The 72,089-nt window shown below is 38.3% G+C and overlaps 1 pseudogene; it reads right to left on the bottom strand.

Moving 5' to 3' along the window:
- Window positions 1–28,839: 28,839 nt before the first annotated feature.
- Window positions 28,840–52,687, bottom strand: LOC116757738 (annotated as a pseudogene).
- Window positions 52,688–72,089: the final 19,402 nt, after the last annotated feature.

Genomic DNA, 72,089 nt, shown 5'->3' with positions numbered 1-72,089 from the left:
TTTCATTTCTAATTCTATTGATTTGAGTCGTCTCCCTTTTTTTCTTGATGAGTCTTGCTATTGGTTTATCAATATTGTTTATCTTCTCAAAGAACCAATTTTTAGTTTTATTGACCTTTGCTATTGTTTCCTTCATTTCTTTTTCATTTATTTCTGTTCTGATCTTTATGATTTTTTTCTGTTGCTCACTTTGGGTTTTTTTGTTCTTCTTTTTCTAATTGTTTTAGGTGTAAAGTTAGGTTGTTTATTTGAGATGTTTCTTGTTTCTTGAGGTAGGATTTTATTGCTATAAACCTCCCTCTTAGAACTGCTTTTGCTGCCTCCCATAGATTTGGGTCGTCGTGTTTTCATTGTCATTTGTTTCTAGGTATTTTTTGATTTCTTGTTTGATTTCTTCAGTGATCTCTTGGTTATTTAGTAGTGTGTTGCTTAGCCTCCATGTGTTTGTATTTTGTGCAGATTTTTTCTTGTAATTGATATCTATTCTCATGGCATTGTGGTCAGAAAAGATACCTGATATCATTTCAATTTTCTTAAATGTACCAAGGCTTGTTTTGTGACCCAAAATATGACCTATCCTGGAGAATACTAGCTGTGGCACACTGGACCCCTTCAGGCTGTCTTCATGTAGCCAACCCCAGTCTTCTCCCTGTGGTCTGACCTCCAACGTCTGAGCCTCAGCTCCCAACCCTGCCTGCCCCAGCGGGTGAGCAGACAAGCCTCTCAGGCTGGTGAGTGCTGGTTGGCTCCAGTCCTTTGTGCGGGGATTTCTGTGCTTTGCCCTCTGCACCCCTGTTGCTGCACTCTCTTCTGTGGCTCTGAGCTTCACCCCCCACCCACTCAACATCTCCTCCAGTAAAAGGGCTTCCTGGTGTGTGGAAACTATTCCTCTTTCACAGCTCCCTCCAAGAGGTGCAGGTCCTATCCCTATTCTTTTGTCTCTGTTATTTTCTTTTCTCTTTTGCCCTACCCAGGTATGTGGGGATTTTCTTGCCTTTTGGGAAGTCTGAGGTCTTCTGTCAGCATTCAGTACATTCTCTGTTGGAGTTGTTCCACATGAAGATGTATTTCTGATGTATTTGTGGGGAGGATGATGATCTCCATGTTTTACTCCTCTGCCACCTTGAAAGTCTCCTCCCACTCTCACCTTTCGAGTTGTATGAGTTATTTTTATATTTTGGATATTAACCCCTTATTGATACATCATTTTCAAATATCTTCCCCATGCAGTTGGCAGGCTTTTTGTTTTGTTGATACTTTCCTTTGCTGTACATGAGCCTTTTAGTTTGATGTAGTCCCATTTGTCTATTTTTCTTTTGTTTCCTTTGCCTAAGGAGACATATCCAAAAAATATTGCTAAGATCCATGTCAAAGAGCTTACTGCCTGTTTTTTTCTAAAAATTTTCTGGTTTTGGGTCTTACATTTAAGTCTCTAATCCATTTTTAGTTTATTTTTATATATGGTGTGAGAAAGTAGTCCAGTTTGAGTCTTATGCATGTAACTGTCCAGTTTTCTCAACACCACTTATTGAAGAGGCTGTCTTTCCCCCATTGTAATTCTTGCCTCCTTTGTCCTAGATTAATTGACCATGTAAGTGTGGGTTTATTTCTGGGATCTCTATTTAGTTTCATTGATCTATGTGTCTGTTTGGGGGCCAGTACCATACTGTTTTGATTACTGTAGCTTTATAGTATAGATTGAAATCAGCAAGTGTGATACTTCAATCTTTGTTCTTTTTTCTCAAGATTGCTTTGGCTATTCTGGGTTACCTGTGGTTCCATATAAATTTTAGGACTATTTGTTCTAGTTCTGTGAAAAATGTCATCAGTATTTTAATAGGGATTGCATTGAATCTATAGATTGCCTTGGGTAGTATGGTCATTTTAACAATATTTGTTCCTTCAGTTCATGAGCATGTTATATCTTTCCATCTGTTTGTGTCATTTCCAATTTCTTTCATCAGTGTCTTATACTTTTCTGAGTACAGACTTTACCTCCTTGGTTAGATTTATTCGTAGGTATTTTATTCTTTTTGATGCAATTGTAATGGGATTGTTTTCTTAATTTTTGTTTCTGATAGTTTGTTGTTAGTGTATAGAAACAAAAACAGATTTATGTATATTAATTTTGTATCCTGCAAATTTATTGAATTCATTGATGACTTCTAATATTTTTTGGTGGTGTCTTTAGGATTTTCTATGTATAGTATCATGTCATCTACAAAAAGTGATGATTTTACTTTTTCTTTTCCAATTTGGGTTCCTTTTGTTTCTTTTTCTTGTCTTATTTCTGTGGCTAGGACTTCCAATACTATGATGAATAAAAGTAGTGGGAGTTCCCATCCTTGTCTTGTTTCAGATCTTAGGGGAAATGTTTTCAGCTTTTCACCATTGAGCATGATGTTGGCTGTAGGTTTGCCATATATAGCCTTTATTACATTGAAAGTTTATATCTCTATAACCACTTTTTTGAGAATTTTTATTATAAATGGATGTTGAATTTTATCAAAACCTTTTCCTGGATTTATTGAGATGATTATACGATTTTTATTCTTCAGTTGTTAATGTGGTGTATCACATTGATTTATTTGTGAATATTGAAATATTCTTGCATCCCTGACATTTATTGAACTTTATCATGGTGTATGATCCTTTTAATGTATTGTTGAATTTATTTGCTAAAATTTTGTTGAGAATTTTTGCATCAATGTTCATCAGTCATATTGGCTTGTAATTTTTTTTCATTGTGTGTTTGTCTGGTGTTTGTATCAGAATGATGCTGGCTTGGTAGAATGAATTTAGGAGCATTACTTCCTCTTCAACGTTTTGGTATAGTTTAAGAAAGATAGGCATTAACTCTTCTTTAAATGTTTGGTAGAATTCACCTATGAATTAATCTCATTTTGCACTTTTGTTTTTTTAGGATTTTCTTTGACTACTGATTCAATTTCATTGCTAGTAAACAATCTGTTTATGTTTTCTATTTCTTCCTGATTCTGTCTTGGAAGAGTGTACATTTCTAGGAATTTATCCATTTCTTCTAGACTGTCCTTTGTTAGCACATAATTTTTTTGTAGTAATCTCTTGTGATCTTTTGTAGTAATCTCTTGTGATCTTTTGTATATCTGTGGTGTTGTAACATCTCCTTTTTCATTTCTTACTTTATTAACTTGGGCCCTCTCTCTTTTTTTTCTTGATGAGTCTGGCTAATGGTTCATCAATTTTGATTATCTTTTCAAAGAACCAACTCTTGAACCAGTTTCATTGATCTTTTCTATTTTTTTTTGTCTCTATTCATTTGTTTCTGTTCCAATCTTTATTATTTCTTTTCTTTTACTAACATTGGATTTTGTTTGTTCTTTGTTTTCTAATTACTTTAGTTGTAAGGTTAGAGTGTTTATTTGAGATGTTTCTTATTTCCTGTAGTAGGCTTGTATCATTATAATCTTTCCTCCCAGGACAGCTTTTGCTGCATCCCATAGCTTTTGAATCATTGTGTTTTCATTTTGTTTTGTCTCCAAGTATTTTTTGATTTCTTCTTCAACTTTTTCAGTGATCCATTCATTGTTTAGTAGCATATTGCTTAGCCTGTACATGTTTGTGTTTTTTGTAGTTTCTTTTCTTGTCCTTGATGTAGTCTCATAATGTTGTGGTTGGAAAAGATGCTTTATATGATTTCAGTCTTCTTAAATTTATTGGGACTTGTTTTGTGGCCTAAAATGTGATCTATCCTGGAGAATGTTGCAAGTGCTTTTGAAAAGAATGTCCATTCTGCTATTTTTGGATGGAATGTTCTGTAGATATCTATTAAGTTCACTGACCTATGTGTCACTTAACACCACATTGCCTGAGAGGTGGAGTCAAGATGGTGGTGTGGAAAGACGCAGAGTTAGCATCTCCCCAGAAATGGGGCACCTGCCAGCCACTGGTGGAGAACTCTGATGCCCAAGGAGGTGGAAGAAACCCCAAAGTGAACCAGTAGGACATAGGGAGACTGAGGGGGGAGAAGTGGAGGCCAGACAGGATCAGCACCCCTGAGCCAAGGGAGATCAGGAGAGGTGGTGGGAGGGACTCTCCAGGAAGAGCAAGAGAGGAGCGGAGGGCGATTGCATGGCCCACTTGAGCCAGGGAGCCTGCTGAGCTCCCAAGACAGTGTCCCCACTCCAAAGCCCCATCCAGGCCACGTGGGTCCTGGGGGCATAGGAGGGAGGCTGGGGAGATCAGGAGAGGCAGGGGAGAGGAACCATCCAGGAGGAGCAGGAGAGGAGCCGAGGGCGATTGCCCCACCCACTTGGGTACAGGAGCCTGCTAAGCTCCTAGGCTGGCCCCCTGCTCTCAAGAGCCCCCTCCAGGCTGCGTAGGTCCTTGCTGGCATAGGAGGTAGGTCGGGAAGATCAGAAGAGGCAGGTGAGAGGGGACTTCCCAGTTAAGAGGAGCAGGAGAGGAGAGAAGGACGTTTGCCCCACTCACTCGAGCCCAGGAAGCCTGCTATACTCCCAGATGAGGTCCCCTGCCCTCTGAGACCACGTATTGGGAGTAAACCTGGGCCCCTTCTGTTTCTTGAGCCTAAGCCCCACCATCCACAGGCCCCAGGGCATTTTCCAGCCCTGTGAGTCCTGAGCATTGGCCCCATCCACCACCCAAACATCACCCTTGCTTAGGCCCCACCCTCCATAGCCAAGGCCTTTAACCCCTTTTTTTTTTCTTTTCCCTCCTCCTCTTTTTTACTATTGTGGTACTGATGTACCTTCTGCTTGATGATTCATCTTATTTTTATTTTCTTCCTAACATATCTGTACGTTTCCTAGTCTAATTTTATTTTTTACTTTGTTATTGTTCTTTTTCTTTTTTTGCTGCCCCAGGTGGCTTGTGGGATCTTGGTTCATGAACCTGGGGTCAGGCCAAAGCTCCTGCAGTAGGAGCTACAAGTCCAAACCACTGGACTAACAGAGAACCTCAGACCCCAGGAAATATTCATCAGAGTGAGGTCTCACAGAGTTCCTCATCTCAGTACCAAGACTCAGCTCTACCCAATAGGCTACAAACTCATATGTTGGAGGCCTCAGGCCAAACAACCAGTAAGACAGGAACACAATCCCACTCATAAAAAAAGAAAAAAAAATGACACGGCAAAAAAAATCTTACCAATGATGGAGCAAGGTAAAAACCTACAAGACCAAATAAATGATGAGGGAATAGGCAATCAACCTGAGAAAGAATTCAGAGTAATGATAGTAAAGATGATGCAGAATCTTGGAAATAGAATGGAGGCACGGATTGAGCAAATACAAGAAATGTTGAACAAACATCTAGAAGAAGTAAAGAACAAACAGAGATGAACAGCACAATAATTGAAATGAAAATTCACTAGAATGAATCAATAACAGAATAACGGAGGCAGAAGAATGAATAAGTGAGCTGGAAGACAAAATGGTGGAAATAACTGCCGAGAAGCAGAATAAAGAAAAAAAAAAAGAAAAGAATTGAAGACAATCTCAAAGACCTCTGGAACAACACTAAATGCACCAACATCCGAATTTTAGGGGTCCCAGAAGAAAAAGAGACAAAGAAAGGGTCTGAGAAAATATTTGAAGAGATTACAGTCAAAAACTTCCCTAACATGGGAAAGGAAACAGTCACCCAAGTCCAGGAAGCACAGAGAGTCCCATACAGGATAAACCCCAGGAGAAACACACCAAGACACATATTAACCAAGCTAACAAAAATTAAATTCAGAGAAAAAATATTAAAAGCAGCAAGGGAAAAACAAAAAATAACATACAAAGGAATCCCCGTAAGGTTATCAGCTGATTTTTCAGTGGAAACTCTTCAAGCCATAAGGGAGTGGCAGGATATACTTAAAGTGATGAAAGAGAAAAACCTATAACCAAAATTACTCTACCCAGCAAGGATGTCATTCATATTCTATGGAGAAGACAAAAGTGTTTCAGACAAACAAAAGCTAAGAGAATTCTGCACAACCAAACCAGCTATACAACAAATGCTAAAGAAACTTCTCTAAGTGGGAAACACAAGAGAAGAAAAGACCCACAAAAAAAACCCCAAAACAATTAAGAAAATAGTAATAGGAACATACATATTGATAATAAACTTAATGTAAATGGATTAAATGCCCCAACCAAAAGACAGGCTGGCTGAATGGATACAAAAACAAGAGCCATATATATGCTGTCTATAAGACACCCACTTCAGACCTAGGGACACATACAGACTGAAAGTGAAGGGATGGAAAAAGATATTCTATGCAAATGGAAATCAAAAGAAAGCTGGAGTAGCAATACTGGTGTCAGATAAAATAGAATTTAAAATAAAGACTTTTACAAGAGATAAGGAGGGACACTACATAAAGATCAAAGGATCAATCCAAGAAGAAGATATAACAATTACAAATGTTTATGCACCCAACATAGCAACACCTCAGTACATAAGGCAAATGTTAACAACCATGAAAGGAGAAATCGACAGTAACACAATAATAGTAGGGGACTTTAACACCCCACTTACACCAATGGACAGATCATCCAAACAGAAAATCTATTCTCCAGGATAGATCACATCTTGGGTTACAAATCAAGCCTAGGAAAATTTAAGAAAATTGAAATTATATGAAGCATCATTTCTGATCACAACACTATGAGACTGGAAATCAATTACAGGAAATAAACTGTAAAAAACACAAATACAAGGAGGCTAAATAGTGTGCTACTAAATAACCAAGAGATCACTAAAGAAATCAATGAAGAAATTAAAAAAATACATATGACAATGAAAACATGATGACCCAAAACCTATGGGATGCAGCAGAAGCAGTTCTAAGATGGAAGTTACTAGCAATACAATCTCCCCTCAAGTAACAAGAAAAATCTCAAATAAATAATCTAACCTTACACTTAAAACCACTAGAGGAAGACGAACAAAGAAAGCCCTAAGTCAGCAGAAGGAAAGAAATCATAAATATCAGAGCAGAAATAAATGAAATAGAAATGAAGAAAACAATAGCAAAGATCAATAAAATTTAAAGCTGATTCTTTGTGAAGATAAACAAAATTGATAAACCCTTAGCAAGACTCATCAAGTAAAAAAGGGAAAGGATGCAAATCAATAAAATTAGAAATGGAAAGGAGAAATCACAACTGACACTGCAGAAATACAAAAGATTTTAAGAGACTACTACAAACAACTATATGCCAATAAAATGGACAACCACAAAGAAATGGATGAATTCTTGGAAAGGTACAATTTTCCAAGACTGAATGAGGAAGAATTAGAAAATATAAACAGGCCTATCACAAGTAATGAAATTGAAACTGTAACTAAAAATCTTCCAACAAACAAAAATCCAGGACAAGGTGGCTTCACAGGTGAATTCTATCAAAGACTCAGAGAAGAGCTAACACCGATCCTTCTCAAAATCTTCCAAAAAATTGCAGATGGAGAAACACTCCCTAATTCATTCTGCGAAGCTACCATCACCCTGATACCAAAACCAGAAAAAGGTATCACAAAAAAAGAAAATTATAGACCAATATCACTGATGAACATAGATGCAAAAATCCTGAACAAAATATTAGCAAACAGAATCCAACAGCACATTAAAAGGGTCATACACCATGATCAAGTGGGATTTATCCCAGGGATGCAAGGATTCCTGAATATAGGCAAATCAATCAATGTGATACACCACATTAACAATTTAAGGAATAAAAACCATATGATCATCTCAATAGATGCAGAAAAAGCTTTTGACAAAATTCAACACCAATTTATGATCAAAACTCTCCAGAAAATGGGCATAGAGGCAACCTACCTCAACATAATAAAGTCCATATATGACAAACCCACAGCAAGCATCATACTCAGTGGTGAAGAAACTGAAAGCATTTTCACCTAAGATCAGGAACAAGACAAGGATGTCCACTCTCGCCACTCTTATTTAACATAGTTTTGGAAGTCCTAGCCACAGTAATCAGAAAAGAAAAAGAAATAAAAGGACTACAAATTGGAAAAGCAGAAGTAAAACTGTCACTGTTTGCCAATGACATGATACTATACATAGAAAATCCTAAAGATGCCACCAGAAAACTACTAGAACTAATCAATGAATTTGGTAAGGTTTCAGGATACAAAATTAAAGCACAGAAATCTCTGGCATTCCTATACACCAACAACAAAAAATCAGAAAGAGAAATTAAGGAAACACTCCCATTTACCAATGCAGCAAAAAGAATACAATACCTAGGAATAAAACTACCTAAGGAGGAGAAAGACTTGTACTCTGAAAACTATAAAACACTGATGAAAGTAATCAAAGATGACGTAAGTAGATGGAGAAATATGCCATGTTCTTGGATTGGAAGAACCAATGTTGTGAAAATGACTATACTACCCAAAGCCATGTATAGATTCAATGCAATCCCTATCAAACTACCAATGGGACTTTTCACAGAATTAGAATAAAAAAATTTGCAATTCACATGGAAACACAAAAGACCCTGAATAGCTAAAGCAATCTTGAGAAAGAAAAATGGAGTTGGAGGAATCAGGTTCCCTGACTTCAAACTGTACCACAAAGCTACAGTAATCAAGACAGTATAGTACTGGCAGAAAAACAGAAATATAGATCAATGGTACAGGATAGAATGCCCAGAGATAAACTCATGCACATATGGGCACCTATTTTATGACAAAGGAAGCAAGAACATACAGTGGAGAAAAGGCAGCCTCTTCAATAAGTGGTGCTGGGAAAACTGGACAGCTACATGTAAAAAAATGAAATTAGAACACTACCTAGTGGGAAGCAGCCACATAGCACAGGGAGATCAGCTTGGTGCTTTGTGACCACCTAAGGGGTGGGATAGGGAGGGTGGGAGGGAGGAAGATGCAAGAGGGAAGAGATATGGGGATATATGTATATGTATAACTCATTCAATTTGTTATAAAGCAGAAACTAACACACCACTGTAAAGCAATTATGCTCCAATAAAGATGTTAAAATAAAAAAGAACACTACCTAACACCACACACAAGAATAAATTCCAAATGGATTAAAGACTTAAATGTAAGACCAGACACTAAAAATGCTTAGAGCAAAATGTAGGAAAAACACTGTTTGCCATAAACCATAGCAAGATATTTTTTGATGCACCTCCTAGAGTAACAGAAATAAAGACAAAAATAAGCAAATGGGACTTAATTAAACTTAAAAGCTTTTGCACAGCAAAGGCAACCATAAACAAGATGAAAAGACAACTCTCAGAATGGGAGAAGATGTTTGCAAATGAAACAACAGACAAAGGATTAATCTCCAAAATATACAAACAGCTCATGGAGCTCAATATCAAAAAAAACAAACAATTCAGTTAAAAAATGGAAGATCTAAATACACATTTCACCAAGGAAGACATACAGTTGTCCAAGAGGCACATGAAAAGATGCTCAACATCACTAATTATTAGAGAAATGCAAATCAAAACTACAATGAGGTATCACCTCATGCCAGTCAGAATGGTCATTATCAAATAACCTAAAACCTATAAATGCTGGAAAGGGTGTGATGAAAAGGGAACCCTCCTGTGCTGTTGGTGGGAATGTAAATTGATACAACCAATATGGAAAACAGTATGGAGGTTCCTTAAAAAACTAAAAATAGAACTACCATATGACCCAGCAATCCCAGTACTGGCCATATATCCTGAGAAAACCATAATTCAAAAAGAGACATGTACCACAATGCTCATTGCAGCACTGTTTACAATAGCCAGAATGTGGAACCAACCTAAATGTCCATTGACAGATGAATGGATAAAGAAGATATGCCACATATATACAATGGAATATTACTCAGCCATAAAAAGAAATGAAATTGAGTTATTTGTAGTGAGGTGGATGGACATAGAGTCTGTCATACAGAGTGAAGTAGTCAGATAGAGAACAACAAATACTGTATGCTAACACATATATATGGAATCTAAAAAAAAAAAAATTGTATTGATGAACCTAGTTGCAGGGCAGGAATAAAGAGGTAGACATAGAAAATGGACTTGAGGAAAATGGGTTGTAGTGTGAAGGTGGGGTGAAGTGAGAGTAGTGTCAACATATATACACTACTGAATGTAAAATAGTTGGCTGGTGGGAAGCAGCAGCATAGCACAGGGAGATCAGCTCAGTGCTTTGTGATGACCTATAGGGGTGGGATAGGGAGGAGGGGAGGGATGCTCAAGAGGGCGGGTATATGGGGACATGTATATGCATATGGCTGATTCACTTGGTTGCGCAACAAAAAACTAACACAGTATTGTGAAGCAATTATACTCCAATAAAGATGTTTAAAAAGAAAAAAAGTACATGTACATCTTCCCTATGACCGAGTAATTCACTTCTAGAGAAATAAAAACAAATGTCCAAAAAAAGAAAAGTCACTTTGATTCCCGTGTTCATTGTACCATTATTCCTAGTAGCCAAAATGTAGAAACAACTCGTCTCTATCAACAAATGAATGGATAAACAAAATGTAGTCTATACATACAATGGGATATTATTCACCCATGTAAAGGAATACACTTGTGATATATGCTACAACATGGATGAATGTGAAAATATGCTATGTGAAATAAGGCAGTGACAAAAAGACAAATGTTGTATGATTCTATTTATATGAAATATCTAGACAGGCAAATTCATAGAGACAGAAAGTAGAGTAGAGTTTCCCAGTGGCTGGGAGAAGAGGGGGATGGGAGATATATTCTTATGCTTATAGTTTCTTTTGGGGGTGATGGAAAAGATTTGGAAACAGAGCAGTGATGGTTGCACAACAGTGTGAATGTAATTACTACACGGAATTGTAAACTGAAAATGCTTAAAATGACATATTTTATGTCATATATATTTAATCACAATAAAGAATTTTTAACGCCCCCCCCACAGAAAAAAGACTACATTGTCTTATTGATTTTCTGTCTAGATGACCTGTACATTAATGTAAGTGGAGTGTTAAAGTCCTCTAGTGTTATTGTATTATTGTCAATTTCTCCCTTTTATGTCTGTTAACATTTGCTTTATATATTTAGGTGATCCTGTATTGGTGCATATATGTTAATGAAAGTAATATCCTCTTCTTTATTGATCTCTTTATCATTATATAATGCGCTTCTTTGAGTTTTGTTGTTGACTTTGTTTTAGTCTACTTTGTCTGATATGAGTATTGCTACCTCAGCTTTCTTGTCTTTTCCAGTTGCATGAAATAGCTTTTTCCATCTCCTCACTTTCAGTCTTTGTGTTTCTTTAGCTCTAAAGTGAGTCTTTTGTAGGCAACATATATATGAGTCTTGATTTTTAAATCCATTTAACCACTCTATGTCTTTTGGTTGGAGCATTTAGTCCATTTAAAGTTAAAGCAAGTATTAACAGTTATGTACTTACTGCCATTTTGTTCATTGTTTTGGGGTTGTTTTGTAGTTCTGTTTTGTTTCTTTCTTCTTTTGCTCTCTTCCCTTGTGATTTGATGACTACCTTTAGTGTTACGTTTGCATTTACTTTTCTTGTCTGTATCTGTTATACATTTTTGGTTTGTTATTACGAACCTTTATACATTATTGTTTTAAGTTGATAATCTCTTAGGTTTGAATGCATTTTAACTTGCCCCACCACATTTAATATTTCTGATATCACATTTTATGTTTTTGTTTTGTGCATTCCTTAACTACTTATTGTGGATATAGATGATTTTACTACTTTTGTCTTTTAACCTTTCTAAGTGGTTTATAAGTGGTTGATCTACTACCTTTACTATATGTTTGCTTTTACCCCTTAGATTTTTCTTTTCATAATTTTCATATTTGTAGTCATGGCCTTTTTTTGTTTTAATGCTTAAAGAAGTCCCTTTAACATTTTTTGTAAAGCCAGTTTAGTGGTACTAAACTCTTAGCTTTTGCTTGTCTGTGAAACTCTTTATCTCTCCTTCAAATCTGAATGAAAGCATTGCCAAGTAGAGTATTCTTGATTGGAGGTTTTCCCCTTCATCATTTAAAATTTATCATACCACTCACTTCTGGCCTGCCAAGTTTCTGATGGAAAGTCAGCTGATTATCTTATGGGAGTTCTCTGTTCTTACCTAGTTGCTTTTCTCTTGATGGTTTTAAGATTCTCTCTTTATTTTTAATTTTTGACATTTTAATTATAATGTGTCTTGGTGTGGGACTCTCTGTGATTCCTGAACCTGAATTTCTCTTTCCTTTCCCAGATTCGGAAGGTTTTTTTTTTACTTTTTTTTTTTTTTTTTTGGTGGTACACAGGCCTCTCACTGCTGTGGCCTCTCCCATTGTGGAGCACAGGCTCCAGACGTGCAGGCTCAGTAGCCATGACCCACAGGCCCAGCCACTCTGCAGCATGTGGGATCCTCCCAGACCAGGGCACGAACCTGCGTCCCCTGCATCAGCAGGCAGACTCTCAACCACGGCGCCACCAGGGAGGCCCAATTGGGAAGTTTTCAGCTATTATTTCTTCAAATAATTTCTCTGTCCCTTTCTATCTATGTTTTTCTTCTGGGACCCCTATAATGGGGATGTTAGCATGCTCGATGTTATCCCAGAGGTCTCTTAAACTATCATTCTTTAAAATTTTTATTTCTTTTTTCTGTTCAGCTCAGGTGATTTCCGCTACCCTGTCTTCCAGTTTTCTATGTTCCTCTGTATCACCCAATCTACTCTTGATTCTTTCTAGTGTATTTTTATTTCAGTTATACTCTTTAGTTCCTTTAAGTTCTTCTTTATATTTTCTAACTCTTTGTTAAACATCTCTCTGTATTCATCCATTCTTCTCATGAGTTCATTGAGCATCTTTATAATCATAACCTTGAACTCTTTATCAGATAGATTTCTCGTCTCCATTTTACTTAGTTCTTCTGGGGTTTTGTCTTATTCCTTCATTTGAAACATATTTCTCTCTCTCACCACAGTTATTCTAATTCTCTCTGTTTATACCTATGTAATAGGTAGGTCAGTTACATTTCCCGATCTTGGAGAAGAGGCCTTATTCTATAGAGCTCAGCAGCACACTCGTCTCTGGTTACCAGAGCTATATGCTCCAGGGGTGCCCACCTCTGGGCTTCATGGGCCCCTGTTGTTGTGTGGCTGACCACTATGGGCCTGCTGGTAGGTAGGGCTGGCCCCTGGTCTGGTTAGTTGCTAGGCCTTGCCTTGTGCGATGGCTGCTGGCCTGCTGGTGGGTGGGCCTGAGTCTCTGTGGGGCTGGCTGCTTGGCCTGGGGCTTCCAGTGCCTGGTTCAGGCCTGCTAGTGTGAAAGGCTGGGTCCCTCCATGACTGCCTACTCTGCCTGGAGGGGTCCCAGGACTGATGCCCGTTCACTGGTGGGTGGGTAAGCTCCTGGTGCTAATAGGCTAGAGAAGGAACTCCAAAATGGTGCTTGACAGCACTAGAGTGTCCTCATGGTAGAACAATCTTCCCAAATTGGCTACCACCAGTATCTCTGTTCCCAGGGGGTATCCCAGTGGCCTCTTGCCTCTCCAGGAGGCTCTCCAAGATCTGCAAGTGGGTCTGGCCCAGGTTCCTTTCCAATTATTGCCTCTGAACTCAGACTTGGAACATGAGAGATTTTGCATGCACACTTTAAGTGCAGAGTTTCTGTTTCTAGAGCCCTCTGACTCTCCCACACCTAGGCCCCACTGGCTTTCAGAACCAGACATTTTGGGGGCTTGTCTTCCCAGTACAGGACCTCTAAGCTGGGAGCCTAATGTGGAGCTCAGACTCCTTGCTCCTCAGGGAGAAACTTTGTGATTGTGATTATTTTCCCTTTTGTGAGTTAACTATCTCAGAGTGTGGGTCTTGACTATTCTACATCTCTGCCCCTCCTACCCATCTCACTGTGGTTCTTTCTTTATATCTTTAATTGTGGAAAATCTTTTCTGCTAGTCTTCAGTTCATTATTATAGATAGTTGAAATTTTATGTGGCTATGGGAGATGGTGAGCTCAGGGTCTTCCTACTCTGCCATCTTGCCCACACTCCTCCAGCAAAAGTTTTAAATTTTCATGAATTTTGTTGTGGTTAGTGCTTTTGCATTTTGTCTAAGAACTCTGTCTATATCAAGGTCACAAAGATAATCTCCTATGTTTTCTTCTAGAAGCTTTGTAGTCTGTAATTTGATCTTTCTCAAATTAAATTTGGGTATGACGTAAGAGGGAGAAGTAGAGGTTGTGTGCATGTGGTTTTTAAAAATATATGATTATCCAATTGTATCAAAGACCTTCCACATTTAAATTGCATTGATATATTTGATAAAAATCAGTTGATTATATATATGTATATATATATACATATACATATGTATATATATACATATATATGTGTATCTATACATACATATATATGTGTATCTATATATAGGCTTATTTTTAGGTTCTTTAATTTGTTACATTGATTTATTTGTCTATCTTTATGCCAGTTGGATACTGTCTTCATTACCCTTTATATAGTAAGTTTTGAAATCCTGTAGATAAGCCTTCCAATTTTGTTCATTTTCAAGATTGTTTTGGCTTTTCTAAGTCCTTTTTATTTCCATAAAATTTTAGAATTAGCTTCCCATTTTCTAAAAATATAAAAAATTTTAAACGGCCTGCTTGGATGTTAATTCAGATGGCATTGAGCCTATAAATCAATTAAGGACACTAGAATTAATCTTTTAATACATAATCTCAACTCTTTCAATCCATGAGCATGGGGTACCTTTACCTTTATTTAGGTCTTATTTAACTTTCTCAGAACATTTTAGTATCTTTTATTTTATAAGTCTCATACATATTTTGTTAAATTTATCTCTAAACATTTCATATTTTTGTGCTATTTTAAATGGAATAATTTTTAATTTTTAAAAAAATGATTGTTGCTAGTATACAGAAATACAATTAATTTTTGTATTTTTACCTTGTGTACTGTGACCCTCCTAAACTTACTTATCAGTTTTGGTATTTATTTTGTAGATTTCTTTGGATTGTCTATATAAGTCAATCATTTGTGAATTAAAACAGTTATATTCCTTCATTTCCAACATTTATGCCTTTTAAAAAATTTTATTGACTATTTCACTTGCTAGATCTCCAAAATAACATTGAATAACAGTGATGACAGTAAACATTCTTTTCTTCTCTCTGGTCGGGAAAGGGTTCAGTATTTCACCACTTAGTATGATGTTATTTGTAGTTTTTTTGAAAGATGCCCTTTATCAGATTGAGAAAATGTCTTTCTATTCTTAGTTTGATGAGAGTTTTATTTTTATATCATAAATGGATATTGAATTTTATCAAATCCTTTTAAAAAATCTTTTGAGATGATCATGTAACTTTCTCCTTTATTCTTTAATGTAGTAAGTTACAGTTATTTGTTCTCCCAATAGTGAACTGGTCTTGTTTTCCAATAATAAATCCCAGTTCATCATTTATTATCTTATTACTACTAAATTTGGTTTTTATTGAAATTTAGTATTCCCATCCATTATGTTTGTAGGCAACAAACCACAATAATATTATTGATGCTTGTGATTTAGTCACTAGTAAAAATGAGATGTTTTCATATTTCATTACAATTAATACAGATATCTTGAATATAGTTTATGCTCACTACTGCATTGGTATTATATATCGTGGTTATTACACTTTCTGCTATATCATATCACTCAATGAGTTAAAGAAGTAGTACCTCTTATTATAATATCATAAATCTATTTTCTTGTATTTGCTAACTGTGTTTCAGCACAATGTATTTCTTTTATAATAGTCTGTATTTTACTTATACATTTAAAAATGTTTTCCTGTGAAGGGGTCCCTAGGCTTTATCAGACTGCTAGAGATGTTCATGGCACCAAAATTTAAGAATCCCTGGACTAGAGCTAAAAAATTCAGTCTTTATCTTAAAACATATAGAACTGGATGGGATCACCTAGAGAGTGTAGACAGAGAGGATTAGGGAGTGGAGGACACAGCCCCATATATTCTCAATGTTTAAAATTTGGTAGAAGTAGAGGATCTTACCAGGAGAAAAATCAAGTGATTGTGATATGAAAGATGTGTAGAAAAAAAGGTTCAGTAACACATCCAATGCTACTGAGAGGCCACAAAAGATGAAAATGGAGAATTGGGACGCTGACCAGGTTATGTCACTGATGAGTAGCAGCAACAAAAGCACAATTAGAGGAGGTCAAGAAGTGAATGAGAGTCAGGTTAAGTAGAGAAAGGAGCATAGATAACTCTTTTGATTAGTTTTGCTGCTAAGGGAGGCTGAGAAACAGTGGAGCTAGAGAAATGTGGAATCAAGGGAGTCCAGTTTGTTTTTTTAAGACAGGAGACGTTAATTAAGTCATGTTTGTATGTCAATGAGAATGATCCATTAGAAAGGGAGAAATTTATGTAGAAGGGAAAAGATTGAAGGTGTAAGGAGGTTGGCAGAAGGATCATTAGGCAACGAGGTGGTTCTTTTTCTACTGGGTTTATATTTTTCTATGAAGTATGAGGTAAGATCCTTAGGTATAAGGAGGAAGAGGAGGAGAAATTAGAGATTTGAAGAGAGAAGAGAAGGTTTGAAATAGATGCCTGGGGGAGTAGAAAGTTAATTTTCAGTATAAGTGATTTATTTAACCATCGGGTCTTATGACACTTGCTAAATAACTCTTATTAGGTATTAGGGCTGTCTTCAGCCACTCTTGTCAAGATAAATGTTATAAATTAGTTTTATAGGCAAAACACAGTCCTGGAATCCTTTTTAGTCTTTCCCATGTTAAGGTTTGTGTGACTGTTTAGGGGAGAGCACAGGGGGCAGGACTGTACCACAGCTGATGATAAATAGCCCTCTTCTAATCCTACAAAGTCAGAATCTGTAGGCAAGTGCTTTGTCATCCAGATTATTTAAAGATACTAGAAAGTTTCAAATGCTTAACACTAGTCAGTTTCACAAGATATCTTTAAACCAACTTCCATCACACTCCCTTTGTACCACTTACCCATATGTTGGTTACTTAATCCTTTGGCAGAAGTTTCCATTCATATCTGGCTATTTGATATCAGCCAGTTTCAGTGTGTGGATCATCACTCCCATGTAATGGACTGAAATGTCATGAACACTGGCTTTTGACAGTTCTAAATTAACAAGAAGATGAAAGGAACATTTGATTATTGAGCCAATTTTTTTTTAAAACGCATCTTTCTTGTTAGAAGTGATGGGAAAGGAAATACTGGAAAAGCACATGACGACTTAATGATGTTTTGGGAAAAAAAGTCAGTCTGTTTTCAGCAGTTCTTCCATGGAATGGCTGATTAGGCTTTAGTTGGTCCACCTAAGTTTTATTTTTGGAAAAGAAAATTAACCTAACAGCTGTGGCTTATTGCAGTCAGCAAGGGCATCTACTTTATCAAGGGGCCTGTTATCTCAGGCCCCCATATGCTTCCATCCCTAGTCCATCCTTATGAAATGCAATCTCCTGGTGACACAGGGGCTTGCGTTTAATGTCATGATAGTTTCCAAAAAATCTATCACAGGCCTGAAACCTTTGGGAACTGGATTCTAACTCTTTCACTTTATATATTTGCTCTCTCTTCCAATTTCAAGTCACCTACAAATTGTTGTTGTTGGTGGTGGTGGTGGTGGAGGTGGTGTGTGTGTATTTTAGTCACCTATACATTAGGAGATAGCACTGAAGAAATGCCCCAGGACTGCTCCCTCACTATACTGAGGTCCTTTGCAGTGAGAATCATGTGAGCCTGAGGTCCACCATGTTTTTGACACTATGGCCATGTCTTGCTTTTAGAAAATTTAATATGTATATTTAGAAATATTTACCTAACAATTATAGTGTATATATGGTTGATTCTGATTATTCTTGGTACTTGTGTTCTGTAAAGTTCCAGCAACACTTAATTGGTGAATACTGAATCATTGGTCCTAGGAGAAATACAAGGTTCTTTTCTTTTACTTTAAAAAATTTTTATTTTATTGATGTATAGTTGGGTTAGTTTCAGGTATACAGCAAGGTGATTCAGTTATACCTATATATACATTATTTTTTTCATATCCTTTTCCATTATGGTGTATCACAAGATATTGAATATAGTTCCCTGTGCTATACAGTAAGACCTTGCTGTTTATCCATTCTTTTTTTTTGAATTTTATTTAATTTATTTTTTTATACAGTTGGTTCTTAACAGTTATCAATTTTATACACATCAATGTATGCATGTCAATCCCAATCGCCCAATTCATCACACCACTACCCTCACCCCCCACCGCTTTCTCCCCTTTGTGTCCATACGTTTGTTCTCTACATCTGTGTCTCAATTTCTGCCCTGCAAACCGGTTCATCTGCACAATTTTTCTAGGTTCCACATATATGCATTAATATACGATGTTTGTTTTCCTCTTTCTGACTTACTTCACTCTGTATGACAGTCTCTAGATCCATCCACGTCTCAACAAATGACCCAATTTCATTCCTTTTTATGGCTGAGTAATATTCCATTGTATATATGTACCACTCCTTTATCCATTTGTCAGTTGATGGGCATTTAGGTTGCTTCCATGACCTGACTATTGTAAATAGTGCTGCAATGAACATTGGGGTGCATGTGTCTTTTTGAATTATGGTTTTCTCTGGGTATATGGCCAGTAGTGGGATTGCTGGATCATATGGTAATTCTATTTTTAGTTTTTTAAGGAACCTCCATACTCTTCTCCATAGTGGCTGTATCAATTTAAATTCCCACCAACAGTGCAAGAGGGTTCCCTTTTCTCCACACCCTCTCCAGCATTTGTTGTTTGTAGATTTTCTGATGATTCCCATTCAAACTGGTGTGAAGTAATACCTCATTGTAGTTTTGACTTGCATTTTTCTAATAATTAGTAATGTTGAGCAGCTTTTCATGTGCTTCTTGGCCTTCTGTATGTCTTCTTTGGAGAAATGTCTATTTAGGTCTTCTGCCCATTTTTAGATAGGGTTATTTGTTTTTTTAATATTGAGCTGCATGAGCCATTCTGACAGCTATCTTTTCATGTTGTTTATGGTTTCCTTTGCTGTGCAAAAGCTTATAAATTTCATTAGGTCCCATTTGTTTATTTTTGGTTTTATTTCCATTACTTTAGGAAGTGGATAAAAAAAGATGTGATTTATGTCATAGAGTGTTCTTCCTATGTTTTCCTCTAAGAGTTTTATCGTGTCTGGTCTTACATTTAGGTCTCTAATCCATTTTGAGTTTAGTTTTGTGTATGGGGTTAGGGAGTGTTCTGATTTAATTCTTTTACATGTAGCTGTCTAGTTTTCCCAGCACCACTTACTGAGGAGATATCTTTTCTCCATTGTATATCCTTGCCTCCTTTGTTATAGATTATTTGACCATAGGTGCATGGGTTTACCTCTGGGATTTCTATCTTGTTCCATTGATCTATATTTCTGTTTTTGTGCCAGTACCATATTGTCTTGATTGCTGTAGCTTTGTAGTATAGTCTGAAGTCAGGGAGTCTGATTCCTACAGCTCCAGTTTTTTCCCTCAAGATCGCTTTGGCTATTCGGGGTCTTTTGTGTCACCATACAAATTTTAAGAATTTTTGTTCTAGTTCTGTGGAAAATGCCATTGGTAATTTGATAGGGATTGCATTGAATCTGTAGATTGCTTTGGGTAGTATAGCCATTTTCACAATATTGATTCTTCCAATCCAAGAACATGGTATATCTCTCCATCTGTTGTTATCATCTTTAATTTCTTTAATCAGTGTCTTATAGTTTTCTGCATACAGGTCTTTTGTCTCCCTAAGTAGGTTTATTCCTAGGTATTTTATTCATTTTGTTGCAATGGTAAATGGGCATGTTTCCTTAATTTCTCTTTCAGATTTTTCATCATTAGTATATAGGAATGCAAGAGATTGCTGTGCATTAATTTTGTATCCTGCTACGTTACCAAGTTCATTGATTAGCTCTAGTAGTTTTCTGGTGACAAGTTTAGGATTCTCTATGTATAGTATCATGTCATCTGCAAACAGTGACAGTTTTACTTCTTCTTTTCCAATTTGTATTCCTTTTATTTCTTTTTTTTCTCTGATTGCCATGGCTAGGACTTCCAAAACTATGTTGAATAATAGTGGTGAGAGTGGACATCCTTGTCTTGTTCATGATCTTAGAGGAAATGCTTTCAGTTTTTCACCATTGAGAATGATGTTTGCTGTGGGTTTGTCGATATGGCTGTTATTATTTGAGGTAGGTTCCCTCTATACCCACTTTCTGGAGAGTTTTTAATCATAAATGGGTGTTGAATTTTGTCAAAATATTTTTCTGCATCTGTTGAGATGATCATATGGTTTTTCTTCTTAAATTTGTTAATATGGTGTATCACATTGATTGATTTGCGTATATTGAAGAATCCTTGCAGCCCTGGGATAAATCCCACTTGATCATGGTGTGTGATCATTTTAATGTGTTGCTGGATTCTGTTTGCTAGTATTTTGTTGAGGATTTTCACATATACATACATCAGTGATATTGATCTGTAATTTTCTTTTTTGTGTGATATCTTTGTCTGGTTTTGGTATCAGGGTGATGATGGCCTCGTAGAATGAGTTTAGCAGTGTTCCTTCCTCTGCAATTTTTGGAAGAGTTTGAGAAGGATAGGTGTTAACTCTTCTCTGAATGTTTGATAAAATTCACCTGTGAAGCCATCTGGTCCTGGACTTTTGTTTGTTGGAAGATTTTTAATCACAGTTTCAATTACATTACTTGTGATTGGTCTGTTCATATTTTCTATTTCTTTCTGGTTCAGTCTTGGAAGGTTATACCCTTCTAAGAATTTTTCTATTTCTTCCAGGTTGTCCATTTTATTGGCATGGAGTTGATGTAGTAGTCTCTTAGGATGCTTTGTATTTCTGTGGTGTCTGCTGTAACTTCTCCTTCTTCATTTTTAATTTTATTGATTTGAGTCCTCTCCCTCTTTTTTTTTTTTGATGAGTCTGGCTAATGGTTTATGAATTTTGTTTATCTTCTCAAAGAATCAGCTTTTAGTTTTATTGATATTTGCTATTTTTTCTTTGTTTCTATTTCATTTTTTTCTGCTCTCATCTTTATGATTTCTTCCCTTCTGCTAACTATGGGTTTTGTTTGTTCTTCTTTCTCTAGTTCCTTTAGGTGTAACGTTAGATTGTTTATCTGAGATTTTTCTTGTTTCTTGAGGTAGGATTTTATAGCTACAAACTTCCCTTTTAGAACTGCTTTTGCTGCATCCCATAGGTTTTGGATTGTCGTCTTTTCATTATCATTTGTCTCTAGGTATTTTTTGATTTCCTGTTTGATTTCTTCAGTGATCTCTTGGTTATTTAGTAACGTACTTTTTAGCCTCCATGTGTTTGTGTTTTTTACATTTTTTTCCCCTTTAATTCATTTCTAATTTCATAGCATTGTGGTCAGAAAAGATGCTTGATATGATTTCAATTTTCTTAAATTTATTGAGGCTTGATTTGTGACCCAGGATGTGATCTATCCCAGAGAATGTTCCATGCACACTTGAGAAGAAAGTGTAATCTGCTGTTTTTGGATGGAATGTACTGTAAATATCAATTAACTCTACCTGGTCTATTGTGTCATATAAAGCTTGTGTTTCCTTATTAATTTTCTGTTTGGATGATCTGTCCATTGGTGTAACTGAGGTGTTAAAGTCCCCCACTATTACTGTGTTAATGTCAATTTCCTCTTTTATTGTTGTTAGCAGTTGCCTTATGTATTGAGGTGCTCCTTGTTGGGTGCATGTATATTTATAATTGTTATATCTTCTTCTTGGATTGATCCCTTGATCACTATGTAATTTACTTCCTTATCTCTTGTAACATTCTTTAAAGTCTATTTTATCTGATATGAGTATTGCTACTCCAACTTTCTTTTGATTTCCATTTGCATGGAATATCTTTTTCCATCCCCTCACCTTCAGTCTGTATGTGTCCTTAGGTTTGAAGTGGGTCTCTTGTAGACAGCATATATATGGGTCTTGTTTTTGTATCCATTCAACGAGCCTGTGTCTTTTGGTTGGAGCATTTAATCCATTCATGTTTAAGGTAACTTTCAATATGTATATTCTTATTACCATTTTCTTAATTGTTTTGAGTTTGTTTTTGTAGACCCTTTTCTTCTCTTGTGTTTCCCACTTGGAGAAGTTCCTTCAACATTTGTTGTAGAGCTGGTTTGGTGGTGCTGAATTCTCTTAGCTTTTGCTTGTCTCTAAAGCTTTTGATTTCTCCATCGAATATGAATGAGATCCTTGCCAGGTAGAGTAATCTTGGTTGTAGGTTCTTCCCTTTCATCACTTTAAGCATATCATGCCACTCCCTTCTGGCTTGTAGAGTTTCTGCTGAGAAATCTGCTGTTAACCTTATGGGAGTTCCCTTGTATGTTATTTGTCTTTTTTCCCTTGTTGCTTTCAATAATTTTTCTTTGTCTTTAATTTTTGCCAGTTTGATTACTATGTGTCTCAGTGTGTTTCTCCTTGGGTTTTTCCTGCATGGGACTCTGTGCTTCCTGGTCTTGGGTGGCTATTTCCTTTTCCATGTTACGGAAGTTTTCGACTATAATCTCTTCAAATATTTTCTCAGGTCGTTTCTTTCTCTCTTCTCTTTCTGGGACCCCTATAATTCAAATGTTGTTTTAGTTAATGTTGTCCCAGAGGTCTCTTAGGCTGTCTTCATTTCTTTTCATTCTTTTTTCTTTATTTTGTTTCACAGCAGTGAATTCCACCATTCTTTTTCTCCAGGTAACTTATCCATTCTTCTGCCTCAGTTATTCTGCTATTGATTCTTTGTAGTGTAGTTTTCATTTCAGTTATTACATTGTTCATCTCTGTTTGTTTGTTCTTTAATTCTTCTAGGTCTTTGTTAAACATTTCTTGCATCTTCTTGATCTTTGCCTCCATTTTTTCCCCAAGGTCCTGGATCATCTTCACTATCATTATTCTGATTCTTTTCCTGAAATGTTTCCTATCTTTACTTCATTTAGTTGTTTTTCTGGGGTTTTATCTTGTTCCTTCATCTAGTACATAGCCCTCTGCCTTTTCATCTTGTCTATCTTTCTATGAATGTAGTTTTCATTCCACAGGCTGCAGGATTATAGTTCTTCATGCTTCTGCTGTCTGCCCTCTGGTGGATGAGGCTATCTATGAGGCTTCCACGGTTAAGTTCTGAGAACCTCTGATCATGACATTTTCATCTACTGATCAATAATACAGAGTCTTGTTTTATGTGTGTTTCTGTTTAAAGACACCTTATTTAATATACACCTTGAACTCAATCGCAAAAGCACTATAACTTTCACCTGAACAAAGCTTATCTTACACACATGTTTTCTCCTTAAGGAACATCACAGCTTTCTTGCCCTCAGAAACACCAGACAGCCCTTTAGCACTGTGCTTGGAGGCTTGTTTTAGATAGAAAAATCACCACCAAAAAGCACTAAAATGCAAAAACGTGACACTAAGTGGACAGTGAAAAGGCAGACTATGGGAGTTGAAATAAGAAGGCAGAATGTCACCTAGTTTGACGTCAATTGGGAACGTACACATTGTGCAATTCAAAGTTTTCACTGATCTGTGCATGTTCACAAATGGCTGTGAAAGCACCATAGGTATTGATCTTGGCATTACAAGTACATTTTAGTGAGTAGGTGAATTCACAACTGCGGAATCTGCAAATAAGGAGGATGAACTATGTTTTTTTCAAGCAGATATGGAACATTTACAGATATTGACCACACTTTAGGCAATACAAAAGCAAAAAACAAAAACCCTCAACTATCAACGGATCAGTATCATACAGATTACATCATGTGTCTAGAGTGTAATTAAAGTACTAACTAATCTTACCTTCCCAAAACTTATCAAACACTTAGAATTGAATAATAACAAAAATAACATAATTTAAAATGTGTGGGATATAGCTAAAATAGGGGGCATAGAGAATTTTATAGCTTTAAATACTTCATTAAAAAAAGTGAAATTGGATGTGCTAAGGGTATAACTTGTGTTAGAAAAGGAACAACAGAGCTAATCTAAAGAAAGTAAAAGTAATAAGATAATAAAAGTAGAGACTAGAAAAACAGAGCATAAATATATAATAATTTAGATTAATGTAACCAAGAATTAATAAACATGCCTCTGCTGAAACTGATCATAAAAAAAGGTAAAACAAACAAAATGTTAGGAATAAAAAGTGGTTATAATACAATATAGCAGACTTAGTGAAAGAATAATATATTTACATTTTGCTCATAAAATTTAAACATATACCAAATGACCATATTCCTCAAGGAGAAATAGAAAACCTAAATAGTCCTGTAATTAAAAAAATATTCTATCAGTAATCAACCACCTCCCTTGATTGAAGACATCTTACCAGATGATTTTATTAGTTCTACAAAACTCTAAAAAACAATCATTTTAGTTTTATACAAAGTCTTCAAGACAATAGAAAAATAGAAAAATTCCCAAGTCATTTTACAATATTAAATAACCTTGATGTCAAATTTGGACAAAGAGAATAAATTAAAAATAAACAGGGCTTTCCTGGTGGTGCAGTGGTTGAGAGTCCACCTGCCGATGCAGGGGACACGGGTTCATGCCCCGGTCCAGGAGGATCCCGCATGCCGTGGAGCGGCTGGGCCCGTGAGCCATGGCCGATGAGCCTGCACGTCCGGAGCCTGTGCTCCGCAATGGGAGAGACCACAACAGTGAGAGGCCCGCTTATGGCAAAAAAAAAAAAAAAAAAAAAAGCCAATCCACTTTCTTTCCCCTTTAGAAAACTAGAATGCTACTCACCTTTACTTACTATGTCTTTTAAGACCCCTTCTCTACTTCTCTTAGAGCTCACTTGTATGAACACAGTGATTTTGCTTGCAAGATTTCTGAGTTCCCTGGCTTTAATCCCTGGCTGAGGAACTTGAACTGATTGGGAGCAGCCAGATGATTTCTTAGAATCTCTGAATCTACCTCATCCATTTTAATCTATCTTTCTCATCATGGAGATAATTCTCCTTGAAAAGGCAGAAGTAAAACAGAAGTTAAGCTCTATTTTCTCTTTGTTATCCATGAACATTACACTATCTTTCTTAAGTTAATGTCTAAAATTATTATTATTAATAACCCATAACGTAATAGATTCCAAAGGGTGATCACATACTTGGCCTGGGATAGTCATTGCAATTTAGCCAAGGAATATCCTGGAAAAAACTTGAACCCAAACCAAATAGAATAGATGGTTTCATTCATTTATTCAATAACTATTTATTGATCATCTGTTATATGTCAGGAATTATACTAGGCCCTATGGACACAGAGTTTTGTGTTCCTAACCTGGAGGAGCTCACAATTTAGGAGCTAGGAAGGGAGTGGGTTGGGGAAAAACATAACCTGAATGATAACACAGTAGCTAAAATTTCAGTTAGTTGTATATAAAAAAGATGATTAATAACTAGGTACTAACATGAAGGGAATTATTTCATGGTGCCAATGGGCTGTGTCCATGTCTGCCCTCTTCCAGAAACCTAGTGAAGATGTGGAAGGCATGCTCATCAAATCTACAGATAACACAAATCTGGGAGGAAGACTTAGGGCAGGGATGACACTTAGATTTAAAGCATTCCTAACAAGTCAAAAAAATAGGCTTAAAGCAGATAAAATGTAATACAGAAAACAATTATGTATATAAAATTTTTGATTGCATAGTACAGGAAGGAAAAGACTTGAATAAGCAATACTTCATATGACAAAATCCGGAAGTTTCAGTTGACTGCAAGCTCAGTTTTAACTGGTAAAGAGTTAATGCATTTTATGCTACATTAGTAAAAGTAAAATATGAAGATATGCTTGTGCATGCAGCTAATTTAGCAAATATCAAGCTATATTAAAATTATTTGTTTAGTGTTCCTCCCAATAGATTGTGAAATCCTTGAGTATAGGGTTTGTAAATTGTTTATTTACATATTCCCAAGATGTAGCTCAGTTCTTGGAATATAGTGAATATTCAGGAAACAACTGTCAAATGACTAATGAATAATAATTTTGTGTAGCGGCTGCTCTAAGCTTGTTAATGTAATTAACTCACTTAATCCTCTCAATATACCTATTAAGGAAAGTACTATTACTATTTCCATTTTATAGATGAGGAAACTGGGTCCTTAATATGTGGTTTATGAAATAAGGGGCACAGAAAAGCAAAATACACAAAAACTTTCAGAATCTAAATATAGAAAATCGTTTCCAACTTCTCTCTTCAAGACTTTTTCAGGACACAAATAACTTGTCAAAGGTGACACACCTATAAGTGGCAGAGCTGAGAGTTGAATCCCTGAAGTCAAGCTCTTAAGCTTAGGTTCTTATCCACTTTGCTTTACTATAGTGTTTACATAACAATATGCTATTGGATTGCATGGCTCAGAGCATCATATGGTTCAAAGGCCAATGGAGACACTTTTCCTTTGCTTCTTCCCTTTCTTCTTCTCTCCCTCCCTCTCTCTCTTTTCCTTCCTTACACTTTTATAAAAGAAAAAAAAAGGATTTAAATTGGTTTATAAAAATAAATGTAACAAAATGGAAAACAAAAAGGAAAAGTTTCAGTGAAGGGAAAATTAAGATAGGTAAATAAGATGGAGTCATAGTAAGGTTAGTACAGAGAACACACACAGTGAGGTCCTATTTCCATGAAATTCTTTGTGACTGCCTAACTCCATACTTAGAGCTCCCTTCTCTCATCTATTGCATTTCTTGTTTACATGATGCATTTGGCACTTTATCATAGACTTCTGATAATTTTATGTATATAATCTGTTTTCCCTATCTGTGAGTTCCACATCCCTGGATTCAACTAACCGTGGGTCAAAAATCACGGATATAAAGTACTGATTGTACTATGCCATTTTATAAAAGGGGCTTGAGCATCTGTGGATTTTGGTATTCGAAGGGAGTCCTGGAACCAATCCTGCAGATACTGAGGGACGACTTTACAGCTTTTATCCCCTTAGTAAGATTGTATACTTATTGAGGTAGGGACCTTGTCATATTATCCTTCATATTCATTTTGCCACTAACATGATGCTAGTTTCATAATAGATTCTGTGTAAACACCTATTAAATTGAAAGCACATTCAATTATTGGGAGTTAATCCATATCTACTTCTGAACTTTTCCCAAATCCTTATTTCTTCTCTTTGTCTTTCTGTCTTCCTGGAACTCCAGGCAGAATTAACCATTCTTCTTCAGTGCTTCTGCAAAGAACAATTTCCTTTATATTGTATTTCTACTCTAATACATTACCTACTACTTATATGTCTATTGTCCTGTATAGGCTGTGAATTGTTTGTGAACATTATTTATGCTCATATTCCACTATGAGTTCAATTCCTAGTAAAAATTCAGATTCAGTAAACAAACATGGTAAGGAGTAAAGAAGAAAGGGAGAGGGGAATAATTTTGTTCCTTTTGCCATTTGATTACTGATCATCACCAGAAAGATGTTAGGAGAAAACACTTAGGTGACAAAACTTTGCATGGTATGGGCATGGGCCACAATACACCCTGTTATGCATGGTAGGCCTAACCCAATCCAGTGAAGGATGGATCTGGTATATACAGAGAGTCCTGTGCCCTGGGACTAGAGGTCTGGAACAGGAATCCTTTATCACACATACAGTTGACTTTTACCTAATCTTGGTTTCCCCTCTCTGCACCTTTTACCTGGCCCAGCCTCTCCTAACCTCTCTGCACCAACTTTTCCTGTTCAGACCAATTTCCAGTCTTTCAACAGAAGGAGACCAGTCATGGGGCAACCAAGTTAAAACCTAGTCTCCCAAGAAACACTGAAGATGGAGAGGTTTAAAGAGGACACGATGGAAGAAAATCCAGCTCTAATTGGCAAAAATGAGGTAGCTCAATAGGTTATACGCTCCAAATAGTTGTGCCCTCTTGTGATACAGCAACAAAAAGTATTACGGCTGTGCAGACCTGGAGCAGCTGCTGACTTATCCCTGAGATTGCTCACGTACCTGAGAACACAGTGCAGGAATGAGAACACAGTGCAGGAATGAGGGCCTTAGATTAAAATACACAGAAATACAAAACCAGAATATTTATATTATGAAAAAAAAGTTAAAATGCACAAGATACGTCATTCACACACAGCTAGTGCAGCTGGCATCCTGGAGGAAGTGGGACCCAAGGTACAGTCATCCAAGGGAGCCAATAAATAAAATTGTATTGGCACAGAATGGAGTGGGATTGAGCTTAGAAGCAGCAGGTCTGCAGCTGTTCCCTCAACCACCCCTTTTGCCTAACATCAGAACCCACTGCTTGGGACAGTTCTCAGCACTGTATCCCAGGAGGGGGTTTTGAGGAGACAAGATGAGGAAAACCCTGCCTTACCCCTGAGATATTTTCTCCCACAGAAGGTAGTGGCTTGTGGGTTGGGTCCATCAATCTGGTCTCGTGCTTAATCTTTTCACTCTAACATAGGAAATATTATTCCCTATCTTTCTTTAAGAGTAAAACAACTTCCCTATCCAGGCCACTTTCAAAAGATGGAGATTCTGGGGTTGGAGACTCAGATAAAGCATGTAGGGAGGGTTACCCCCCAAAGCCCTCAGGTGTATTTGGATAGAGGGAAGAGGGGGTGATGCTGTGGACCCTGGCCTGAGTTATATGGCAGTGCCAGCTGCCCCTACCCACCCTGTCCCCACTTTCTCCACTCTGCCAATTGATGCCTGTTCCTCAAAACTTTCTGATCACAGAAGGATAGCACCCACCCACTGTGGCTCAATTCTGGGCCTCCGGGAGCATGGCAGGGCTGTGAATCTCTTCTTCCTCTTCCCGAAAGCAGGCTGGCCTTCTCTGTGAGCTGGGAGCTTGCTGGGCCTTCAGTGGACATGAGGCTACGATATGGTTGATGCTCTGGCAGAAGTGGCACTTTTTGGGCTGGGTGGCTGTTTGGATTCCTTGGCATGATGGTCTAGACCTCCACGGTTGTAGCACCTGTCTCCCTTTGATCTGCGTTTCTGCATGTTCTTCCCTTTGGGCCGCCTCTCGCTCCCAATTAAGAACACCCCACCAGGGCCGGTGACTCGGAGAGATTCAGGCCTTTGGCGGACTTCTTAAAGGTGAACTCCACGGCCTCACCATCCTTCAGGCTCCGGAAGCCCTCCATGTGCATCTTACTCGGGTGCACAAAGACATCCCGCGCGGGCCGTCATGGGCAGGAAGCCGAATCCCATGCGCAAGTTGAACCACTTACAGATGTTGGCTCCGTGCATCAGCTGCGGCTCCACGGGCGCCCTGGCCGCATCCTCCTGCGACTCCTCAGGTGCCTCGGCGCCGCCACCTGCAAACTGCTGGTTTGACCCCAGAGCCCATGGCAGTTCGCTGAGCCCGGGGTCCCGGGCCCCTGGCTGGCCAGTTGCTGGCCCCAGAGAAGTCCGGAGGCAGAAAGAGTATTAATGAGGGGAAATAGTTGAAATTACTTGCTATAATGAGATTTTGGAATTTGTGTCTTTTGCTTTTCTACACCCCCTTTCAATGAATAGCCTTGTAAGTAAGAGTCTGTAACCTTCCTATCTGGGTTCGGATGCTGCCACTACTACTGCATAGCTATATAACCTTGTGCAAGGCATTTATTTCTCTGTACCCCAGACTCATTATGTATAGTATTGGGTTACTAAAAATAACCTACCTCACAGGGTCCTAGTATGAATTAACTAAATAAGTATGACAGAAATAATTAGAATGGTTCTTGGCACATAGAAAGTACTATAGAAGTGTTTGCTGTTATTATGACCCCTGTTTTTGAAAGATAGAATTTCTTGCATTGCAAAGTTTGGAATGCCAGATACTACTACAGCATCAACTTCCCTTTTAGAAGAACTGGAAACACTCCAGGACTTACTTTTAGCCAGGGTGCTCTGCACTTCCTGAAGTGATGCTGGCCACAAAAGCAATGCTCATACAAGATAATGAAGTACCACATGATTGCAAAGTCAAGAATATCTAACCCCTAAAAACACCAAAAGGAACTTGGTTTAGATTTGTCCTATGCTTGAGAGCATAATTGGTATGAGGCAGGCAAAGATCCAATTAATGGGTGGCCCAGGCAATGGAGAGGAGATCCTGGGGATGGGAGGATGGCCCCACAGAACACCCGGACTCAGCTATGACATTCCTGACAGCTGCACACAGGAGCTGGCTCCAGGACCTGAATCCAAGTTTACAAATTCTCTAAGTTAAAAGTGATGGAACAGAGGCAACTGAACCCATACTACACTTTTATTCTTGTAATAGCATCTTAACTCAATAAAGTCTTTTGAAGTTTATAAATACTCTTTCCAATATAAAATCTCAGTGATTCACCAGTGAAAGATAGCATATATCTTCTCTAAAAAATTCATAATATAAAAATAAGTATTAAGAGGATGATACAAAGTTACTTATCATCCCCAAAGTCATTTCCAATCTTTCACCTCTTATCCAATGGATACAGTTTTTCTTAGAGAAAACATCCTGGATCTAGAAGTTGAGAAACAAATTAGGGAAAGTGAAACTATTGAAAGGGTCATCTCAGCTAGGTAAGAAAAATAGTAACGGCACCATAAGCATGGCTCCAATGTTTAGATTTGACTCTACTCCCTCAGCCTGTACAGAAAGTCATGGCAGACACAGCTCCTACAGTGCTATGGTTTGCTGCTTCAACCCCACCCCAAACTCTGATTGAATCCATTCCAGATTCCCCCTTGCCCAAGCTGCTCAGCACTGCCTACTGCTCAGTGAAGATACTCCCAGTTGGAAGTGGTAGTTGAGGAGCAAATAAGATAGCAAGTTCAATTCAACTCAACTTAATTGAATTAAATTCAGTTAAATGTGTATTTATTGAACTCCTTATAATACAAATTATATAAATGTGCTAATTCATATAAATAAACTAGGTTCAGGATCAGGGATATAAGAAATGAATATAAGGTACTATTTCTACCTTCAAAGAGCTCATAATTTAATGAGTTAGACATGTAAAAGTATTAAGAACCAAGCTGCAGGGTGCCTTTTAAGAGATATAAATGTAATAAAATGGGCTATGAGGGCACAGAAAAAAGTGCTTATTTCTAATGGGGCAAGACAAGTACCCTGTGCTATAGTATCTCATTTAATCCTGTGAACTCATTAAGGTGGAAGCTATCCCCATTTGAGAGATAGAGTAACTGAGCCTGAAACAGGCTGCCCAAAGTTATGCAGGAAGTACATGAGTGAACTTAGACTTGAACTCAGGTCTTCTGAAGCTAAAAGCTTGTATTCTGTTCCTCACATCTTGCTGACAGTCCTGATCTGATTGGGGACCTGTAAAATTCCATCGTAGGGTCCCTGAAACCCTATACATTCCATGGGAAGGCAATGCCTTGTCCTTACAAGGGTCTGAGCCTACCCTGATATTACTTACAGTGGGAATTACAACATTTCGGTGGACTTGTGCATCTGGATTACAATAAAGGCAATATTAGGGAGATATAAATCCATAATTGCAATACACTCAATAAGAAAGAGGCACAGAATCACAGAAATCAGTCCAGGAATGGGTTCTGCTCCCTGCTGTCACGTGATGCTTCTATGTCTGCAGCCCCTGTTGCAGCCCCCAGCACTGTGGCAGGTCCGTGAAGTGGTTTTCTCAGGGAGAACAAATGAGTGCTGCTGAACCAGGTGCCTGTTGCAGAACCATCATTCTATAGACTTTTTATTTGCAGCGCTCACCTTAGGAAGTTAATGCTTCTAAGTGATGCCTAGGCAAACTGCCAGTTGTTTTTGCTTAACGTTAATATGTGCTTCTGATTTGGTTACTATGGTTACAGACACTTCCAGTGTTGGCTTTCACTCAAATTAGAAGTCCCATCTTTTATACATCGTGAATGTTGCACTCTGACCCAGCATTCCAATCTGGTCCCATCCAAACAGGGACCCATAACTTCATGTTGTAGTCTTCAAGGGCAGGGGGTTAGGTAAGGGGGCCTTATTTTTAAAAAAATGTTTTATGATATACTTTTATAATTAAGTGAAATGCTACCTTCTGAAAGGAAAACAGGATACTTTTTCCTAATAGGAGCCTGGGATCCAATTCAGGTGAGGGCCATTTACCTCAAACGGTACACACTTTACCTCCACGGGGAAAATTAGTTTTCTTTGCATTACTCCTCCAAAGTAATCAGAATTCAACAGAATTACTCTCCTTCATCACTACATAGTGGGGGATCCCCAGTATCATGACTGGTTGCAACTTTGTCTATCATCACCCAAGGCAGAATCACCACCGGCCCGTGAAATTACTTCCCCCGATAGCAGGATGACCTTTATAACTGCCAGCCTTCGGAAAAGTGCCTGGGGAAGCCTCAGCCCATTCTTCCGATCAGATGCCTAGCTGCCTCTGCCTTTGATAAATTAATCATTCAGAGGGTGCCAGCTCAGATGCTGTGAGATTTAAAACAAGCATGTGCTTTACACGTCTACAGTTACCCTTCTGCTCAAGCTACTCAGACAGGAGGCTGGAGGTTGTTGGGAAGGCTGATAATGTACTCCCTGTCCCCTTTTCAAACTGCCCTTGACATTCATTTTTTACTAATTTAATCTGCATACAAGTCTTAGGCAGGGAGGTGAGGGATCCACTTAGAATGACTGGTCCTAGGCCCCATCTCCAACATTTTGGTAACAGTAAAAAGATGCTCTTGGGCTTCCCTGGTGGCGCAATGGTTGAGAGTCCGCCTGCTGATGCAGGGGACACGGGTACGTTCCCCCGGTCCGGGAAGATCCCACATGCAGCGGAGTGGCTGGGCCCCGTGAGCCATGGCCGTTGAGCCTGCGCGTCCGGAGCCTGTGCTCCGCAAACGGGAGAGGCCACAACAGTGAGAGGCCCACATACCGGAATAAAAAAAGAAAAAAAAAAAAGAAAAATGCTCTTTCTCATCATACATATTATTTTGATTCATCACTGTTTGCAGTGGCTTCGTTTTGTTCTTGCTGGAAAGGATTACGGAGAATACTTTTATTCTGGGTCTTTAAAATAGGAACGCTTTATTCTGCTCCCCTAAAACCCAGGCAGCAGGCAGCTCTGGCACTCCCCCAGAGCAAATAATGACTCGGTATTTCAATATTCATTCTGAACACTATCTATTCCCCTGGGCAGTCAGGCACATGGCCCTCTGGAAATCAAGCAGCAATAAAATCCAGTTTAAACTGGTCAAAGTTAAGACATTTCAGAGAACGTGCACTTGTTTTTTTCTACAAGTATGAATCTGACCACACTACTGTCTGTAGCTTCTCCTCAAGGACAGCAAGTATAGCAGCTGTAGTCAGGAAGGGATCTGACTTAAGAAAAAGGGCTCAAGTTAACTATTTGCTTGCTTGATAACCGAAACGTTCCCCAGAGCCAAAGTCACAGTAAGGATACCTAATGAGGAAGGAATAGATAACAATTCTTACTTGCCTGCAGCCTGATTTCAGCTGGGGAAAGTTTAATTTAGTGCTTGTGTGAGTGGCATGTGCAAATTTGCAGAATAACTAGCATTAACTGTTTATTTACTTGTCCTTTTGGAATTTGGCTTGCAGCCTGGCAGCCATTCACTGGCCAACACTTAGCAAAAGTGAGGAGTAAGGAAAGTTTATTTTAGACAACACCACTGCCTCTTTCTGCTCCTTCTTTCCACATCTGTGGCATCCCTTCTCCCAGATGCCTCGAGCTATTACGTTCACTCTCTCTCTCTCAAAATTTACTCTGGAAAGAATCAGAATAACTCATTTGTTCTAAGTTATGAGACATCATCCCTTTGGGACAATAATGTCTTTTTTATTCAGCAGTATTAGCAAATGAGGCCTTCTACATAAATAAAATTTCCAGATAAATGAAGATTATACTTTTAAGTGCCAATTAAAAATTAATTGTCTTGGATAGCTACATTTTAAAATGCATTATGTGTATCACTATCTTCATATGCTAAGGATATTAAAAATAATAATTGACCAACTGTGTAGCACTTTACATACTACAAAGTGTTTACATTTTCCCATTGGTTTTGACATTTTTTAAAGGAAGATACTAGGTTCATGTTTGTAATATATGAATCATTGTTTCAAGTACAAGTTGCTATACTATAATTCATACTGCAATGTAATGCAATGATATCTTTCATGAGTGTATATCATTTGCTCCTTCCCAGGGTCCCCGTGTTTTTGCAGTTTTTTCTGGGTCTTTGTGCTTGCTACCTCTGCAGAGTCAGCTCCTATTTCTCATTGCTGGAGAACCAGTATCCAGCAATTTTGACCATCCATCCTGGTTTACTATTTCTCCTTCAACTGACTGCTTCTATGAATTAACTTATTAAAATAGTGTCTTAAAGTAAGACCAAACAAAGCTATCCATTTGTTTCAGCTTGGCTTTCAGAATGACTCTATTTCCAAGATATAAAGCTTTAAATGTCTCCTCTCTGACCACATTTTCTCAGACCATGACCCTTTTCTGGTTTTTAATATGCTTCCATACCCAGACTGGACCTTGTTGTGAGCCAAGCCCACAATACTTTATATTTTTTATTTTTATTTTATTTATTTATTTTTGGCTGTGTTGAGTCGTCATTGCTGTGCATGGACTTTTCTCTAGTTGCGGTGAGCGGGGACTACTCCTCGTTGCAATGTGCGGGCTCCTCATTGTGGTGGCCTCTCTTTTTGCAGAGCACGGGCTCTAGGCACGCGGGCTTCAGTAGTTGTGGCTCGTGGGCTCCAGAGTGCCTGCTCAGCAGTTGTGGTGCATGAGCTTGGTTGCTCCGTGGCATGTGGGATCCTCCCGGACCAGGGCTTGAACCCCTGTCCCCTGCATTGACAGGCGGATTCTTAACCACTACGCCACCAGAGAAGCCCCACCATACTTTAATTAGGATCCCCCAATTGCTTCACTTCTGAGCAAGCCCAACCATCAGGTTCCTCTGATCCTGCCCCCAGGTTGCTGAACATTCCTAGGGAAATTCAGGGGCCCATGTTGAATAGTACATTATGATTTTTAAAATTTTGTAAAAATAATACATTATTTATAGAAATGTAGAAGATGAATTTTGAGCTGGTCTCTTCTCCAGTAAAGGAAATAAATCACTAGCTTCGTTGGGCAGTTTGGTGTATTTCTCTTCAAACCTTTTTTTGTGTGTATACGTGCACATGCATGTGTGTTTGTGTGCATTTAGATAACACTTTTAATTTTGCATTCTTCTTTTTCCACATATGTTTATATCATTGGCATGTTCCCTTGTCATTGTATAGTTTTTCTACCCATCATATTCAATGATTGCATAATATTTTGTCAAGTAGTTATAAATATTTTCAATGTAAATCATGTCTCCATTATTAGATGTTTACCTTCTTTCTTATGGTTTGTGACTTTGTAAGTAACACTGAAAAAACCTTTTAATACTTGTACATTTTCTCTAATTAGGATTATTTCCTAATTAGCTCCTTGAGTTAGAATTACTGATCAAATGGCAAGAACTTTTAAAAAACTTAAAGTCTCTAGAATCTTACATCTTTCCTTCACTTGAATTTTTATCTTTTCCTATTTAATATGCTCACTAATTGATCATTTATCTTGTGTCTACTTTGTGTCAGGGACTAGGGAGACCAAGAGGAATAAAACATGGTCCCTGCCCTCAAGGGATCCTCAGTTCAAAGTTATCCCATGATTGGTGCCACAATGAAGTATTTAAGTGGTGGTGACACAAGGAGAGAATGACTAACTTGACAGAGGAGGCAAGATGTTTGCCTTAATTTTTTTTTTTTTTTTTTGCGGTACACAGGCCTCTCACTGTTGTGGCCTCTCCCGTTGCGGAGCACAGGCTCTGGCACAGGATGCGCAGGCTCAGCGGCCATGGCTCACGGGCCCAGCTGCTCCGCGGCATGTGGGATCTTCCCGGACCGGGGCATGAACCCATGTGCTCTGCATCGGCAGACGGACTCTCAACCACTGCGCCATCAGGGAAGCTCTGCCTTAAATTTTAAAGAATGAGCAGGAATTCACCAGACAAAGGCACAGACCCTGAAGAAGAACGTTGTACTCAGAAAACTACAAGCACTTCATTTTCATTTGAACACAGTGGGGGAACCACTAAAATAAGAACACCTGATGTAATGTATTGCAAGCTAGGTATTGAGTACTTGCTAAATGTTTTGTAGACATCATCTCCATCAGTCTTCACAACAACCTGTGAGACAGATATTATTAGCCACATTTTACAGATGAAGATTACTTAGTCACCGAATACTGATAAACAGCAGAAGTGTATCTGAACCCAGGTCCACCTGACTGCATAGCCAGAGGCCCTATTCGTCATGTTTTACTACCAGGTAGATTATAATTTCTGCTAAAGAATATGGCTTTATTTTTTAGTGCAGCAGGACTGATTATTCCCTCTTCTGTACTCTTGTCAGACCTGTACATATTTCTATTACAGCATTCCTCATACTTATTTCTAGGGTCTGTTTGCAAGTATGTCTTCTCCATTAACCTGATATTCTCAAGTGTAAAGGTTATCTCTTATTTATATTTATCTTCTCAGTGACTAACTCAGGCTCTAGCAAAGTGCAGAGATAAAATCAGTGTGAATGAATGAATTATTGGATGAATTTGTGAATTTTTAAGCCAGCCTGCAACAGGCCCTTTCTGTCTTGAAATTGCCAGTCATTTACATTTTTAGGAATTATCTGTTGTTAAACACAACCATTATTAAAAATTAAATTTTATAAACATACAATTAAATACATTCTATTAAAAGCACAGGTAGGACATTGTCAAAATTCATAATTTCTTAATTATTTTACTATTACATATGCCCTTGCATTTATTTCGTTTATTGCCTCTGAATGGTGGAAATAGTCTCTAAAAGTGAGCTTCTCTTCCAACTCTGCCTTCACATTGGTATCTTACAATTGCCTGTAGTGCTGACCCTTTCTTTTCTTTTTTTTTTTAACATCTTTATTGGAGTATAATTGCTTTACAATTGTGTGTTATGGTATTCATTGTTCTGATTTCCCTGTTTCTCTGACTATTTCTCTTTCCTTTGCTTGTTCCTCTCTTTCTTCCTGTTTTTTAGAAGTTCTTTCTTTGCTCCTCTTAAATTCTCTTATTTTTTATTTCACCTACTTCCAAAGTGTCAATTTCTATCTCTGTAGAAACGAATTTCTCATTTATATCTCCAATACTAGCTTCTCTTTTTGGCTCCAAAATGCATATCTTATTTCCAAATACCTGCTGGGTATCCTGATCTAGATATTCTAGGATAGTTCTTGAACCACCGTGCCCATCACATGCCTGAGACCAGCCCCCCACACCCTTGTGGCCATTCTGACTTCTGTAATCAAGTTGATGGTGACTTCTTCATTTTATTTAGTTACCTAGGCATGGATACTTAGTGTCATCTTTGTTTCCTTCCCCTCAATCCCCCTGACATTTTCCTTAAAATCTTCATCTGATAGTAGTCTTCCTTATGTTCTCTTTTCTACTGAATATTGTATAGATGAGATAGCGTGACCACATTTTGCCTTGTATTGCAGTTATTTATGCACTTGTCTTATACTCCTTAGATAGCAAGTCTTTTAAAAGGCCAGAACTAATTTTTAGAGTTCTTGGTATTGCTTAGAGCATCTAATGATATTATACATAGTAAATGCCTTATCTATATTCATCAAACTTAATTGAGGGACAGCCTGAGGGAGCTCTCTTATGATTAAATTGTATGGACTTTATGAATATATTTTGGTGTCTTAAAGGCTTCCTTTGACTAATTTCAAGTTCTTGGCTAGGGCTTGCATAATTGAGAGTGATAGATAAATAACTTCAAAGTAAGAATTTGAAAGCAGTAAGCTGAATAATGGCCCCCAAAGATGTTGACATCCTAATTCTCAGAACCTATGAATATGTTATCTTACATGGCAGAAGAAACTTTACAGACGTGACATAAATGATCTTGAGATGAGGAGATTATCCTGGATTTTCTAATTGGGGTGTGTCCCATGTAATCACAAGGGTCCTTAGAAGGGGGAAGCAGGTGGGTCAGAGTCAGAGAAGAAGATATGATGACAGAAGCAGAAGTTGGAGTAACGTGGAGCCAGGAGCCAAGGAATGCAGGAATCTTCTAGAATGTGCAAAACACAAGGAAATTGATTCTCCCTGAAGCTTCCAGAAGAAACACAGCTTGGCTGACGCCTTGATTTTGGGCCTTTGACCTCTAGACTGATTTTGGACTTTTGATCTCTAGAACTATAAGGTAATAAAGTTGTGTAGTCTTAAGTCTCTATGTTTATGATAAATTGTTATAGTAGCAATAGGAAATTAATACAAGGGATCTTGCTGGAATGTACATTTTAATCTGAGACAAAGCCAAGGAATCAATTCTTAATTGTGGAATTTCAAGTATATCTGTAAGCTGGTTGGAAGGGGTAGGTTTTGGCCAATACATCCACAGATTATAAGACTGGTTGGCCGCATGACAAGGAATTACCAGAAACGCCTCAGGGGCAGAAAGTGTTCATGTGCACACATGATGTTCTGATCAGGAAACAACTCATCATAAACCCAGGAGTCAAATTAGCCTTCAGAGAATGAGAAATCAGAGAGCTAGAGGCTTCCCAGAAAGTACTGTTTTTATTAGAGATGAAGACATTAGAGACTAAAGTGTGAAGTTAGGCCTTTGTCACAATTACCTCATGGCTGCACTGGGACCAGAATCCAAGTTGTTTTAGTCCTAGTTCAGTGTTCTTTCCTCTCCACTTCACTTTAACCACCCATATATTTAAACCACTGTTGAAAAATATCACCTTTCATTCTTTAGCAAGATTTTGGCTAATGTGATCATGTATTAATTAGTTACCTATTGTTGTGTAACAAATTACCCCAAACCTAGTGACTTAGAACACATTGATTATTTCTCATAGTTTCTGTCAGTCAGAAACTCAGAGGCATCTTGACTGATCATTTCTGGCTCATGGTCTCTCAGGTTGCAATCAGGATGGTGGCTGAATGGGGCTGGAGTAACCACTTCCACACTTGAAGTTGGTGTTGGCTATTGGTGTGAGGCCTCTGTTTTCTCCGTGTGAGTCTCTCCATAGGGCTTCTTGAGTATCCTCATAACATGGTGGCAGGTTTCCCCCAGATCATGAAATATAAGAGAGAAAGAGGTAGAAGCCTTCCTTTTTTATGATCTAGACTCAGAACTCACATAACATCACTTCCATTGTATGTGATTTATTAGAAGTGATTCACTAAGTCTGGCACACATTCAAGAGGAGGAGGATTAGATTCTACCTTTTGAAGGAAGAGTGTTAAAGAATTTTTGGACATATTTTAAAACCACCACATCATGCCTTGAACCTCATAAATTCTTTGCAAAAGATATTATTATTCTTACCCCCATTTTAAAAAGTAGGAAAGTGAGGTTTAGAGACCTTAAGAGACTTGCCAAATCTAGTCTTTGTGCCTCCAAAACTAGTGCTCTGTTTTATCCTCCACTTTCACTTTTTATTTTCCAATACCGGTGTCCTTATGGAGCAAACACAAGAAGAATATAAAATACGTCCCCCTTTTTCCTACATACTTTTGTGGCTCATTATAAAGAAGCATAAATTTAAATGAAATGTTTTCTGTGAACATACATTTTCACCTTCAATTTATTTCCCACCCTCACTTCATCTTGTTCTGCTGCCCTGCAATGGACAGAAGCTGCAGTAAGATGGCCATGCAGAGTGTTCTATGGCTGTCAATTACCGGGGTGACAAGGAGCATGATTCTTAACAGGGTACACAAGCTTCCTTCCTCCAAAGCACAGATATGCTCCATGAGAAATAGATGTTGTGTCATTTTAATCCACATGGTTAGCTGCCTCTCCTTAAAGTTCGGTGACTCTATCCAGGGTAAAGAAAGAAAAAGCAATGTATATTGATCCTCTGAGATGTCCCAGATATGGTGCTTTATATACTGGTGAGCTCCTTGAGGGTGAGACTTATTTACCTTTGTCTCTTCCTTCTCTTCTCCCCAATTCTAAACAGTGACATTCCATGGGGCTTGATTTTTACATTTCTTCCCTTATCCATCTATAGTAACTTTTGGATGAGCTCGTGGCTTTAAATGCCCTCTGTATCCCAATAGCTCCCAAATTTATGTCATCAGCCTGGATCTCTCCTCAGCACTGAACACTCACATATCCAGACACCTCCTAGACATCTCTGCTTGGTGTCTTAAACTCAACCTGTACAAAACTGAACTTCTGACTTCCTTTCCCTTTAAACCTTTTCCTTACCAATCATAGTGAATGATGCTAATATTCATCCAATTGCTCAGATCAAAAGTCTTGGGAGTTCTTTCTGACTTTTCTGAAGTCTTCTCATACCCACATCCAATGCATCAGAAAATTCTATTAGTTTTATTTTCAAAATTTTATCTCAAATCCAGTGACTTCTCAACACCTCTATCACTACCTCCCAGTCTTAGTCATCATTCTTCTCCTAACCTGTCCTAACTTTTCCTTCTTCCATTCTCATCTGTCTTTCTCCAGTGTAGTCCCATGCAACAGTCAGAGTGATCCTTTGAAAATATAAATCCATATCTCATTACTCCCCTGGTCAAAATCCTCTAGTGGCTTCCCACAACACTCAGAACTTCTTTCCAGTGTCTCCAAGGCCCAACACACTCTGGCCCTTTCCCACCTGTCTGAGCCCTTTTCCTGCCACACTCACCCTTGCTCACTTTGCCTCAACCACAGGGCAGTCTAGCTTTTCCTTGAACATGCCAAGCACACCCCCACCCCAGGGCTTTACAAATCCTCACAACTCTGCTGGAATGCTCTTCCACCAGACAGCCACTTGGCTTTCTCCTTTACTTCATTCCAACTTCTGCTAAATGTTGCCTTCTCAGAGAGGTCTTCCTTAGTTACTCTATTTAGAGCTTACTCTCCCACTACCTTCCCATCAGTCTCTGCCCCCTTATTCTACTGTTTTTCTTTATAGCACTGATTAATTGTGCTGTAAACATATACATAAATATTGGGTTAAATGTGGTTTTTGCTTATGTCCTTCAGTACAACATAAGCTGGAGCTTTGTTTTATTCATTAGGCTAATAGTAGGTGCTCAGTCAACATTTTCTGAATGAATGAATGAGTGAATGAATAAGTGAATTAATTAATCTTTGTATCCTCAGTGTCTAATCTCAAATCTGTAATGTAAAACCTGCTCAATAATATTTACTTGAATTATTTCACTTAATGCTCCTAACTAACTTCAGATGTGAATAATTTTCTCACTTTACAGACATTATGTAATTTGCCTAAGGGCACTCAGCTGAGCAGAAATTTGATTCCTGATCTCTGCACTTTAGAGCTTCTGCATTTCCACTTCCTCCTAGGGTTTCCATTTCCCTATGCTGCCTACCAGGTCTCAGGATGGCTCAGATGACAATGAAAAGGCTCCTCTACATTGTGTTCATATGAGAAAGCTAAGGAGAACTCAGGTGGATGGGATCTGGGTCTCCATAGTAACCCAAAGAGACACTTGGCAAATTCCAAGTACCAAGTCTTCTGATCGATGAGGGCAATAGCATTCTTGTCATTTCCTCCTCAAAGAGCTGTTCCAGAGTGCATCCTAAGAGTTTTTCCTGTACCTTGGCAATCAACAACACACTCCAAGGCTGTTGTCTGAGGCCAAGTCTAGATGGCCTTAGAGCCCACATTCCACTGTGGTTCTCTTCAGATCTCAGGAGGAGAGATGGTGGAAAGACAGGGTACATATTAAATGACACTCTGCATACCTTAGGAAGCTGTGGGTGGGAGTGACGGTAGGAAGCATCAGTGAGCAAAATCAATTACTTTTCCACAAATCTTCATGTCAATAAGCCTTGCAAATAAGGCTATTTAGTGTAATTATCATGTACTTTGTAGCTATTGCTTCCAAGACTGCCCAATCTAAAAGGCTATCTTCTCCATGAAGCCAACTTCAGTTACTCCAGCTCAAACTAATCATTTTATCACTTGCCATCGGGTTTTATATTTTGTCCTTCAATTATAGAGTTCTTTGATACTGTTCTTGATTCTTTAGCGGGCACATAGCTTGGCTCCCTAAAAGGATCGCCAGCTCCTTGAGAGCAGGACCACAGCATATATTCCTCTGTTGTCCTCACAAAGCTCTTTCCTTCCCCTCTCTTTTTTACTATAATCTACATATCAGCTCATCTCCATGGAGATTCCTGAAATAATCCAGGCCAAGGTAGAGAGTATTTTAGGTGACTTCCTACCCCACTCTCCTACATCCCATCTCAAACAGGTTTTATATTCTAGAATTCACTGTGCTACATTGACCCATTGACTGATATGCCTGTAGGGAGCTCTGGTCACTTGCCCACCTAGCCATAGTCTTCCCTGAAGGCCTCCTACATCAGGTAGGAGATCCAATTCTCTTACTTACTGACCCTTTAACTCCTGGCAAGTCATTTAACCTCTTCCAGTCTCCGTTTTCTCTGTCTCTTAGGGCTGTTTGTGAAAATTAATTGAGGCAGTGTGTATTAAAAAACTTTTAAAAATATACATTTTCTTACTATATTTTTAGATACTTATAAGGTAATAACAATAACCAAGATTAATAAGATAGTAAGATGTGGTAATAAAATGGAGATTTTATTTTGTACAAAGCTAGCTGACTCATCTGGGCATTATAACCATAACTTTGTAAGAAAGAAAACTATCTCCATGTGGATTTTTCTCTGGAAGTAATTCCTAAGACCAGGATTCAAGTGCAAATACTATATCCCATGAAACACCAGCAGGGGAAAAAGGAATTGATATAGAAAAGGGAAGGCAGGGAAGAAGAGGTGTGTTATTTCACCAGCTACCAGAGTAGACAAATGAAGCTTATTCCCATGAGAAAACTCCAGGAAAATTATAAAGCACATGCCTTGGAATTATCCCACTCGGGAGGTGAAGGAGCAGGGGATATTAATGCACTCACTCGCATCACTCATTGCTTGCAGACTGGTGGGGGTGAGAAAGTTAATTCCTGGTACTTCCAGCCTGCCTTGTGGAGGCGTCTGGGGGTGGTGGTGCGAGCTATAGTGCAGCCCTCTGGAAAAACCCACAGGCACATAAATGGCTAAAATATTGTGATCTATAATAAGAAACACATATTTGGTCTTTGTCACTGTTTCTGGCACAGAAATCCTAAAACCATTGGAATTTCTTAAATGACGAGAGTGATAAAGGTAAGACAATTTTAAGATTTTTTTAAGTTAATGAGGTGACTTTTGGAAAGTACCTAGGTAACCTAGGGGTGGAGGCTGGCCACCATGGGAGCCAAGTGTGTGATTAGAGGGTTGGAAATTTTAGTCCCACTCCCCTGACCTCCAGGAAGGGAAGAGGGGCTGAAGTTTAAATCAATTGCCAGTGGCTGATGATTTATTCAATCATGACTATGTAATGAAGCCCCCATAAAAAACCTAAAAAGGTTGGGTTTTGGAGAGCTTCTGGGTTGGTGAACACTGGATATTCAGGGAGAGTATGTGCCCCTTCCCACATATCTTGCCCTGTGCATCTCTTCCGTCTGGCTGTTCCTGAGTTATACACTCTTATAATAAACTGGTTATCTAGTAAGTAAAATGATTTTCTGAGTTTTATGAACAGTTCTATTAAATTAATCAAACTCAAGGAGGGGGGTCATTGGAACCTTCGATCTACAGTCAGTCAGTCAGAAGCACAGGTAACCACCTGGACTTGCTATTGGTGTCTGAAGTGGGGCTGGGGGGACAGTCTTGAAGGACTGTCTCCTGGTAGATAGTGTCAGAATTGAGTTGTAGGCCACCCAGCTGGTGTCTGAGAATTGCTTGGTACAGTGGGAAACATTTCCCCCAAATGAATAAATTAGGCATCATATTTTTATATTCATTATTTAATTATATCTGGGTTTCATAATAACTTTATGAGTTATTTATGAGAAAGTATTATTATTATAAGCCAAATTCTACAGATGAGAAGCCTGGCACTAAGTTATGAGTTAGAATTTCTTGTTTAAAAGGCAGAAAATAAAGAATTCTTTTGATCTGAAATGCATAAGTCACAGAAAATTTATAATGATAAAAGCTAATAAGTGGTTATTTAAAGGATAATATAGTCAACAATGCCTGGAAATCAGAAGCAAAATTCCTTTTTCTATAGTAAAGGGCATTTAATATAAACTTAAAAAAAAAAGGTTATGTGTGCGTCAGTTGTTCTTAAATTGTTTTTGTAAAACTTTTGCCATGTTTCCAGCATTTTTATGGAGTCTTAAGAGGAAAAAATTACTCTGTGAACATTTTTTTCTTAGTAAGGCAAATAAATAAATAAAGATGAAACTCTGCATGCCTCTGAAACCCAGATAAGCGTTCCTTTGTAACTCTCACCAATATAGAAAAATCTATTTAAATTTTCTCACTTCCCCTTTCCTTTCAAACATGATCCAGTTAGCCTTGGCTCCCACCTCCTCCTTCCCCAGTTATAAAACCAAACAGAATGTTTGTACTGAAGGGACAAGTCTGTGCAGTGACTCAGAGGAAACAAGTGTTTATAAACCGTGTTTCACTAAAGCTTCGGCACAAACATGGCTGTGGCCCAATTCCAGATTGGACAGGGTGAAACTCAGTAGTATAGGCCTGGCAAAGCAGAGTGTTGGAGGAGTCTAGCCAGAAACAAGACCTGGGCTGCAGGAGGCCTTGAGGCAACACCACACCTTGGAGATCTTTCATCTCCAAAGGTCAAAACAAAAATTGCTTAAAACTAAGTCAGACAAATAAATGTTTGGGTTTTGCTGGAATGGCGTATTCTCTTTGAATTTTCAGTATAGTTTAGCCTGGCTGCAGCTTCCTTGCTGGTGAATCTCTATTTCACTGTGTCCACGAGCTGTGTTCTTTGCGTAATATTTTGCCCTAGGGCCTACACTGACCATATCTGCCTGGAATTCAAAAGGTTGCAAGGATAGTTCAGTTTATCTCTGAAGTCAGTCAGATCTAGTTTTGACCCTCAATTCTCTGCCTTATACTTTCATTTGACAAATATTTACCGAAGACTTATTTTATGCCAAGTGTGGTTTTAAGTGCTGAGAATGAGTGAGCCAGCAGGATAGACGAAGCCCCTATTTCCTTGGTCTTCCCTTCTAATTGGAGTAAACAGGAAAAAAAAAAAAGAAAACGAGAACACAGATTATTTCACAGTGATGGCAGTAATGTCATGAAAATACAGTAAGTCCCCTGCATACAAACGAGTTCTGTTCCAAAAGTGTGTTCGTAAGTCCAATTTGTTTGTAAGTCCAACAAAGTTAGTCTAGGTACCCAGCTAACACAATCAGCTATATAGTACTCTAGTGTAATAGGTTTATAATGTTTTTCACACAGATAATACATTAAAAACAAACACACACAAAAAAGAAAACATTTTTAATCTTACAGTCCAGCACCTTGAAAAACACAGTAGTGCAGTACAACAGCTGCCATCCAGGGGCTGGTATGGAGTGAACAGGCAAAAAGAGTTACTGACTGGAGGAGGGAGAGGAGGTAGGAGATGGTAGAGCTGAAGGACTGTTAGCAGTTGGAGATGGAGGGCAAGCTACAATTTCACTCACTCCTGACGTTGATGGCACAGGTTCTGGTTCCCTGCTGGATTCGATTCTATCTACCCTCTTGAAGAAACGATCCAGTGATATCTGGGTAGTAGCTCTTTTTTTCTCATCATAGATGACACGGTAGCACTAGATTGCGTTCTGAACAGCTGCTGCAACCTTCGTGTACCATTCTACGTTCAGGTCCTGTGCCTCAAAAACTAACATTGCCTCCTCAAATAAAGAAAATTCCCTTGCCATTTCCTGCGTCGTGAATCTCTTTGGTTCTTCAGTTACTTCTTCCTCTTGTCTCTCTTTGTCTTTTCTCTGGGCCTCCAATTCCATCAGGTCTTCATTAGTATGCTCCTGGTGTTGCACAGCAAGGAGTTCAGTGAAGTTGTCCTCTTGCAGATCTAGCTCCAGCTTCTTGCTGAGGGCCACTAAGTTAGTGAAGACTTCTTTGGACTCCTCATCCACCTTCTCAAATCCATGAAAATCATGAACAAACTGCGGGCAAAGCTTCTTTCAAACCTCATTTGTGGTGATGGCCATAACCTCACACCAAGCAAAGTCAATGTTCTTTATGGCCTCTTAGATGTTACAGTCCTTCCAAAATTGTCGCAAGATTGTTCCTGGTTCGTCACTCGCCTTTACTGCCTGACGAAAAGTATGATGTAAAATAATATTTCTTGACTCCCTGGTCCACAGGTTGGATGAGCGACATAGTATTCATTGGCAGATGCACTACTTTGACTTTGGGATGAAAGTCATCCATGAATGGGGGGTGGCCTGGAGCATTGTCGAGCAGCAAAATAATTTTGAATGGGATATCCTTCTCCAAGCAGTATTTCTCTACCTCGGGATAAAGTGGTGGAAAAACCAATCCTGGAAAATGGCCTGTGTAACCCAGGCTTTGGGGTACTCTTCCACACAACAGGAAAACAGCTCTTGGCTATGTTTTCAAGGGCTTTTGGGTTCTCTGAATGATAAACTAAGAGAGGCTTCAGCTTCATATCGCTGGAAGCATTGCCACCAGACAATAGAGTTAGCCTATCCTTTGCTGCTTTATAGACTGGCATCAAAAAAATTTTTTAACATCTTTATTAGAGTATAATTGCTTTACAGTGGTGTGTTAGTTTCTGCTTTATAACCAAGTGAATCAGTTATACATATACATATGTTCCCATATCTCTTCCCTCTTGCGTCTCCCACGCTCCCTATCCCACCCCTCCAGGTGGTTACAAAGCACCGAGCTGATCCCCCTGTGCTATGCAGCTGCTTCCCACTAGCTATCTACCTTACATTTGGTAGTGTATATATGTCCATGCCTTTCTCTCAATTTGTCACAGCTTACCCGTCTCCCTCCCCATATCCTCAAGTCCATTCTCTAGTAGGTCTGTGTCTTTATTCCTGTCTTACCCCTAGGTTCTTCATGACATTATTATTTTCTTAAATTCCATATATATGTGTTAGCATATGTTATTTGTCTTTCTCTTTCTGCCTTACTTCACTCTGTATGACAGACTCTAGGTCTATCCACCTCATTACAAATAGCTCAATTTCGTTTCTTTTTATGACTGAGTAATATTCCATTGTATATTTGTGCCACATCTTCTTTATCCATTCATCCAATGATGGACACTTAGGTTGTTTCCATCTCCAGGCTATTGTAAATAGAGCTGCAATGAATATTTTGGTACATGACTCTTTTAGAATTATGGTTTTCTCAGGGTATATACCCAGTAATGGGATTGCTGGGTCATATGGTAGTTCTATTTGTAGTTTTTTAAGGAACCTCCATACTATTCTCCATGGTGGCTGTACCAATTCACATTCCCACCAGCAGTGCAAGAGTGTTCCATTTTCTCCACACCCTCTCCAGCATCTATTGTTTCTAGATTTTTTGATGCTAGCCATTCTGACTGGTGTGAGATGATATCTCATTGTAGTTTTGATTTGCATTTCTCTAATGATTAATGATGTTGAGCATTCTTTTATGTGTTTGTTGACAGTCTGTATATCTTATTTGGGGAAATGTCTATTTAGGTCTTGGGCCCATTTTTGGATTGGGTTGTTTGTTTTTTTGTTATTGAGCTGCATGAGCTGCTTATAAATTTTAGAGATTAATCCTTTGTCAGTTTCTTCATTTGCAAATATTTTCACCCATTCTGAGGGTTGTCTTTTGGTCTTGTTTATGGTTTCCTTTGCTGTGCAAAAGCTTTGAAGTTTCATTAGGTCCCATTTGTTTATTTTTGTTTTTATTTCCATTTCTCTAGGAGGGGGGTCAAAAAGGATCTTGCTGTGATTTATGTCATAGAGTGCTCTGCCTATGTTTTCCTCTAAGAGTTTGATAGTTTCTGGCCTTACATTTAGGTCTTTAATCCATTTTGAGCTTATTTTTGTGTGTGGTGTTAGGGAGTGATCTAATCTCATACTTTTACATGTACCTCTCCAGTTTTCCCAGCACCACTTATTGAAGAGGCTGTCCTTTCTCCAGTGTACATTCCTGCCTCCTTTATCAAAGATAAGGTCACCATATGTGCGTGGGTTTACCTCTAGGCTTTTATCCTGTTCCATTGATCTATATTTCTGTTTTTGTGCCAGTAACATACTGTCTTGATTACTGTAGCTTTGTAGTATAGTCTGAAGACAGGGAGCCTGATTCCTCCAGCTCTGTTTTCCGTTCTCAAGATTTCTTTGGGTGTTCAGGGTCTTTTGTGTTTCCATACAAATTGTGAAATTTTTTGCTCCAGTTCTGTGAAAAATGCCAGTGGTAGTTTGATAGGGATTGCATTGAATCTGTAGATTGCTTTGGGTAGTAGAGTCATTTTCACTATGTTGATTCTTCCAATCCAAGAACATGGCATATCCCTCCATCTATTTGTATCACTTTTAATTTCTTTCATCAGTGTCTTATAATTTTCTGCATACAGGTCTTTAGTCTCCTTAGGTAGGTTTATTCCTAGATATTTTATTCTTTTTGTTGCAATGGTAAATGGGACTGTTTTCTTGATTTCACTTTCAGATTTTTCATCATTAGTATATAGGAATACCAGTGATTTCTGTGCATTAATTTTGTATCCTGCTACTTTACCAAATTCATTGATTAGCTCTAGTAGTTGTCTAGTAGCATCTTTAGGATTCTGTATGTATAGTATCATGTCATCTGCATGCAAACAGTGACAGCTTTACTTCTTCTTTTCCGATTTGGATTCCTTTTATTTCCTTTTCTTCTCTGATTGCTGTGGCTAAAACTTCCAAAACTATGTTGAATAAGAGTGGTGAGAGTGGGCAACCTTGTCTTGTTCCTGATCTTAGTGGAAATGCTTTCAGTTTTTCACCATTCAGGACGATGTTGGCTGTGGGTTTGTCATATATGGCCTTTATTATGTTGAGGAAAGTTCCCTCTATGCCTACTTTCTGCAGGGTTTTTCTCATTAATGGGTGTTGAATTTTGTCGAAAGCTTTCTCTGCATCTATTGAGATGATCAAATGGTTTTTCTCCTTCAATTTGTGAACATCGTTTATCACATTGATTGATTTGCGTATATTGAAGAATCCTTGCATTCCTGGAATAAACCCCACTTGATTATGGTGTATGATCCTTTTAATGTGCTGTTGGATTCTGTTTGCTAGTATTTTGTTGAGGATTTTTGCATCTATGTTCATCTGTGATATTGGCCTGTAGTTTTGTTTCTTTGTGACATCCTTGTCTGGTTTTGGTATCAGGGTGATGAGTTTGTGACTGTTTCTCCCTCTGCTATATTTTGGAAGAGTTTGAGAAGGACAGGTGTTAGCTCTTCTCTAAATGTTTGATAGAATCCACCTATGAAGCCATCTGCTCCTGGGCTTTTGTTTCTTTGAAGATTTTTAATCACAGTTTCAATTTCAGTGCTTGTGATTGGTCTGTTCATATTTTCTATTTCTTCCTGATTCTGTCTTGGCAGGTTGTGCCTTTCTAACAATTTGTCCATTTCTTCCAGGTTTTCCATTTTATTGGCATAGAGTTGCTTGTAGTAATCTCTCATGATCTTTTGTTTTTCGGCAGTGTCAGTTGATACTTCTTCTTTTTCATTTGTAATTCTATTGATTTGAGTCTTCTCCCTTTTATTCTTGATGAGTCTGGCTAATGGTTTATCAATTTTTTTTTATATTTTCAAAGAACCAGCTTTTACTTTTATTGATCTTTGCTATCGTTTCCTTCATTTCTTTTTCATTTAGTTCTGATCTGATTTTTATGATTTCTTTCCTTCTGCTAAATTTGGTGGGTTTTTGTTCTACTTTCTCTAATTGCTTTAGGTGCAAGGTTAGGTTGTTTATTTGAGATGTTTCCTCTTTGTTAAGGTAGGATTTTATTGCTATAAACTTCCCTCTTAGAACTGCTTTTGCTGCAACCCATAGGTTTTGGGTCGTTGTGTCTCCATTGTCTTTTGTTTCTAGGTATTGTTTTATTTCCTCTTTGATTTCTTCAGTGATCACTTCGTTATAAATTAGTGTATTGTTTAGGGTCCATGTGTTTGTATTTTTTACAGACCTTTTCCTGTAATTGATATCTAGTCTCATAGCGTTGTGGTCAGAAAAGATACTTGATACAATATCAATTTTCTTAAATTTACCAAGGCTTGAGTTGTGACCCAGGATATGATCTGTCCTGGAGAATGTTCCATTAGCACTTGAGAAAAATGTGTATTCTGTTGTTTTGGGATCGAATGTTCTATAAATATCAATTAAGTCAATCTTGTTTAATGTATCATTTAAAGCTTGTGTTTCCTTATTTATTTTCATTTTGGATGATCTGTCCATTGGTGAAAGTGGGGTGTTAAAGTCCCCTACTATGAATGTGTTACTGTTGATTTCCCCTTTTATGGCTGTTAGTATTTGCCTTATGTATTGAGGTGCTCCTATGTTGGGTGCATAAATGTTTACAATTATTATACCTTCTTCTTGGATCGATTCCTTGATCATTATGTAGTGTCCTTCTTTGTCTCTTCTAATAGTCTTTATTTTAAAGTCTATTTTGTCTGATATGAGAATTGCTACTCCAGCTTTCTTTTGGTTTGCCTTTGAATGGAATATCTTTTTCCATCCCCTCACTTTCAGTATGTATGTGTCCCTAGGTCTGAAGTGGGTCTCTTGTAGACAGCACATATATGGGTCTTGTTTTTGTATCCATTCAGCCAATCTGTGTCTTTTGGTGGGAGCATTTAGTCCATTTACATTTAAGGTAATTATCAATATGGATGTTACTATTCCCATTTTCTTAATTGTTTTGGGTTTGTTATTGTAGGTCTTTTCCATCTCTTGTGTTTCTTGCCTAAAGAAGTCCCATTAGCATTTGTTGTCAAGCTGGTTTAATGGTGCTGAACTCTCTCAGCTTTTGCTTTTCTGTAAAGGTTTTAGTTTCTCCATCAAATCTGAATGAGATCCTTGCTGGGTAGAGTAATCTTGGTTGCAGGTTTTTCTTCTTCATCACTTTAAATATGTCCTGCCAATCCCTTCTGGGTTGCAGAGTTTCTGCTGAAAGATCAGCTGTTAACCTTATGGGGATTCCCTTGTGTGTTTTTCCCTTGCTGCTTTTAATATGTTTTCTTTGTATTTAATTTTTGACAGTTTGATTAATATGTGTCTTGGCATGTTTCTCCTTGGATTTATCCTGTATGGGACTCCCTGTTCTTCGCTCAGACAGGACGGGGTTAAAGGAGCCACTGATTCAGGGGCTCTGGCTCACTCAGGCCGGAGGGAGGGAGGGAGGGGCACGATGCGGGGTGAGCCTCTGGCAGCAGAGGTCAGTGTGACGTTGCACCAGCCTGAGGCACACAGTGCGTTCTCCTGGGGAAGTTGTCCCTGGATCCTGGGACCCTGGCAGTGGCGGACTGCACAGGCTCCCCGGAAGGCGGGTGTGGATAGTGACCTGTGCGTTCACACAGGCTTCTTGGTGGTGGCAACAGCAGCCTTAGTGTCTCATGCCCGTCTCTGGGGTCCGTGCTTTTAGCCGCGGCTCACGCCCGTCTCTGGAGCTCCTTTAAGCAGTGCTCTTAATCCCCTCTCCTTGTGCACCAGGAAAAGAAAGAGGGAAGAAAAAGTCTCTTGACTCTTCGGCAGGTCTAGACTTTTCCCCGGTCTCCCTCCCAGCTAGCCGTGGTGCACTAACCCCCTGCAGGCTGTGTTCACGTCGCCAACCCCAGTCCTCTCCCTGCTCTCCAACCGAAGCCCGAGCCTCAGCTCCCAGCCCCACCCGCCCAGGCGGGTGAGCAGACAAGCCTTTCGGGCTGGTGAGTGCCAGTCGGCACCGATCCTCTGTGCAGGAATCTCCCCGCTTTGCCCTCCGCACCCCTGTTTCTGTGCTCTCCTCCGCGGCTCCAAAGCTTTCCCCCTCCTCCACCCGCAGTCTCTGCCCACGAAGGGGCTTCTTTTGTGTGGAAATCTTTCTTCCTTCACAGCTCCCTCCCACTGGTGCAGGTCCCGTCCCTATCCTTTTGTCTCTGTTTATTCTTTTTTCTTTTGCCCTACCCAGGTATGTGGGGAGTTTCTTGTCTTTTGGGAGGTCTGAGGTCTTCTGCCAGCATTCAGTAGGTGTTCTGTAGGAGTTGTTCCACGTTTAGATGTATTTCTGGTGTATCTGTGGGGAGGAAGGTGATCTCTGCATCTTACTTTTCCGCCACCTTCCCCTCGTCCTCCTGGCATCAACATTTTCTCCTTTCTGATGTAACTTTGGTCTGGCATCCTCTTCCAGTACAGTCCTGTCTCATCCACATGAAAAACCTGCTCGGGTAAATATGTGCCTTCATCAGTAATTTCTCGAAGTGTTTCAGGAAATTCCTGGGCAGCTACCGTATCTGCACTCGCTACCTCGCCGCTTACTTTTACATTGTGAAAGTTGGCTGTAGCCTTGAATTGATGAAAACAGCCATGGCTGACATTAAAATATGCACCCTCTGACTCTTCGCCGTGTTTCTTCTTCAAGTCTTCATAAAGGCAGTTAGCTTTCTCTTGAAACAGCATTAAACTGATGGGGATTGATGCTGATGCTGATCCTGAATCCACACACTGGGAAGTTTCTCCATTTCCTCCATCACATTTCCATGTTTCTTTGATATTACTGTCAACATCATTGGCACAGCAGACTTCACATGTTCCATGATCTTGTCCTTGTTCTTTAGAATCGGGCCGATGGTTGAATGATTCATGTTATGAGAATGAGCGATGTCTACCATCTTTTCACCTCACTCCATTCTCTCAATTATTTTCACTTTTGTTGCCATCGTTATTGTTTGGAACTTCTTAGCAGTACCAGCTGCATCATCGCTGCTTTTACGCTTGCTTCCAGACATCCTGGGCTTGAAATAAAGATACTGCACTACTGCACTCTATACAGTACTGTACAGTAAAGTACACAAAAGCACAACCACTTGTAGAGGATGCACACATGTGACAATATATGCCAGATGTGTGAACTAACATGATTGGACATGCAAACACACTTTTGAATCTTTGAAAGTTTGCAACTTGAAGGGTCGTATATAGGGGACTTACTGTAAATCAGGGAGCTTGACTGGGCAATGAGGAAAGCCCTATGCAAGATTGTGAGGAGGAGGCTCCTATGAAGAAGTGACATTTAAGCTGAGACCTGAATGACATGAAGGACCCTTGAGGATAAGAGCACTCCCGGCACAGGCACACAAGGTCCTGAGAGAGGAATAACCTTGGCCCATTTGAAGAACAGGAAATCCCATGAGGCTGGAGCACTGAGAGTGAGGGAGAGGAAGATGAGGTAAGTTGGAGAGTATGGCAGATGAAAGATGAACGCCCATTCTTTGAGACACCTCTCACGGAGAGGTGGGTATATTTCCCCTCCCCTTGAATCTGGAGTGGGCTCCAACTGTTTGTGTTGAACCCCAGCGTGTGGCAGAAATTATGCTGGGCAAGTTCTCAGCCTAGACTTTAGGATGGCTGACACCTCCATCTAGTCGTTCTGTGGCTCTAAACTGACATGTGAGAAGGCTGACCACCTGCTGGAGAGACCACCTGGAGAGGCCCTGAGAATAAATACATGAAGAGGATAGAGCCAAACCTTCCAGCTGTTGTCCCTGCCAAGGTGCCAGACAAATGAGGGAAACCATCTCAGATCAGATTAGTTGCCAGCTGAATATCACTGAGTGACTCCAGTAGATGCCTCGTGAGACAGAAGAACCATCTGGCTGAGCCTTGCCCAATCCTGACATACTAAATCATGAGATAGAATTCAATGGTGTTGTTTTTTTTTTTTTTTTTTTTTTTTTAATGGTGTTGTTTTAAACCACTAAATTTTAGGGTAATTTGTGTCTCAGCAAATGATATCCAGAACAGAGAGACAGGTTGAAGCCAGGTTACTTTGATCCTTAGCCAGGATAAAGAGTTTGGCTTAAGATGGTTGAGGTACCACAGGAGGGTTTAAGCAAGAGGTGTAGGAACTACATTTTAAAACTTCCTTTGACTGCTATTTGTTTCTGGTTTCCTAGTTCTTTGCCTCGTACCAGTAACTGAACTCTGCCTTGGTTTCTTTAACTGTAAAATAAGAATAATAATAGTGCCTACATCATAGGATTGTTTGAGGATAGAATAATATAAAATCATTAACAAGAGTGCCCAGCACCTGGTTAAGGGTTCCTAGAATGATATCTGCAATTCTTACTGTTCTGCTGGCTCAGCTTCAGAATTGAGAAGACTCTAGCCACACTTAAGTTCCTCTCAACAAGTTCAGGAAGCCCTGAGGAGAACTGTATTATTCACATTCCAGTTGGTGCCTCTCATATGCACCAGAAATGTCCAGCAAAGCTGCCATCTTGTATTCTCCACAGCCTTCTCTCCTCCTCTGATGTTGGTCCCATGAATCCTTCGAAACAGCAAGCCACATTAGCCTGACTGGATAGCGGCCCAGGCCTTTGCAGTCCTCTTCTGTGGCTGCTTTGTCCCCTCCAGCATGGGATGTACCAGGTTGCTACCTCTTAGGCTGTCAGTTGGTGGATTCGGGCCATCATCACGCTCCAGTGGGGTAAACAGCCTCTCTCCTCCCCCTTGGAGAAGAAACTGCCAGAAGAGTGATTCCTCGATCTCCTGGATTCCTACAGAACTTTCATTAATGAAAGTATATTATGTTGTGTTACGTTAGATTACGTTATCTGTTTCAGTAATGCCCATTATAAGGTGACTTAGTCCAACCACAAGTGGACTGTGAACAAGCTCACTTGCTGATAAGCTCTCTACTTGGCATCTGCCGCCCTTCCCCTTACCCAGCCTCTGCTTCCCTTGTTTGTGCATTAGGTCAGTTTTTCTCAAGCCTGCATTGGAAAACATCAGTTCAATTCTTCAGACATGTCCCATTAAGAAAAAAGTGTTCTTGGTTAAATGACTGCTCCTTTCCACCTTTCCATTTCAGAGGCTCACAGTGCACATCTCCATACTAAGACCATGAGACACACTTCAGCAAGAAACACTGTTTCACTTGGCTTAATCCAGTATTTCATAAACCTATTTAATCACAGAAGTGTTTTGTTTTCTCCTATGAAGAAATGTTTGAGAGGTGCTACATTTAGTTCCTTCACCACTTCCACAGATTATAAGCTTTCTTTTATTTAGTTTTTACCCTGACTCTTTCAATTATAATAAATAATACCAGAACTTTTTATTCTTCTGGGTGTTAGTTTTGTTGCATAGTGAATAGACTGCCTGGGTTTGAGTCCTGAATCCATTACTTATAGCTACATAACTTTGGATAAATTACTGATATGTAAAATGAAGGTAATAATAGCATTTTCCTCTCAATATGGCTGCTGTGATGATTAAATGATCTCATGCACAGAAAGCGAGTTCCACATTTTCTGCTCACGAGTGTTAGCTGTTATTGATATAATTATATTATGTTACATTACATTATATTATTATTATTTTAAAAAAGCAGTCAACATTTAGGGTCTATAAATATTTCTTTTATATAAAGATTTGTCCAGCTTTATCTGAAGTAAGTCATCCTGTTCTCTTCTGAATCATCACTGCTCTACCGTGTTTGACTTTAGGACAGGTCTATACAGGTAGTGTATTGATATCACTGATATTAATATGAGAAACGTGTTAACTAAATGCTTTTTTTTCTCCACTTTCTGTATAACACTTCAGCCATTACACAACAAATATCTCCAAAAGATAGGTTATTGGAGAGGTGTAAGCCTCGTGTTAGCCATTTATTCTAAGTACTCAAGAGTTCTCTAGTTCAGCAGTTCTTACTATGTTTAGGAGAGCCATGCATGGTGTGGTAAGAATCCGTATTGATCCCATTTTCTAAATGAGGCCTTCAAGGCATACGGAAATTTTATTTTTATATTTCTGCCACTGGAAGCAAAAAGACATAGGCTGGTTATCAGGCTAGTGGAAATCATGATTAGGACCTCTCCAGGATCTGCTAGCAGTCACTGTTAAGCTTCTTTTGTGGGGGCAGTCAGAGCCAGCCTCGAAGAATGGGAGCAGCAGCCCTTTGATTCCAGCCTCCAGGGAGTGGGTACAAACAGCATTTTTTTGACTTCGCGAGAGAAAGTTAAGGCCAGTGTTTCCTTTTTGAAGTATAGAAGATCAGGGTTGAATTGAATACAGATAGACTACAGTTTATCATAAATTGAAGTTTAGTGATAAACACGTTCCATAGTTTCCCTTGATCTTGCTCTATATGGCAGTCTTCTTTTTTTTTTTTTTTTTTTGCAGTACGCGGGCCTCTCACTGTTGTGGCCTCTCCCGTTGCGGAGCACAGGCTCCGGACGCACAGGCTCAGCGGCCATGGCTCACGGGCCCAGCCGCTCCGCGGCATGTGGGATCTTCCCGGACCGGGGCACGAACCCGTGTCCCCTGCATCGGCAGGCGGACTCTCAACCACTGCGCCACCAGGGAAGCCCTGGCAGTCTTCTTTTAATTATATGTATATTATCAACAGCAAAAAGCAGGTTAGATGCTCTGCTCACCTTCCTGTGCCTTGCCATGCAGACAGCTGCCCCAAAGAAGAAGGATTCTATATATGGGAAAATATTCAATAAGGCTATCCTTGAAAACTTGAACTTACGTTAATGGTGAATGTACTTAGTACAATCACTTAATAATCAGCTTTATTGACTTTGAAGCCTTCTGATTTAGAAGCAATAAGCTTTCAGGCACATCTTTTGACTAATGTAAAGATGGAAGTGATTTTATAATGCAAAGCACAAGCCACCTTACAGAACTGTTACTGTTATCATTATTTTTTTTGGCTGGCTTTCTTGCTTGCATTCTCTCCATCCTTGCACAGAACATGATTTTCTTATGACTGGGAAGAGCAGGAGTCCTCAGTGGGTCATTTAACACCCAGAGGGCAGGGCTGTGCCCATCTTGTTCCCACTGTATCTCCAAGGCTGATATCACTCTGCTCTGGCACTGAAGATTGCTTTTCAAAAAGTCAAAAATCAATTTTGAGTCTTTTTAAAGAGCAACTCTTTCTAGAATCCAAAATATGATGCAAATATGAAAAGATGTCTTCTTCGCTATCAGTTGCGGTCTTCTTCAAGACAATTTCATATGTTGCCAAAAGCAAGAAGACAAGTATCTCTTAAATGCAATGCAGACAAATTGCCTACTGCTATTTAATGAAAAGGAAACAAAATTGATCTTACTTTGTACTTTTACACAAATAAAAATATTTTTAAACCCTCAGGCCAGAAAACTTCCCTAGAGTAATACTGGATGATGGCTTCACATTTTTTTCTTTACAAAAATATCAATACCAACTCTCTAATATATGGGTTTTATCTTCTTTTGTGCAAAATCAAACCATAAAATAATTTTTTATCATCTATAATATACATAGTCATGTTTTGCTGGAGTTCTTCTCAAAAACTTGTTCTCTAAGATATATCTCAAAGTGAATAAAAATAAAGTTATAAAAATATTTCTATTGGCAATATATTTTTTTCCTGCTGTTTCACTGAACCAAAAGGGTGAGAGAAAAGATTCACTGGGAATTCATTTGTTAGTAATTTACACATACAGTATCTTGGAATATTTTTCCTGCAAATGACTTTATATTGGAGATGGATCTTCCTACAGCTTCTAATTCAAACCATGTGTTCTGGGTTTAATATCAGGATCATTCTCGACTATCTGGCTTGAAGGACAAGGAAGGACAAAGAGCTCTTTAATAACAATGCAATATAATTATAAAAAGAACCCAAACCAAGAGAAAGATGTTGCCATAAACTTCAATGTCTATGAAACTGGCATTCAGCTTATTTCTCTGAGTACCTATGAATTCAGTTTAAAAGGTTCTCTGTTTTATCATTACTGGCATCCAAAACACAAGCCACACATCAGCTTTCAAGATTAAGTCTTGCTCTCCTCTTCTTGGCGGTGTGTGTTTGTCTGTGTGTGTGTGTGTGTGTGTGTGTGTGTGTGTGTGTGTTCTTTCCAAATTAAAGTAATCACTCTTGCTTTGCAAAATACAAAACATAGGATTTATGGGAAAATGGCAAAGTTTGTGGGAAATCATACTGGTTAACATATACCACAGTCTTGTTAATTTGAAACAATTTTCTGTGCAGATTTTTCTATTCCCCACCCTCTCATCTGGAAAGCATATATGAGCCTTCCTTAAAAATATGCCAGCAGGGCTTCCCTGGTGGCACAGTGGTTGAGAGTCCGCCTGCCAATGCAGGGGACACGGGTTCGTGCCCCGGTCCGGGAAGATCGCACATGCCACGGAGCGGGTAGGCCTGTAAGCCATGGCCGCTGAGCCTGCGCGTCTGGAGCCTGTGCTCCACAACAGGAGAGGCCACAACAGTGAGAGGCCCGCGTACCACACACACACACATACACACACAAAAATGCCAGCAAATATGCCATTCATTTACTGAATCCCCATTATGGACCCAGCACTGTTGTGGGCTCTGTGAGACATCTTGGCACTCAAAGGACTCATGGTCTATTTGGGGTTAGCGGATTTATAAGGAAGAACACTGATGAATGAAATGACTTTGTGCAAAATCATGTGCCTAGACAGAGGCAAATGTTAAATGTTACAAGGTGTGCTTTCCTGCTTCTATGCCCTCACTCATGCTTTTCCATCCACCTGGAATACTATCTTCTTCTTTTAGAAACTCTACCCATTCTGTAAAAACTGGCCCAATGGCAATCTGTAGGAAGCATTTCCTTATTACTCTAAATCAGAACTGGTATCTCTCAGCTCTATAGTCCTACATCATTTTTCCCCTAGTACTAATCCTAAGAGAGTTATCACATGGAGGTTCATATTGTAGTTATTTATGTACATGAGCAAAAAAAAAAGTCCCCTTCAGTTCCTGAGGGCCAAAATTAGGTCTTTTGAATCTTTGGATGCTCCATGGCATGTAGAACCATTTCATCCATTCATTGAATGAGTGCTCTATATACATTTATTGAATGGATGACTGACTGATCAAATGATTGAATCCCAGGCTTTTATACAAAAACTCCAAGGATATTTGTGTTGTATATAACAGTTTACCAAGACCTTTCCCTTACATTATCTCTCTTAATTCCTTAAGGTAGTTATTATCATCATCATCTTACAAATTAATGAACCAAGGATCAGAGAAGTCAAGTAACTTGTTTAACCACATAGAGCAAGTGAATGGCAGAGCTGGCACTCAAACTCAGGTCTTTTGGCTCCAACTCTAGTGCTCTTTCCATTCCTTTATTCTATTTCCTATAGTAATTCATTCTTTATTCACTGCAGGGTTTATTTAAATGCATTTTAAATCTTTATAACTGTAGATTGTAAGCAGTTTGAGGAAAGACTATTGAGATTATTAGTACTCTTAAAGAACTAATGCAACACCTCATTTTTATACATTTTCATGAATCTGATGCTAGTTGAAGAAACGGTGCTACTAATGTTTCATCAGATGTTTGTTAAACATCTAAGGTTGGGGCCTCTTAAGGTGATAAGGCCCTTTTCTCTCTCTCCAGAAAGCAGTTGTTTGGTCTTTTTTTATCTTATGTCATAGGTATGTTTTTCAAGTATCAAACTGATGTCCATGAATTAAAATGCCCCAATATTTAATACATCAGTTAATTTTGGTATAAATAAGGCTTCCTATTACAGCTTTTCTATTGTATATCGCAGTTCTCTAGCACTCATCAGAACAATGGATACTTGTACATGCCTTACAGTTCAAGTTTTGGGTTCTCTTATAGCCAACTGGCTGCAAAGTAATAATATCTATCTGTTGAAAAAAATGTTCTGGTAGAGTGACAAGTGGCTTAACTTGGAGTCAGAAGACATGAGTCAACTATCCTTTCTTCCATTTAAACTAACTGTGAGATGCTGGGCAAATCCTTAATATATGTGGGTCTTAATTTCTTCATCTGTGAAATGAAGAGATTAAAAAGTCTGATCTCCAGCTGTAACATTCTAGGATTCATTTGGTCTTTTGTTCAACAAGAAAGCCATATGCTTTTTTGTTATAGGGAGATTAATTTTATACAATTAAGACATCTCTGCCATTGATTAGTATGTGAAATTAAAGAAGTTTCTTAAGCTCTCCCTTGGCTTACTCACTTGTAATGTACAAAGAGTAATAAATGCTGTACAGGATTTTTAAAAGACAGGTTATGAGAAGGACCTTTATACATTTCAATATACTATACACATATCTTTGGACCTTGGCTACTCAAACTTAAAATATCAGGGATGACATAATTCTCATTACGCTTCTTGTACCAGTTTTTAATTATTTATTATTATATAAATTTTGATAAATACACAATAATATATATATAACATGTATATATAATTTGAAGCATATAATAGAAATGAACATCTGCAAACCCACTATCTAGCCTAAGTGCTAGAACATTCTCAACATAAATTAAACCAAACCATAATGTTTTTCTCTGATTCAGCCCTCTGCTTTCTCATTAGAATTTGTGTTTTTAACTTTTAAAAATATTTTTACCACATATGTATGGATCCCTGAACAGCATATTGTTAAGTTTTGCTTGTTTTTTGGTTTTATAAAAATGACATCATACTGTATGTAATCTAATACTTCCTGTTTTCCCCACTTAATATACTTTTATTATTAAAATTATAATTTTAATATATTAATATTACTAGCTTACCACATTAATCACAATATTATATATTAATTACATGTAATTTTTATATTAACATATAAATCACATAATTTTTGTTATAATTACACAATTTATAGATTTATATATGTTAATTTTACATATAATTTATATATCATATCAAATTATATATATTTATATTATAATTAATATAACATTATTATATTATAATTTACATATAATTTCTATTACTATATGACTATATAAATATAAATTATATGTAAATTATAATAACATTACATATTAATTATAATATAAGTTTTGTAGCTTAGAGATAGATAAATCATTTTTGCTATTGTATACTATTCCACTCTGTGAATATGCCACACATTATCCATTTTCATGAAAATGAACATTTGGGTTGTTTTCAGTAGTTTTACTATTAAAACCATAAAATCAAAGCGGACACAAGCCTTATGAGGAAACATATTCTCCTGGTGCACATGAATAAGAATTTGTCCCCCTTCTACCCATGCTTAATTTTTCTCCTTAATATTTATCACTATTTAACATTGTGCACACACACATATATCTTGATAATTACCTGGATTCACAACTGGAATATAAGATTCTATTTTATCAATGCCATAACCCCAGTTCCGAGAAAAGAGCATCTTGCAAGGGCTCAGAAAATATTTGTTGAATAAATGAACTAATGAATGAATAGATGAATAGGGTCTTGTTGCTTGTTTGTTAAGTAAATTATCCTGTTTGGATTTCCTACTGATACAGAAATCAGCACGGAATATTAGAAGGACACCGAGTACACTCTTCTGGGTTCTGATCCCAGATCTGCCACTAACTTTGGGCAAGTTACCCAATCTTTCTGATTCTGAGTATCAACATTTATAGAAAGGAAATAGTAATAATTTCTGGGCACTATACAAATGTTTTCTAAACCCTGACTTGATAAATATATGCTAGTTGTCAATCCTTATAGAAAAAATCCCACATATTTTTATGGAGACAAAAAAAAATGAGCACAAGATCAAATTATTTGTTCTGTATTAAGAATTTCTGCAGTTGTGTAGGAAGCCAGAAAGGAAATAACAGACTGGAGAGAATTAGAGAACCGAGTTCCAGGGGACTAATCTATGCTGGATGTGGGGCAATCAAGTTTTTGCTGCAAAATCAATCTATTTTTAACTTCAAGAAAGCATAAAGACTTCTTTTTAAGTAGGGCAACCAAGATAGCGTGTTACCCTTTTCAATCAGCCTGCCTAAATGAAATATTCATCTTTTGTGTCAAAATATGAAGTGTTATATATAGTTGGGCACTAAGAAGGGATGAAGTCTTCTGAGGGTAAATCCTTTAAAAGTCCTGGATAAAATAACTGTAGCAGAAACATCCATTTATATTGAATTAAGGTTCTATACTCTAGAGAAATGAGGTTTAAATTTTCTTTTTCTTCTATCCTTGTCTCACATCAACAGGCAAAGGCAGAGGTGACGATGTCTGGGGAAACATTTCATCCGCCTGGATCCAGGGCAGCATAATGGAAAAGACCCCTGGATTTGGAGTTGGTTCGACCCTGTGCTGCTCGAAGTTAATAGTGTTGGCCTCTGTTTCATCATCTGTAAAGTGGAGTTAATAACAATATTGTCCCACTCTGGTGGCTGTAAGAATTAAGTATGATAATGTCAGTGAAAGCCGTTTGTGAACTGTAAAGTACAATGTTGATGTTATGAGATCTGAGTTCTGAGATCTATTGTCATGAGACTGAAACCCAAGGCAAAGATGTGTATTTCTGTTATTAGAACTAGACAAAAATTGAAGGAAAAGTTTAATTTTGCCCTCTTCCTGTTGCCCTCACCTTTTATTAGACGTTCCTACTTCCTTCCTCACCCTGTCTTTCCCATGGGTGCCCAGCACTTGCGCTCAACCACTGCTGAAGGTCTCCTGTACCCAGACCTGGAACCATATGCCCCTGTGCCCTACATGTCCATCCTGTGCCCCTCTCTTTAGGTTTGGCTCTGCCCTCTCCTTCCTAAAATAATACCAAGGTCTAGCAGAATGGGAAACAAAAAGATTATTTGGCTTCCTGTTCACTAAGAGCCCAAGTCCTGAGTTTTGCTGTGATCTCTGCGTGAGGTTTATATAGTCACGGAGAATCACTGACAAGACTGAGGAAGAAATGGTCCACTGGGAAACTTTAACTTTTCTACAACTTGCCCAAATGTGTTTTGACACTTTTACGTATAACAGGAACCTCTGGAAATAGCACAGGCCTCTCTCAACCTTTGACAAGTTCTGGGTGACACAGTTAATATGAGATCATTGTTAATAGATGCTCATGGAGTAGTGTTTATGGTTTTAATTCCGTGTTTCATAGCCATAGTGAGAATTTAAATGGATTGGTTAGGAAAAGAAACTTAGTAAATTCCTAAGGGAAAAAAAGTTGTTCAAAAAATTTTTTTTAAATTAAATGTGGATTACTATGCATGGATTGGAGCTAGAACTGAAAACCCACTCTTATAATTCTCTCTTATTGTCTCAGTTTCTCTCTACATTCTTCTTCATTCCCTTCTCTATTCTTTCCAGGTCAAATCCTGGAGGAACTTAGCTTGCCTGGCTTGGCTCACCATTACTACCCTGTGGGAGGTTCTTGAATTAATCCACCTAGTGAGTTTCTTCTGGTCCACCCCACCTACTCTTGATTTAACCAGCAGCAAGTACTTTGCTGAGAACAGCCTGGCTCTGACTCCTTAGGCAGGGCTGAGGGTCTGCAAGTTTCCAGTAGAAGAGAAACATGACTGACAGATTCAGGACACTTGTCAGGGCTGTATGAGCATGAGGGAGGGAAATTGCTTCAAGCGGATCCCTGTCTTAGCTTGAGAAGCTTCCCCCCGCCGCCCACCAAGTCTCAAAGTTGCACACACCTCTCATCCTCCCACCTCTACTTCAAACAAGATTGGTTCTGTAGATGAGACACAAATCTCTCTCTCTCTTTTACATATACAATTCAATTTCTCAAAGACTCCGAAAAGGAGTAGGCAAAGAGTTCTGGTCTTGGGGGCGGGATGAAAAGGCTCTTTCCTTGAGGGCAAAGCATCTCAAAGGATTTCATTTAAGACTGTTAGAGGGCTTCCCTGGTGGCGCAGTGGTTGAGAGTCCGCTTGTCGATGCAGGGAACACGGGTTCGTGTCCTGGTTCGGGAAGATCCCACATGCTGTGTGAGCGGCTGGGCCTGTGAGCCATGGCCGCTGAGCCTGTGCGTTCGGAGCCTATGCTCTGCAACGGGAGAGGCCACAACAGTGAGAGGCCCGTGTACTGCAAAAAAAAAAAAAAAAAAAAGTTAGAATTTGAGGCCAGTGTTGAATTTCATTTCCCATTTCAAATCCCAGATCCCATTCTTCCACTTAACCAGCTATGAGACCTTGAGAAAGTTATTTCATCTGTATAATGGGCACATTGGTAATATTTACCTCCACACTTTTATAAGGATTAAATCAGGTAACTCATGCAAAGTGCTTAACCCAGTTCCTGGCACTTAGCAAGTCCTCAATATATTTTAGCTAGATTTTTATTGCTATTGCTTGATTACTTTATTAACTCTCCAATCATGCCATTTAATCAACATTTATTGAGAGCTTGCTCTGTGTGAGATATTTTACTAAGGTATTGGATTGGCCAAAAAGTTCATTCGGTTTTAAATAAAAATAAAAGACATTTTTCATTTTCACCAAGAACTTTATCAAGTAACGTATTCATTAACTGAACGAACTTTTTGGTCAACCCAATATTTAAGGCACCCAAAAATAATTGAAAAATTTCAAAATTAAAAGTTTTAATCATATCAGTTACACTGCTAAATTTTTTATCAAAGTCTTTCTTCACAAATGCAGAATTGTATAATATCAGTGAGTTTTGGTATTGCTTTAAGTTATAGATTAAAGAAACTTTCTTAAACATTCACGATAGTGAATCTGTGTAATTGAGATGAAATTACTTGAAAATAAATTTCTAAATAATGTAAAAGTTTATCATATTTAAATAGACTGGGAAATTATGCCAAAAGAGAAATGGTCAAGCTTCAGAGAGCATACACTGCTTAAAAATTTTGAATCTGTGTAATTTTTATGACATTTCTTCTCAAAATAAACATTTCTTTTCCTTAAATGAAAAATTCTGTGCTAACTCATATCCTCTCCAAACTCTTCTTGCCCTGCAAAAACTTATCAGTGTGTGCACAGGATGGGAAAAAAAAAAAAAAAAAAAGCTAAGGAAGTAGTTTTCAGTTTCAAGTTTCCAAAGGGTTATTATAAATAACAACCAGTGCATTTGAACAATGGTGTTTTCTAGTTAATTAAATTTTTGCTTACTTGGGAATTAACTCAAATACCCTTTTCATTTTGATCCATTTAAAATTTCACTATAAGATGGTGAATATAGGTGAATCTTTCTTAAGATAATTTGGGGTGCTTGGTCATAAGCAAGAATGTCAATTCTCATGCAGGCATTCAAGAAACATTTGTTGACTGTACTAAACTGTAGCTGTACAGGGTACAGAGGAACAGCCAGGAGATGTGTTAATTCCAGGACATGCTCTATGGACTTTCAAACACTTTTACAGCAACCCACAGTAAAAAAAAATACTTTTTGTATTCCAACCCATTACCAATAAACACACACACGCATCCATATAAATAATTGAAAGAAAAATTTTGCAAAACTAAGCTGCAATGCATTCTGATTGTTTTAATCCTATTCTATTCTACTTCCTTTTTAAGAAAGAATGTTATCTGTGACCTACTAAATTAATTTCATGACCTATCAGTGGACTATGGCATATAGTTTTAAAACTCCTGTTTTGAAAAACAATTATCTTATATCAACATGTTTTGTTGTCATTTGCATAATTTACCAAAATATAGAACTCAGGAAAAAAAGTTTTTCTAGTTATTTTCTTTAACCTTAGAAAAATGGAACCAAGTTTCTTGGTTAACACTGTCTTTTAAATTTGGATTAAATAAATTAGCTTTTGGTTCCTGTTGCTTAAACAACATCTACTCTTGAAGATCTGACCTTAAATAAATTGCTAAATTTGATTTACCAAAATATCCAAATGTGAGATAATTAATGAAAACCTTTGAAAAATAAGATATTCTGAAAAACTGTAGCAAAATTATAACTTTAAATTGCCTTACATGAAATTAAGATCCAAAAATAATCCAAAAAACACCTCATCAAGCCAATGAATAACTTGAACAAGTTCTAGAATCCTTTCTTCTGTGGCTTATTCATTTTTGCTTTTCATTGACATCAGAGATTATTTCTGTAATATGTTTCCTTGCTGTGGGGTATGTTCTCTGAAACAATTTCTTAACACGAAGAAACATCGTATGTCAGATCCTTACGTTTTGGAGAAATTAAAACCTCATTTGAAGATAAAAATGGCTTCTTCCATTTTCTTAGACTCTTTAATTAAGAACTCAATTTGTCATGAGTGGGGATGAAGCTGGTGGGGAGAGCAGAAGTCTTTTATTTTTTTTTAACATCTTTATTGGAGTATAATTGCTTTACAGTGGTGTGTTAGTTTCTGCTTTATAACAAAGTGAATCAGTTATACATATACATATATCCCCATCTCTCCTCCTTCTTGCGTCTGCCTCCCGCCCTCCCTATCCCACCTCTCTAGGTCGTCACAAAGCACTGAGCTGATCTCCCTGTGCTATGTGGCTGCTTCCCACTAGCTATCTATTTTACATTTGGTAGTGTATATATGTCCATGCCACTCTCTCACTTCGTCCCAGCTTACCCTTCCCCCTCCCCGTGTCCTCAGTCCATTCTCTACATCTGCATTTTTAATCCTGTCCTGCCCCTAGGTTCTTCAGAACCTTTTTTTTTTTTTTTTTAAGATTCCATATATATGTGTTAGCATACGGTATTTGTTTTTCTCTTTTCGACTTACTTCACTCTGTATGACAGACTCTAGGTCCATCCACCTCACTACAAATAACTCAATTACGTTTCTTTTTATGGCTGAGTAATATTCCATTGTATATATGTGCCACATCTTCTTTACCCATTCATCTGTCGATGGACACTTAGGTTGCTTCCATGTCCTGGCTATTGTATATAGAGCTGCAATGAACATTGTGGTACATGTCTCTTTTAGAATTATGGTTTTCTCAGAGTATATGCCCAGTAGTGGGATTGCTGGGTCATGTGGTAGTTCTATTTTTAGTTTTTTAAGGAACCCTGCATACTGTTCTCCATAGTGGCTGTATCAATTTACATTCCCACCAACAGTGCAAGAGGGTTCCTTTTTCTCCACACACTCTCCAGCATTTATTGTTGCAGATTTTTTGATGATGACCATTCTGACTGGCATGAGGTGATACCAGCATTTATTTTTGCAGCATTTATTGTTGCAGATTTTTTGATGATGACCATTCTGACTGGCATGAGGTGATACCTCATTGTAGTTTTGATTTGCATTTCTCTAATGATTAGTGATGTTGAGCATCCTTTCATGTATTTGTTGGCAATCTGCATATCTTCTTTGGAGAAATGTCTATTTAGGTCTTCTGCCCAGTTTTGGATTGGGTTGTTTGTTTTTTTGAAATTGAGCTGCATGAGCTGCTTGTAAATTTTCAAAATTAATCCTTTGTCAGTTGCTTCATTTGTAAATATTTTCTCCCATTCTGAGGGTTGTCTTTTGGTCTTGTTTATGGTTTCCTTTGCTGTGCAAAAGCTTTTGAGTTTCATTATGTCTCATTTGTTTATTTTTCTTTTTGTTTCCATTTCTCTAGGAGGTGGGTCAAAAAGGATATTGCTGTGATGTATGTCATAGAGTGTTCTGCCTACGTTTTCCTTTAAGAGTTTTATAGTGTCTGGCCTTATATTTAGGTCTTTAATCCCTATCAAACTACCAATGGCATTTTTCACAGAACTAGAACAAAAAATTTCACAATTTGTATGGAAATACTAAAGACCCCAAGTAGCCAAAGCAATCTTGAGAAAGAAAAATGGAGTTGGAGGAATCAGGCTCCCAGGCTTCAGACTATACTACAAAGCTACAGTAATAAAGACAGTATGGTACTGTCACAAGAAGCAGAAACATAGATCAATGGAAAAGGATAGAAAGCCCAGAAATAAACCCACGCACATATGGTCACCTTATTTTTGATAAAGGAGGCAAGAATATACAGTGGAGAAAATACAGCCTCTTCAATAAGTGGTGCTGGGAAAACTGGACAGCTACACATAAAAGAATGAAATTAGAACACTCCCTAACACCATACACAAAAACAAACTCAAATGGATTAAAGACAGAGGTGGTTTTTACAAGCAGTGGTGTGGCTAGTTGTCAAGTTCAGGAGTGTTCTATCAAGTAGGTAAGCTCCCAGGTATTTATTGAGTGCTTGCAAGATTTTTAGCCAGTCCCATGCTTCTTAAACTATTAAATATTATGCTGTCTTGGTACGCATTGCAAAACCTCAAATTTCTTTTCCTGTAGCTGCCATGTGGCTCTTTATATAGCCCAAGTGGCTGGTGTTGTGCAACCAAGTCTGAACACTCCAGACACAGTGTGTTTCTGGTGCCAGAGGAAGTGGCAGGGCTGATCTAAAGGCTTGTGGGAAGTAAATATTCAGTCCACATTTATTCCCAGGCCTGACTCAAGAAGGCTGTGTGATTTAAGGAATTACCCCAGCTGTGCTTCCCTATTCCAGAGAGTAAAACCACAGGGCAGTGTGGGCTAATGTGTTTGCACCTGTCTGGTGTCTGTGCCATTGTTCCTGTCACCCTGAGTCACAGGGCATTAGTGACCATCTTGTGGGCTGCAACAGTGTAGGGAGGGGTCAGTAGCTCTAGGGCTGGAGTGGGTTGATTCCCATTCAAATTTCAGTTGTGTCATGCTGGCTCTGTGACTTTGGATATGCTCCTTGGGTCCTCCAAGCACTAGTTTCCTTATCTATAACACAGGAACAATAATACCATCAAGTAAAGTTGTTGAGAAGAGTAAAGAAAATTGTTAAAGGAGCTAAACATAGTACAGTAAGTCTCCTATGTATGAACGAGTTCTGTTCCGAGAGCATGTTTGTAAGTCCAGTTTGTTCTTAAGTTCAACAAAGTTAGCCTATGTACCTAACTAACACAGCTGGGTATATAGTACTGTACTGTAATAGATTTATAATACTTTTTACACAAATAATACATAGAAAACAAACAATAAAGAAAACATTTTTAATCTTACAGTACAGTACCTTGAAAAGTACAGTAGTTCATGACAGACACATGAACTAACTTGCGTGATTGGATATGCGATTGCATATTCGCATCTTTGAAAGTTCACAACTTGAAGGTTCATATGTAGGGGACTTACTGTAAATGCTTATTATGTGCCAGGCACTGTTCTGAGCACTTTTTTGCATTACACATATGAAAACAACTAATTATTATTACTGTGTATATTAATACACTTGTTTTTTTCATTAAAAATGTTTTTATTTATTTTATTTTTTATTGAAGTATAGTTGATTTACTATGTTGGGTTGGTTTCAGGTGTACAGCAAAGTGATTAAGTTATACATATATATATATATATATATATATATATCCACTATTTTTCAGATTCTGTTCCCTTACAGTTTATTACAAAATATTGGGTATAGTTCCCTGTGCTATACAGTAGGTCCTTGTTGGTTATCTATTTTATATATAGTAGTGTGTATATGTTAATCTCAAACTCCTAACTTATCCCTCCCCCACCTTTCCCCTTTGGTAACCATAAGTTTGTTTTCTATGTCTGTGGGTCTGTTTCCATTTTGTATATAAGTTCATTTGTATCATTTTTTAAAGATTCCACATATAAGCAATGTCATATGATATTTGTCTTTCTCCATCTGGCTTATTTCACTTAGTCTGATCATCTCTGGGTCCATCCATGTTGCTGCAAATGGCATTGATTTCATTCTATTTTATGGCTGAGTAATATTCCATTGTATAAATATACCACATCTTCTTTATCCATTCATCTGGCGATGGACACTTAGGTTGCTTTCATGTCTTGGTTATTGTAAATAATGCTGCAGTGAACATTGAAGTGCATGTATCTTTGCAAATTATGGTTTTCTCCAGATATATGCCCATGAGTGGGATTGCAGGATCATACGTTAGCTCTATTTTTAGTTTTATAAGGAACTTCCATACTGTTCAATTAATTATTTTTACATTAAACATATAAGCTCACTTAATTCTCATGGCAACCCGAGGGGTAGGTGTTATCATCATTTTCATTTTCCAGACTGAGACTGATTTGTATAAGATGATACAAGTAGGAAGTGGCAGAGCAGGGATTCGAATACAGGAACATAAAACTGTTTTAAAATGATTCTGCTGCATCCAAAATTTATTCGATGGCTAGTTAACAAACTTTCCTCACTGCCAGCTGGGTATGAAGCCCTGTGTTAAGTGATATGGGAAAGCAACAATAAGACGTTGTCACATATAATAGGGAAGAAAAATTTACTGGCTTCCCTATAATGGGGAGAAGTTTATGGAGATTGCTATAGGAATTTGGTGGATGGGCAGGGCCTGGGAGTTAGTGGTGTTGGCTGAGGGTGAGGTAGAATGAAGGGCAAAGTCAAAGACGGTGCTGAGATGTCAAGCTTGGGATATCAGGAGAATGGTGATCCCATTAACAGCATTTGGGGGATCCAGAGGAGCTGGGGTGGGTGTGGGGAGGTGGATATAATACAGGCAGTGTTGGTTGTCAAATTGAGCCTGCAATGAACATATTTGTTGCTTATTAATTCACTCCACTAATATTTAACGAGCATCTATTTTGTGTCATGGACTCTTAGGCAGGCTGTGAGGTCCTCCCCATCCCAGTGTTCACATTTATGGTGAATTTAGAAGGGAAAAACTTTAAATTGGTTAGTCTTTTAGGTGTTATCTTCTCTCTCAATTTTATTTACTAACTTCTGTCTTTACTGACTCCTTAAATTAATCGTATGATGTGAGGTAGGAGTATAAATGGAGGTCTGGCTACTACAAATGTTTTAATTTCTAAGTTATAAATCAGGAAAACATATTATTAAATAAAGGATGTGCTATCTTCCTACTTTGACAAGAATACTCCCTATGCACTTGGAAGTCCAGGTTCGAGTTTACAATTGTTAGTTGTCTTGGAGTTCTGCACTGGAACACTGCAGTTTGGAGAGAGAGCACGGTTCTGCGGCCCATCTTCCTCCCTGCCTCAGGCCACTCAGTAAAGAACCTCAGGAGCAGGTGTGGGACACCTTGCCTGTGTATTTCAGCTTTGTTCACCTCCCACACACTAGCAGCCACTTCTTGTCCATCCTCTAGGCCTACCCCAGTTTGATCTCAGGAGGACTGATGCAAGAAAGAGGCTGCAATTGGTCCCAGAAACAGAATTGAGGCCATTGTATAGGGAATTCTAGAGTTCCAAGAACCTGAGGCATGGTCTGGCCGTGGGGACACAGGCTCTGGGTGGACATGTCCTCTTGCTCTGTGGACCTTTTGCCCAGTGGAGAGGAGTGAATGGAGGGGGGCCAGAATACAGCCTCTAAAGTATGGAGCCCAGGGCAGGACCCCACTTGCCTTGTGTCTAGGAGTACTACTGACCAACTGGAATCTTGTTATTTGTGTCTTTACATTTCTCCAGTGAACAGCACATATGTGTTCCTACAAGGTCAGCGTGATCCCTGATCTACCTTTTAATACGTGTCATAAACTGAAGTTTTCAAATATTTATTTTCGTAGACCTTGCCAAAAAAATAAAAAGAAGAAGAAAAGGCAAAAAGGCATTCAGGATGCTGGTCTTAATGAGGGCAGCTGCTAATAAAAGTTCTCAGGCATTTAACAATCAAACTAAATCAAGGCAGATGCTACCCACTTTGCTGTAAATTCTGCAGACATTGTCTCTTCACATAAATCCAGGGAAGCTCTTAATTTGCATTACTGCAATTTTTAGTTTACTGCAATTTATTTCTCTCATTCCTCCTAATAATTAATTTCCTATATTTGTAATTTGTTTTCATTTCTTAGAGCTGCATCACAGCACCCCATCATTTGCTGTGAATCTCAGTCTGAAAGTCAGAAAATACCAGGTTTTTTTTAAAAAAAATGTTACCAATGAGGATTCTGCTAATTCAGTTCAGTTCCATGCACTTTGCCCTCTACGTCAGGCATGCGTTTGCCCCTAGAAAGATCTAAATGAATAGGACCTGGTTACTACCCTTAAAGAGCTCACAGACTTGTGCTTTAGACAGA

This window comes from Phocoena sinus, chromosome 8 (assembly GCF_008692025.1).
Source record: "Phocoena sinus isolate mPhoSin1 chromosome 8, mPhoSin1.pri, whole genome shotgun sequence".
NCBI classification, from domain to species: Eukaryota; Metazoa; Chordata; class Mammalia; order Artiodactyla; family Phocoenidae; genus Phocoena; species Phocoena sinus.
Note: the sequence above shows the minus strand (reverse complement) of the source record. Positions and strands in the feature narration are given on the sequence as shown.